The sequence below is a fragment of the Sinohyriopsis cumingii genome, chromosome 19 (genome assembly GCF_028554795.1).
Source record: "Sinohyriopsis cumingii isolate HCF-2022 chromosome 19, ASM2855479v2, whole genome shotgun sequence".
NCBI lineage: Eukaryota > Metazoa > Mollusca > Bivalvia > Unionida > Unionidae > Sinohyriopsis > Sinohyriopsis cumingii.
Window position 1 is genome coordinate 28457241 of NC_142979.1, and position 72089 is coordinate 28529329.

Consider the following 72089-nt stretch of genomic DNA (forward strand, 5'->3'; position numbering starts at 1 on the left):
AACTATTCCGGGACCGATGTAGCATGATATATGCCAGGTCGTAAAATGAATTCCGATGACCACTGCGAAATTCATGGTGGAATCAATGAGAAATGTCAGCCTGTACAATCAAAAGTCTGCATACGCTCATTTATTATTGTCAGCACAAAATTCATCACCCCAATGCAAAATTATGTTCTGTCTTTTCAAAATAACATTTAATAATAGAAGTAAATATAATGTAATTTGTTCATGCTAGCTAAAATAAACTACTCTCTGTAGATGATAAGTATTTTATGTTACATGTTTAGGCTCTGACAAATAGTAACAAAAGAAAGAGTGAAAACACCAAGCTTTGAAAACATTTGACAAATAATTTATTTCCCTGGAAAAACAATGTAAAACATGAAATCAGTAAGAACTTACGGTTTTAAAAATCAAATCCGAAAACAATCCAAGAATAATCCACGAATTAAATTGTAGAAGTCCTAGTAATGAGATGTTCTAATGAATTCAAGTTCGAGTCCCGACGAAAACTCCAAACTGGAAGGCGATGACGTATACAGTAGCTAGTATTGTGCTGTTGTGTCTACAGTTCTTTGTTGTTCCACATATAATAATGTTCCGGTGTTTGAATTACGAATACAATTTAAAGAAATGTCTTTGTCTAAGAATTCTGTATGAGCACTCAAATATTTCCAGGAAAAAGAATTAATCTTTTAGAATCCAAATAATTTGAATGCAAATTAAAATGTAACTCCAGACTGGTCACAACAAAACAAACATGTTGACATCAAAAGATTTTAAACCCAAACTAACTAAATTCACTTTAAACATCGGTATTAGACATGATTACTGCACAATGCCGGTAAAACGAAATAGAGGCTGTTTACATCTAAAATCACATATGACCTTGACAAAAACCAATCATTTTACTTTAAGAATAAGATTTAAAAAAGAAAGTTTTTTACTTGACTCACTGATTTTTTAATCGAGGTCGGGAACTATGTCAGCTTTAGGTGTTTACAACAAAACATTCAGGTCAAACTAATTTCTGGAATGTATCAAATTCCAGTAAACAAAATAACATTACTTAACATGTAATGAAATAAAAATAAAAAGGTTTGAAACTTGCAAACAATTAAATTAAATCAAATATAAATTAAGTCAAATATACGTTACAATTATTGCACTCTACAAACTAGAACGAGAAGAACAATATAGAGTTGATAGTCTCGGGTTGTTTTATCAGTCCCATACGAAGAAAACAAGATGGTACAAATTACATCCTACATACGTGTAACTTTATATACATTCCATAACAATAACATGTCATGGGTGATTAGGGAAAAGCAAATTTTTGCAGAATATGAATGAAGAATATGTGTTTGCTTGTGCGGTCTAGCATAATTTGCATTCATAATTTTTTATAAAATTTAAAATATTTAGCCTGGAATTTAAAAGGTACCTGCAAAGAAAAACAACAGAATTCATCACTAATTATTTCATTTCTACATAACACGTTTTTTCTTTCATTGCATGGAGCCTCCCCCCATTCCGTCTTTTTCATATCCCTTGTCAAGGCACTCTAAATTTTACTCGACAACCTCTGTATAATGCAACCCTCAAAGTGCTTAGCATACATAGACCAAACCAAACCCAAACAAACGAAGATACTGCAAATCCATGATTACAGTCTCGAAACTTTACGAGTACTTCATGTTTGGGACAAGTATGGCAGATATTTTCCAAATTTAAATGCTTTTTTTTAAGAAACTGAGACTTGTACCTTTTGTTGAGACAATAATGATCGTTTCTAATTTTGTTTCAATGACAAAATGTCTTCATTTGGAGTTTAGAATGATTTGCAACTCGAACACTAATGGCTCAGCCAAAATTAAAGAACTTCTCAATTATTCAAGAATATATTTTATACTACAACAATATTTGTTGTTTACATAAGTCCCTGATAAAATGTTATAGGCAGATCTCTGTAAAATCGGTGATATATCAGACATCTGTTTTCTTTCTCTTTAGAAAAAGAGAATAGTTCCTCGTTGGCGAATATATTTTGTGAATCATACATTGGGTATCCTCCCGACTCGCCCTAAATCATATATCATTCGGAGTACTTCTAACACCTAAGACATGTCTTAAAGAGCATATGTACAAATTTTAAAGATTCACATTTCATTAACGTAAGTTGGAGGTGATATAGTTTGATTGAATAGTTTAAGCGGACAATCAATTAGTACCTTCAGGTTACCAATATGATAAGGCAATAATGATTCCATTTCCAAGTTAACTTGGTTCTTTCGCGCAGGAATAAAATGTTCAATATTTGAACAGATAGAAGCACAAACATTTGTATAATATTGGATTAACATAATTTTCTCCCATCAAATATACCCTTTCCAAAAACTACAATATTTTTCTTCTCATGGTTTAAATGATTGTTGGGGTTTACAATAATAAGAAAATTTTAAAAAATCATATACATTATATTCTTTCATTGTTGGCAAGGAGCAACAATATTTTTCATCGATACAAACTATATCGACTCGATATAGTTCAAATCATTTACAACCATTAGTTATTCATGTCTAAAATCCACAAAGGCTAATAGCATTATGGTATCGTGGTAGGGTAACTGTTTCTATTAGTATTAGTATCTATTACCATTAGTATATATTAGTGTTAGTATACATTAGTATAAGTATATGTTAGTGTTAGTGTATATTAGTATAAGTTTATATATAGTATTGGTATACATTAGTATAAATATATATTAGTGTTAGTATATATTAGTATAACTATCTATTAGTATTAGTATATATTAGTATAAGTATATGTTAGTGTTAGTATATATTAGTATAAGTGTCTATTAGTATTAGTATATATTAGTCTTTGTTGTTGTTGTTGTTGTAGGGTTTAACGCCATTTTTCAGCACACGGCTATACATGGCGGCTAGTATTAATGGTGGAGGAAGAACCCAGGAAAACCCTGGAAAGAACCACCGACCCACGGGAAGCTACTGGTAAGCTTTCTCACATACCCACATTGGCCGAATCCGAGACTCGAATCCACGCAGACAGAGGTGAGATGACAGTATACATTAGTATAAGTATCTATTAGTGTTAGTATATATTAGTATAAGTATATATTAGTAGTAGTATATATTAGTATAAGTATATATTAGTGTTAGTATATATTATTATAAGTTTATATATAGTATTAGCATACATTAGTATAAATATATATTAATGTTAGTATCTATCAGTATTAGTATATATTAGTGTTAGTATATATTAGTATCAATATATATTAGTGTTAGTATATATTAATATAAGTATATTTTAGTGTTATTATATATTAGTATAATTATCTATTAGTGTTAGTATATATTAGTATAAGTATCTATTAGTGTTAGTATATGTTAGTATACGTTTATATATATTATTAGTATACATTAGTATAAGTATCTATTAGTGTTACTATATATTAGTATAAGTATCTATTAGTGTTAGTATATATTAATATAAGCATATATCAATGTTAGTATATATTAATATAATTATCTATTAGTGTTAGTATATATTAGTATAAGTTTATATATAGCATTACTATACATTAGTATAAGTATCTATTAGTGTTAGCATATATTAGTATAAGTATCTATTAGTGGTAGTATATATTAGTATAAGTTTATATATAGTAGTAGTATACATTAGTATAAGTATCTATTAGTGTTAGTATATATTAGTATAAGTATATATTAGTGTTAGTATATATTAGTATAAGTATCTATCAGTGTTAGTGTATATTAGTATAAGTATGTATTAGTGCTAGTATATATTAGTATAAGTTTATATATTAGTGTTAGTATACATTAGTATAAGTATCTATCAGTGTTAGTATATATTAGTATAAGTATCTATTAGTGGTAGTATATATTAGAATAAGTATCTATTAGTGTTAGTATATATTAGTATAAGTATCCATTAATGGTAGTATATATTAGTATAAATATATATTAGTGTTAGTATATATTAGTATTGGTATATATTAGTGTTAGCATATATTGGTATATGTCTCTATTAGTGTTGGTATATATTAGTATAAGTATGTATTAGTATATATTTTGTGAGGGGGCAAATTTCTGTCGATCTATGAGGAACACATTAGTTTGAGACCAGAGAACAATTAATTAGATTTATGGAGAGAGGAGCTTGTTATATAGATGTACTGCAAGTTTTTCTAAATGTCTGGTCGGGGACGGTAGTGATGCTAATTACACTTTTGTTTATACAGCAGCCAGACGGACTATTAGGGACACGGTTAAACTTCAATTTCATAGTGAAACTGTCAAAAATTGAAAATGTCCATAATTAATCTTGGTAAATTCAGTTGCTTTAGTAAGAACGTCAAGAATCTCATGTTGAATTTGCAGAAGGCACATAACAGTTATTTAGACCTGTTGCAAAAGTTACTGAAAGAGTTGCAGAGGCTACTAAATGTCTTCTTCCATCAGTTAGATAAACTGCTGAGCATACTGAACAAATAGCAAAAAGAACTAAAATAACAAAAGAGATTTTACGATATCTTCCAACTGAAATAGCTGCCGCACAACATGAAGAAATACCTGAAGAACTTGCATCTAAACCTTAAGTAAGAAAAGAAAATATTGAACTGATTAGTACATTTAGAGGAGGTGTTATTGAAGAACTTAAAGAAAAAGTTACAAGGAAGGATTTTTCTCGTCTTGCATATAATAGTTTTTCTCAGAAGTCTGAAATTTTAAAACCTGAGTATGTTAACATTATAACTGCTAGTTACTTTAAATGGCTAGATCGTGTGTATTGTAACAAACCCCAGGCTAGAAATGATGATGAAGCATACAATGAATATATTAACGACATAAATAGATTGTATTCAGAACAACTTCAAAAACAAAGACTACAACCTCCCCGGCAAGAGCCTTCATATCAACTTCCTCCACCGCAACAACAAATAGAACGACAAGAATCTTCTACACAGCAGCAAGAGATGATGTTGCAACTTGAGAAGTCTAGAGAAGAAAGGAAACGGAGAGAAAAAGAAATGAAGCAAAGAGAAGGAAAAAACAAGAAGATAGAAAACAAAAATGAGATGAATTGAAGCAGCACCTTAAAGAAGCAAAAGTAGAAAGATCACCCTTAAGACTGGAAGAAAAAAGCGGTTCAAACAACATGAGAGGAAGAAGGAGCAACCAGAAGTGGTTTTTCTACTCAATTAAGTGGTCTTATCGTTTGTCCCAACAATGATCTTTCTGACGTAGAACGACTAAAAATTCTGATTGGAGGGAAACATGCTGGAAATAATTCTCCAGAAATTATTAATGAAGCAGCTGATATTTGTCGAAGATTATTTACAGGCGGTGTCATTGACATCGATATTTATCTGTCTCTTATCGATGAAATCTTTGATGATTATCACAGTGATTAGATAAATAAATAATAAATAAGAGAATCGTACATAATGCTCAACATAGACATGTAATGGTTAGGGTGATGAATTCGCTGTTACCTATTTATAAAGCGATTTACGTTGATGGGCTCGGCGATGTTGTTTACAGTTTATTCAGAAGGATATCCCCAAAAGCAGTACTGATTGCAAAACAACTAGGAATAAAAATCTATCGATATTATTTGTGAAAAAATTCCTGGCGCGATTGGTAATGTTGCCGGTAAAGCGTTCTCGGCAATCAAAGAAAGACTAGCACGCTTAATACGACGAAAACCACAGCCACCAATGAAACTGGCCAGTACTGAAGTTATGCTTGCGATTGTCAGTAAAATAATAAATCAAACTAAAAATCAAAAACTAACAGAGATGACTGGTGAAGCAGGAATACCCATACCAAAGAAATAGAAGGAAAAAAATACGTTTTTGACGATAATGAATATAATAACGATGTTTAAGCGTATATCTGATCCAGAGTTCGATATGGAGGCACCAGTCCTTAAAGATGAATCGGTACCTGATTATAAATTGTATTCTTATGACGCACGACAACTAAATCAGCGTGGAAGAATTGAATTACAAGTTCATGAAACAAGCAGGTACCTTCTAGCCGCTGAGACTTGTATTGATGTAGAAGGTGAAAGTATAAAAACAGATGGTAATGTATACGATGTTAGTTATAGTGGTATTATGGCACTGTTTGACAGTGCTACGTATATGATTGATGGGGAAAATATTGAAACGATTCAGGAAGACGCTGATGTTGCTACAGCAATAATAGGTTTAGCAAGATACTCTGATGATTATACAAGATCAGCTGGTCCGACAATGATGTTTTCACAAGATGATTCTAACGACCCCGATCATGATCAATTTATAATAGCACGACCAAAAAAACTTTGCTGGTACTGCACATGTTGATGTAGAAACTATGATTATTTCCCCTAATCCAGATTACAGTCTAGAATATGCGAGGACTTTGACTTGAGTTGAAGGGTGATTGTAGAAGATTTTCATGCGCAATTCCACTAGCCCACATCTTTGGATTTTTCAGAAATGTTACAGAAGTTATATTCGGGGCTAAACACACGGCTGTGCTTGTCAGAAAGGGCTATGATGATGATGCTATCTGGCGAGATCCAGGAGCTGATGCTGGTAAAGTAATGCTGACAAAACTTTCGTTATGGATGCCTGTAATGACTCCATCAATTGCTGAAGAACAAAGAACACTTTCTTTAATGGATTCAGGTGGTAAATCATTGTTGCCATTATTAACAGTAACCATGGATACTGTTCATAGCAACATTAATGTTTTATTTTCATGGAATATATCATCTCAGCAAGGTGTTTCTGTACCAAGACATATCTTTATTGCTTTTGCAAAAGCGTCCGCGTTAGGTGCTGTTGGAACCGCTGATGGAATGGCATTAAAGAAAGCAACAAGAGAAGGAACAAAAAAGACGTGGTCGGGGTCTAAGATTGCTAGGAACTCCTTATTGATACGGAAAAGGTCTGAGAGTTCCAGGAACAGTTCGTTAGTCTTTCCAATGTCAAATTTTGATTTACTTGATGCTGCTAAGAAATTAAACATATAAAATTTTATAGGTGTTTTATGCGTGATCATTTACCTTTCAAACTAAACAATATTGAGACAGGTAATATTAATCTTGATAATAGTATCGGCGTTCGCACTCATTGGGTGGCATATGCAACTGATCCACGTGGAGTTTATTTATTTTGATTCGAATGGGTTGGATCCATCAAAAGAATATTTAAATTACGTGAAATCAATAAAAATTCCAGTCTGGTATTCAACATTCCCAACAGAAACAATAACCGATCCCCAAATATGCTGGCGTGAAGCAATTGCTGTACTCGACGCTATATCAAAATCAACATTATCACCTCATAAAGTCGTGCACCATTATATAAATAGATCTTAAAATAGTATGGTATATATTTAAGGGAGATCTTCTTCGTTCAAAGACATGAAAAAAATTCGACAACATTGATTTGTCAAACTACGCAACTAAAGATGAACTTGCCGATATTATGAACCTCTCTGGAGTTGACCGAGATGAAGTTGTTGTTTTTCAGGATAAATATGGTGTTTTAAATACGAGTAATATCAAATGGAATGACATAGTTCCTAGAGTTCTCGTTGCTACTACGGATACTATTCCAGTACTTACTGATGGCTGTAGAATCAAAGACTCAAATATATCAATCGCAACTATCAGAAACGAAATTACAAAAAGTGTTGCTAATCGTGTACGATCCACCGGTGATACAATGACAAGTGAACTCAGCATGAATGGAAACAAAATAGTTGTTTTAAGAGATTCCAAAATCTGACGAAGATGCCGCAACACAAAATATGTAGACAATAACTATAATACCGTAGATACTAAATTAACCACGCTACGGGCTGAATATGACGCTCACGAAAGTATGTTTACAAAACTCTGTTGAAACTTTCGAAAACTTAAGCAGATTGCCAACATAGTATACACAATGTCATCAGGATTCTCAACATGGTCACAGCAAAATAAAACTATCAAACATGTCGCAGATTTGAAAAGAGCAATAAGTTTTTTTTTTGTTGCGATAGTATAAAACAAATAGTCTGCTGCAATGTTGCAAATGTGTCGATCCCACCGACTTTTGTCGGTGCCAGTTATCAAAGGAACTTCCATAATGAAGTACACTAAAGCGGTTAATAATACTACAATTGTAGAAAGAAAAAGAAAAAACATGATTAATTTTGCTTGTCAAAGTTTGCTCGTTATGGATGAGTTATATCAATTCTCGCATGTATGAAGATGATAAAGATGGTTATTAAAATAATACGGTTTTATATCAGTACAGTCTGGACCTACGTAATTTTTATGAACTGCAATGATGATGTTACAATCCTGATTAATCAGGGTTGTTAACTCCCTTTCGTGAGTTATCGTTATTTGTTCAATCTACTACCGTTGAGCAAACAAATTCTGCATAGTCAATAATCACTCAGCATTTCTCTGATGAATTTAGCGGAAGAAACAAAGAACACGAAAATATTTTACTGCCGAGGAAGTAAAGAGACGAAAACGAATACCAAATTTACTTTGTATGTGACAATCGAAAGCTTTATATATTAGTCAAAATGAATCAGAGATTTGATTCATTCAACAGACTGTAGTTTACTAAATAAATATGCAACAGTATTTCTACCTCTAATATTTTACAGCGTACGACGGATTTTTGGATATGATGATAAAAAGACGGTGGAAGCATACAGTGTGTTTTGTTCTCATACTCTCGCTCTGGATGCTGGTACTCTATAACTTTATCAGATGGAGTGAACAGGAAGACTCCAGACTGCATCATCAAGGACTTCCAGACAAACACATAGATTTAAGAAATCCATTAGAAATGTCAGCTGCTGAACGTTCGGGACAGATTGAGAGAAGTGAAAAGATTGAAGATATTATAAATTGGTCTGACCAGTATTTGATGACCAAGGTTCTCTCTCTCTCTCTCTCTCTCTCTCTCTCTCACACACACACACACACACACACATCTACACACATTATAACCATACCGTATTCTACGTATAAATTAAAATCACATACCTTTACAACTTTGCAATCTGAAATGTCATAAATTATAACATAAGAAACCTGACAAAAAAGCAATATTTGTATTGGTCAAGGTCACAATACAGCACAAAAAAGAGAGTAAGATCTACTAATCACTTCATATATATATATATATATATATATATATATATATATATATATATATATATATATATATATATATATATATATATATATATATATATATATATATATATATTACAATTGTATGAATATGCATGAATATCTGTGTAATTGTTTTACATACATGTGTCATCATATGGCTGCAAAATAACAGAGCGGCTTATGAGAATGGACGGTAAAGGTCATTGTCAGTATTTTGGCTTTAGCAACTAAGTGCAACACATGAACGGCAATAGGGTCGTCATAAAATCCCATACGAGAACTGTAATAAAATTCAATATCCAAGCGGCAAAGCAAGAGCTTAAAAGTGTCAGGAAACTATTTATAGAAGAAGATAGTCCTGCATATGTTAGGATGTAGAATACTCAATACGTGGATCTAACATCGTATGTTACAATGGCCCATTTATCACGAAACAAAAATGAGAACTTCAGTATGGAGGTATGTTACTGGGTACACAATTACACTACAAATATTCTCCGACATCATGGATAACATCTGTACTGAAAATGTGACAGTTCTGTACAAGCAGTAAAGAATGCAGGCAAATCGGATGGTAGAAGTCATATAGAAACAACGACGAGATTACGTAAAATTCGTGAGAATTAGAAAGAGATCTGGAAACATCAAAATTAGTTCACATGGATAAGAAGATGGTGATCTTTATGCACTTGTCATTTAAAGCAGCCACCAAATATGGTTTATGTGATTTTCATCTTCTATGCATTAAAAATACCAGCCTTTTTTCTAATAATAAGTTATGCTGATAAAACATTGCTTTCTATATTGCAGTAATTAAACTTTCAACTTGTTTGATCCATATATTATCCATGATTTAGAGAAGGCAATGTTGTTATTAACCTGTTGTTGGGTAAGTAATGTATTATATGCAATAAGAGCATATCACAACATATAACTCACGAATAAAGACGTTTTTGGTGTCATAAATGGCATTGCGTGATATTTTAGACTATACATCCGGTTTTTCCAAATATCTTTTTGGTAGACCAATTTTCAAAGGATGTACACACGTTAGCTGGATTTGATACAAAAAGACATAATGAGATGTCATAAACTCTATTTAAAACCAATGCAAAGAAACTGAAATAACATATTATATCCATCCATTCAAACCAGATTGTGGTTTAAAACATATTTGCAAAATTGTTGAAACTTAAAGATCCTGTCATGGCCCTTAAGACCGGAGAAAATCATAATATTCCTCGCTTCTGAAGAAAATACATATACAGGCATGACCAAGATGCTCAAATGCCATTAAAATAACGTGACATTTCTTCTTTTCTTGAAGTAGAACAGTACTCTATTCCAGTGGTTTGTGAAATGCTATTCAGACAGAAGATTAGATTAATCGTAGCAGTCTTTAGCTAGTTCAAGCTTTGATATAACTTATATTCATGAATAGAATTATGACAAGGGAAAAGAAGAGGATTGCAAATGTAGTCGATTATTCTACCAAAACAGACATATGTTCGGAACAAAATTTCTTCTGCAAATAGTGAGATGATAATACACTGAATTCATACAGCTCTTGCAGTTATCAAACATTCTGCATGTTCAGGGAATGATGGATTCATACAAAGCAACTCAATATACCGCTACCCCTCTTATAACGCGGGTAACATAATACATCCTATTAAATTACGTGAATGCTGTTTCATAAGTACTAATAATTCCAATTGTTATGAATGGACTGAAGTTTCTGCAATCAGGTTGGATATAATCGGTGGCGTGATACAGCTCAAGAACTTAGTATACATCGGTAAGCCACTTTTGATACTCATTTACCAGGTAATTTTATGTGAAACTTTATCTAAACCAACGTCTTACACCATAATAATAACAAGCCCCACCTACCCACCTTTGTGATTTCCGACCACAGTGTGCAATGAAGAGGCTAATGAAAAAAAAATTTCGAGCTACCTAAAAGTCAATGTTTTGTTGATGAAATTTGTTGTTATGATGACAGAAATGACGTAAATTGGAATTATAAGGATTAAATGATCAAGGTTGGGTATTTATTGATGTGTTAAGTTTACCTAATCACTCAACCATTTAACATAAAGCCCTTCGGGATTAATTTTCTTTATGAGTGATTAGGTAAAATGCACGCATTAATAAACACCCGACCAAGATCATTTAATCCTATATTCAATATTTCTTTTAAATATATTTCTTCGCTATTGAAAATCGATTATAATGTGATTGCTCATCATTATAAACCCTATTTATGTGCTTTCTTTTACGATACAGCCTTTTGGGAACATCCTTCATTTTAAGGCTATCTCACTTATAAAGCGAGTCATTCGTGTGGTTTGCTAGAGAAGCATTTAAAGAGAGACCATAGTGATTACATATAGATTATAGGTTACGTCCATCAGTAATACTTAGTTAGTATTACAAATCATGTCTGTTTAGTTTAGTCGTTTACCAATATTTCTCAAATCGATGATGGTATTAAAAATGTTTCGGTGCAATAAAATGAAACATAGACGATAAGAAAAATATACCTCAGAAAAAGATTTAATTTGAAATTCGGATTTGCCTCGGACTGTAGCAGCGATGAGTTTTCCATATTCCAGAGTGAAATGCAGTGGCTCTATTGCACTTGCAGAGAATGCAAATATAAAGTATAAGCGCAAAGCACATCAAGAAACTCATTGGACTACTCTTAGTCAAAGCGGCCTTGCTCTGTCATGTTCTTATTTTCAAAATAATAAAGTCTTTTCTACAATCATAGATAACCCAGTCGTAAGTTTTTGGACGATATAGGAGTTAGGACTCACCAAATCAGATGGAAATGTTCACACTATTTAAATTCATAATGACTTTCACCCATTACCTTTTGACCTTTAAAGCCTATTGGTACCTTCATAAGTAGCATATACGTTAGGGCGGCCATGGTCATGGTTCATAAATTCATGGCGTCATGCTGACATCGTTTTCATTATTCTTCTTTTCACTCGAGTCGGGCGATATTAGCTTTGATATTTAAACATTTTTATAACTCAAAGTCAGCGGGATTATTTTAAGACACCACCACCCCCACCCCACACACATATTCAAACTTCGGTGAAGGCACTTAAAATATATTTCGAGTCATTGCGCGAAACTATATACCAAAGAGTGGACTAAGGAACAAAGCCTTGTCAAAATTCGCACAGGAAAAGAGAGACGAATAATATACAAGAAAGGCATTGTTCCTTGCTGGAGTGACTTTGCTTAAAAATAAAATGATTAGAGGATTTTAGGGGTTCACACCTTCATAAATGTTACCGCAGTAGATTTGATATCGTTCTGAGTTAAGATGGACCCTTTACCTTGATCCGCGATCTTGACTATGATGAGAAAATGTGACAACTTTTCTTTTAAAATCTTCATAATAATAGCTTCAGACAAATACAGTTGTCAACTATTCACGCTTAATTACCAGGGAAGAAAAAATTACCTGGCATCAGCTTCATAAGTCTTTTTGTTGTTGTTGTTGTCGCAAATGTGTATTATTCAGATTCTGGTTGTAAGCAAAATTTAAGGTCATAATGAAAATGTTATATACGTTTTTTGTATTTAAGGGACCATTCCAATTTCTGGAGAACTTTAAGAATCCCTGCTTCTTTTCTGATGATGGCAGACTCCGCTGTTTGCCGTATTTCTTCATAATTGGTGGTCCAAAATGTGGTACCACAGACTTGTACGTCAGCCTAAAACAGCATCCTGAAATATCATGGGAACATAAGAAAGAAGTTAATTACTTCAGCAATAGACGTTTTGGTAAGTATACACAAATGCACAGTATGCCTTGGGATTTTTGCCATATGGTTGTGCGAGTGACTGACACTAAGTCAATATTTGTAATGGAAGGATTGAAGTTTAAGTGGAGTACAATCCACATATAGCCCATCTGGTAATAAGATCATCATTAACAGCCCAATAGCTGATGTGTTTTTGTATGTGTGTGCATGTGTGTGCTTGTGTACGTGTGTGAAACAAAACAACTCCATAACCGTTTGATGACATACAGACAAAGTATTATTATTGCTAGTAATAGTAGTGGTTGTAATAATAATAATAATAATAATAATAATAAAGTCTTTTAGTCCCGAAATTAGCCCAATACATTTATCAAATAACTTCCTTTTATTTTATACAAATGTTTTGACAAATATGAACAAATACGAACAATTATTTACAGTTTCACAAAACAGAAAAATAAAAGCAGAGAAAAAATAGTGAAAAGAATAGAAAGGATTCAAAATAGTGGAGGAATAAAAGAATGTACTAATTAATCGTACAGATGCAGTATTTAATTTATTCTTTAAAAAAGAGCGGTTAACTAAGTTGTTTATTTCACTTGTTTAGGTAAACTATTCCAAATTTATGGGTCATACTATGCAAAACTTTCTTCAATTATTAATTGTGTTGTATTGGAAGTTTATAAGTATTACCTGAAGAAGACGGCGAAAAGGTTGAATTATGGATCAGTTTAGTGTTGTTTGATCATAGTTGCAATTAGGATGTACTGAGAGCCCTCTTGATTTTAAATTTTGCAGTAGATACGTTTAGACTTTCTCATACATATTCTTGGGGAGGTGTTTGTTTTTTATGGGTTTTTTGTGTTTTTATTTAATTGACAATATTTCTCAGTAATCCATTGTTTGCACGGAATATTTAGCTTTCACGTCGAAATAATTTTAAATGCCCATGTTTGGAGTCTGTCACATGAGTTTGGCATAGGTTTCCCCATACGACATTAACACAATCAAAGTAAAGATAAACATAGCTTTCATAAAACCTAACTCTGTGAAATATGTAGGAAGTGTTTCATCTTGGACAGCAGCGACAGTGTACTGGAAACTGTATTAATTAGATGTCTATTGTATGCATTCCGTATTAGGTTATTTATCAAGATGCACACCAAGAACCTTATAATGTGTGACACCTTGAGGCGAAGTATGGTGATATAGGGTGTTTTGGGAGCCCACGATTAATACATACGATCCACCTCTTTGTTTTCTTTTTTCCGATTTGTTTTCCAATAGACTCCCAAAAGCCGTGCGTGCCTTGAGAGTCCGTTGACGTTGAATCACAAGGCAATATCACCTGCCGCAATGCATTCTGGGAGTATGATATATCCAATGGAGACCTCCATGTTGAATTTGCCATCTGGAGACCTATTCAATATCATCGGATTTTATCCTTAAGTAAAATCTTGTTTTTATATCATTGTATTTGATTGTTGAAGGGGACAAAAAACCCGACCTGCACAATTTTATTGTAAACAGAAGGATATTTAGTAGTTTGTGTATATAATCTATCCCGACTATTTTTTTCTTTGCATCTATTGTATTTGCAAAAACATTTCATGCAAAATATTGTCCTGTATTCCGAGATCAAACGGAAAGAACCTGCCTCGAATTTGTTAGCTCCCTTACATACAAACAGGATGTGACGTCATTTGAGACGATTAACGTATAAGAGTTGTATTCAATTTGTGCAGCGAAGTGTCAATTAGAAACTAAATGGTTCAATGCGCAGCTCTAAATTTTGTGAATAATAGCAGTTCTGGAACAATCCTCAATTATTTTACTCTTTGTATTCCTCCATCTTTGAAGAGTAAAAAATTATCTACTAAATGAAATAACATTAAAGAAATGTTTACGCTTTTTCGTTCAATGTTTCCAAAATAAATTTATTATGCACGTTTGATTTTATATGTAACTGCATCGGATGAATATGCATTTTTCTTCCACACGTACGTTCAAGACTGTTTTCCACTCTTTGTATAATAAACACCTCCTTCCCATTCTGCATTCATCATGTCTGTGTAATGTCGATAATAGAAAAATAAATCACTTATTATTGAAAGTCTGTGTGTTCATATAAATTCGTTAGAGTTCTTATAACTACACATACCGAAACACCACGATACAACTTTTTAAACAAATGTTACTGTTAACTTTCTTGATTGATAAATCTATTATATGTAGTAACATTATTCATTAATGTGGTAATTACTCTCAAACTCGGACCCGGCTGATTCGGTACAAATCACTGACTGATTCGTCCCATATATCTGGCTAATTCTCCAAACTTCCAAGCTGATTCGGACCATGTGAAATGTTATTCAGTTTAGTCCAGGATTTAAATGTGACATTTAATTTGTTTTTAAAGATGATCTTCTCATGATGTCCCAAGTAAGTTGAGCAGTTCAAATATGCATTTAAAATAACAAAATCCCGTTAGTACGCGTGATCATGGTATTGTTATTTATAATAAAATAACGTATTCATGTTTATTGTGCATCGGCAATTTTTACTGAGAAATAATAAAATTATGAACACTGATGAAAAAGAAGAAATAAACTAAATGATGGGCGTAGTACGTGATAGCTTTCAGAAACCGTCCGAATTCTATGCATTAGCCATGATGTTGAACTCAGTAGCGACCGTATTTCCTGAGTAGGCGTCAATGTTGTTTTTTATCGAGTTCAAGTATTATTCGTCAATGGTTAGCAAATCTCAATGAAAAATCAGATTAAATTGTTCAGTTAGAGAGATGATACTATAACCCTTTGGATTATTGACGGTCAACAAGAATTCAGTCGATTTCGGGTTATAGAGGTCCATGCCATAAAGTCGTCTCAGGATGACTTTAGTTATTAGGTTGGAGCCCTTTCATGTATAAAACTGCAGATGTCACATCATGCTTACACCCGCTCTATTTTTCCAATTAAAATGCATGTGATGATTTGAAGAGCAGAGCAAAAGGGATAGATACCACTTCTTTTTCGTTAAGTACAGAAGCGGAGCTGATAAAATGGAAAAGCTGAAAAGTTGCAAATTTTATAGATTTAATAAGTTATTAAGTTGAAGAAAAACAACAATAAATAAAGTCTTAACAACTACGTGGCGACATCTCAGAATTAGCATATATGATCCTTGGAGCGACTTCTCCAGGCGCAGTGGGGCGACTTCTCCGACCACCATGGGGCGACTTCTCTTAACACCTGGGATGAGTTTTCCAAGGGCGCGTTCTCCATAATTCGTTATCAACAATGCCAGTGTGTACAATGTCTCAAATAACGTCACACCCGCTATTTTTACAGAGGGAGGGAAGCGCGTTGTTCTATTCAAGGCGGATCGGGAGAGATGATCGGTTTTTCATAAATTTCTTCGGAACGAGCAAGAATAAAAGGTACAAATGTTCAGAAAATGAACCTTATACATATTGCAAATTATATATGAAGTTTGCGCGAATTTCAGTTTTGCATGTTTGTTCCCTTTAAGTCAAAAAATAGTGTTGGATGTTTTCTGTTTCTCGTTTATATAATTAATTTTCAATATCCTCGAAAATAATTGTTAATTTATATAATAAATATCGGATGTACTCGAATTTTATCGATAAGTTAAATACTTTTAGGATATTCTAGGATTTATAGTTGTCATATTAGTTTTCGATATGTTCGGATACTATCATTCAAGCAATTATTTATTTCAGATATCCTCGGATTTTATCGCAAAATCAAATAATTTTTGGAAGTCTTAGGACTTTTATTTTTAAAAGTATATTGCCAACTTTGCATACCTGTGGATTTTTGTCGCTGAATTGAATTTCCAATTTCGGTTATCCTAGAACTTTATCGTCAACTCATAATGAATTTCGGATATCGTCAAATATCATCGTTCAAGGATATCATAAATTTTGGAAATTCTCTTATTTTGCACTTAAGTACGTAAATATATTTTGGATAACTTGAATATTACCATTAAGTCACTCATTTTGGATATTCTGTTATATTGCTAAATAATAATATAAAATTCGGACATCCTCAGATGTTATCGTTAAATCATACAAGAAAATTGGGACAAAACTCTGGTTTTATAGTTACATCATATTATAACTATCGGAGATACACAGATGCTATTGCAAAATCATGGTATACCTTTCGAATATCCGACGATTTTGTCGTCTTGCAAATTTCATAGGGACGTTCTGCAAATAGATTATTCTTCTGAGAGATTGACTCGTGTAAGGCGAAGTTCTTATCGTTTCCAACATGCTCAATGGACAAAATGTTGGTATGCATCTGTGCTACTTCCATGCACTGTAGCTTAAATTTCTTTACATATTGTTCTTATAGAAAATGCACAAAATATAATTACACAGCTAAGCATAAAGACTTTTTTCATGTCCTCCAAAAATCAGCTTGAATTAGTTCCAAGTACACTAAATTTAACATTTACTAAAATAGGGGAAAACAAATTTTGCCATAAGAGCGAATGTCGGCTTATGAAAGTGCAATACATGAGTTACAAAAATCGTCGTCATCATCATTGGCGGCTCAGTCTCGAGAGACCATGCGAGTAGCACTGTTGAAGTATCGTCTGTTTCTGGGGTTTTGGCATCGTCTGCTGTGGCTGTGCAGGCCTACGCGCGAGTGACAGTCCTTGTCGCAGTTGGTGTAGACGTACTGGGTAGTATGAGTTGCTGTGGTTGCTGCCGCACTCTTCTTTATCTCAAATCTGCGACTGCCATGCCCTTGCGGACAGTCAGTCTCCAGGTGCCTCAGTCATCGGCCTGCACTTCCCATCCATCGGGTGAAATGTCGCATGCCTTCATGTCCCCTTGCACACATCCTTGAAACGGAGTAAAGAGCGGCCGACTCTTCTGGTGCCAGTGGCCAGTTGTCCATATAGGATGTCCTTTAGCAGCCTCCCATCCTCCGTGCGTCGGACGTGTCCCAGCCATCGAAGGCGGTGTATGCTCAGCAGGGAGTACATTGCTGTGGATACTTGTACTCTGCAGGATCTCGCTGTGTGGGGTGCGGTCTTGCCAGCTGATTTTCAGGATGTGTTTTAGGCACCGTATATGGAAGGAGTTGAGCCGGCGCTCTTGCCTCATGTAGGTCCTCCAGGCCTCACTTCCATATAAGAGGGGCTGAGAACACAGGCATGGTAGACTTAGATCTTAGTGTACCCTGTCAGCACATTGCTTTTCCACACCCTCTTCGTTAGTCGGGCCACGATAATGTTTGCCTTTCCAAGCCTTCTGTCAAGCTCCACATAGAGCTAGAGAGTGTTGCTGATAGTTGATCCCAGGTAGGTAAAGTTGTTGACTGCTTCCAGGGTGACACCGTCGCTTTTGATGGAGGAAGCAGTGGTGACATCTTGCGCGCTGCTGTTTGTCTTTTTCAGGCTGATGGTGAACCCGAATTACTTCCAGGCATTAGCGAAACGGTCTCCCATTCTCTGGAGGGCATCCTCGGTCTGGCTCACCAGAGCCACGTCATCAGCAACGAGCATCTCCATGATGTGCACCGACCTCAGTTTGGTCTTCGAGCGCAGTCGTGCCAGGTTGAGCAGCCTCCCGTCGGACCTGGTGTGCAGATATACGCCATTAGTGGACGAGTCGAAGGCGTAGGACAGGAGCAGGGAGAAGAAGCTCAAGAAAAGGGTCGGCACCAGCACGCAGCCCTGCCTCACGACACTGTTGATTGGGATGAAGTTTCAGTAGGATCCCTCATACAGGACTGTCCCCATCATATTGGCATGGAAAGAGATTATAATGCTGCGGAGTTTTTGTCGGGGGGTCTTAGCCGATCTTCCTTAGAAGTTCAAATAGACCCTTCCTGCTAACCAGGTCGAAGGGCCTAGTGAGGTCGATGAACATCGTGTAGAATAGCTGCGTTTGGTCTATGCTCTTCTCTTGGAGTTGCCGGAGGGAGAAGATCATGTCTGTTAACTATCTGTCTGCTCTGTAGCCGCACTGGGATTCCGGGTACACACGGTCCGCTCGAAGCTTTTGCCTGTTGAGGAGGATCCGTGCGTACCATTTGCCAACGATCCTCAGGAACGAGATCCCTTTGTAAATGTTACAGTCACTGCGGTCGCCCTTGTTTTTGTAAAGAGTTACAATAATGGCGTCGCGCATGTCTTGGGGGACTGCTCCTTCCTCCCAGCAAAGGCAGAGTAGCTCATTCAGCGGCTGAAGCAATGTTGGTTTCCCATGTTTGATAGCTTCAGGCTGGATGCTGTCGCTACCTTGTGCTTCGTCCTTTGAGAGGGTATCGATGGCTTTGCTGAGCTGCTCTAAGGTGGGCACGTTGTCGAGCACCACAATGATGGGCAGTTTCTGTATGCTGCTAAGAGCCACGTCGGTTACTGATGTTTCTTGGCAGTGCAGCTCTGAGTAGTGCTCCATCCATCTGGCCATCTATTGCTCACGATATGTAATCCTCTCTCCAGTTAGAGATTTTAGGGGGCGACAGCTTTCACTGTAGGGCCTAGGGCCATCTTGATGCCACTGTATATGCCTTGGATGTTTCCAGATTCGGGACTACGCTGGATTCCTTCACACAGGTGCTAAAAACACTCGTTCGCGCACTGTCTATCGATGCTTTGAGAGGTGCTTCAGACACTTCTAGGGCAGCAAGCGTCCGTTCGTTTGGGTTTTTGTGTAAGCTATGAAGGCTTTTCGTTTGTCCTTGATTATTGGTTCCATCCTTGATAGATGTGCGTTGAACGACTTCTGGCTGGGCCGTTCCTTCTTGGCAAACGTGGACATGGTTGTGCTGTAGATGGCACCCTTCACTGCGTTCCACTTGGCTGTGGCATCGTGCTCTGGCAGGTCATGGAGAGCCTGGTCCAAGGTGGACACATACTCCTTCACCTTGGAAGGGACCGACAACTGCCCAGTGTTGATGCGAGGGTGACCTTTTGGTTCGGAGCGTTGTATTATGTGTGGCTGTAGACGCATCATGCTGCTCACAAAGGCGTGGTCGGAGTCGCAGTCTGCACAATGGTAGTAAGAAACTCTAGCGCTTTAAAAAATTAGGGACAAAAATAACAGTTCATAAAGACTGGTTAATTAAAATGGTTATGCATAAATTAAATGCATTATCTATCAAAATACAATTTTGTTACACATTAGCTGTATAGTATGTTCTCTTTTACATGCAGTATAAATCTTTAAACATGATGCAATTGTTGCCGATACATTAAAAGTATGATATATTTTCTTTTAAATGCTACATATATTCTTTTTTTATAGCAAAATATCAATGAAAATACCTAAAATGTGCATACAAATAAACAAAGTATAAATAAGTGTAAATAGATTAAATGTATTCTCTTTCAAATAAAATTAAATCTTTCTGCAATCGTTTAATGCCAGATTTTGTCAGATATTTTCCAAATAAATCCATGTTACATTCCCCTTTTATATGGTTATGGACGTTGATTTTCTTGTTTTTTTTCCAACATATCTTGAAGTTTAATGAAAATTTAGTAATAACAATAGAATTTAAATAAACAAATCAACATCGTAGTTATCATTTTAGACTTATGTGTCTTCTCTAAAGAGCTGTCTTTTGTTTAAAGAAATTAATATTCATTTTATACAAAATGGAAAAACTAAACTCCTTTGTTTCCAAAAAAGGAATTTTAAAATAAAGTACATGAATTACGTCTCATTGTTTTCAGAGAAAATTATTAAGTATTGTTCTCCGCAATGGGGTCTCTTTACCGAGCGAATCCAACACTCGCGAGACCGCTTTGGTGGCCTAGTGGTTACTGCGTCCGCCTTGGATGCGGATGGTCGCGGATTTGAACCTTGACCGAGTCATCCCTAAGATTTATAAAAACGGTACCAACAGCTGCCTCACTAGGCGCTTAGCATTAAGAGGTTAGTGTAAGGACTGGTCGGCACATTGTGCAGTGGCGTACAATGGGTCGAGGAGTTCGGTCCTGTGTGGAGGGGGCGGTACTTCCCGGACGACTGCCAAAAGGGGGGTGCCATAGGGAGAGTTGAATTACCAGAATAAGTTTTCAAACCAAATGAACAATTAGCAAAATAAAAGTTATTTCCAATTTGCTTATGACAGCACTGTACTGTTGAAAAATCTTGCAAACATAATATATTTTTCAGTGTGTTTACATTTTAAAATTATTGGTGGGGGTGACAAAGGAAGGGTCCGCCCCCGGGTGCCAAATAGTTTAGGCACGCCCATGGCTTGGTGTCAGGATAATGTGACTATGTGGGACTTCAAGCTACATGTCTGCACGATGCCCCAGTGCTAGACATCACTATAAACTGCCGCACTGCAGACATCTTAGCGATATGACTGAAAATTGTTAAAGCTACGTTAAAAATCCAAATCACACACACACACACACAATACTCGCGTGAACTTTGCTAGAAGTTACTTTTTTCCCCTTATTTCCTTGGACTTCTCGACAACAATCGCTGTCTACTGGAAGTTCTAAAAACGCGCCAAGACTATGAACAAATTTTTCTTTAATCAATGCATGACCACAAGTATCATAATTTCAAAACTGCGTCACAGCTTAACAACTGCATGGTAACCTCACAACTGCATTGCTACTCCTTGTTCGAATTCCGTCGAGTAACGTCAGTTCTTAACTACCATAAAATACAAATTCAACTCAAACACCAAATGCCGTTAACTACTTTCCAACTATATATGTGTCCATTTATACGGCTCTGACCTAAACTCAACTACGAAACTAAAACATGCATTCTAGGCCCGGCCCTAGGGCAAGGTGAACAAAAAAAACCGCCTTGGGTCCCGTGCTTTCAGGAAATCAACTATGCAGTGCAATTTGTTTGCTTGGGGCCCGCTCATCGCTTGCTGCCTTGGGGCCCCGCATGTTGCCTTGAGCCCCGCACATCCTATGGCCGGGCCTTATGCCTTCATGAAATCTCATCAATATGTGACGCTTGCGCCTTGAAATGAAGGTCCATATCCAGTTATCTTTCCAATAGGTGGAACCACAGAAAAACCAGGTCCCTATATTTGGTTTCCCACAGAGTTTATCGTTTTCCAGGACAATTTATTTGTTGATCAGTACAACGATAAAAATCTTTCAAAACTACAATAATACATCTATTGCTGAAAACAAATATTGTCTTACTTCACTTTTAAGTAAATCGAACATATACTACCCTTAGCACTACAAGACAAAAAAAAATTACAATTTGTCTTATTTTCCAGGTTAATTAAAAAGTATATCTTACTTCTTTTGGACACCTTCTGTTCAAACCTTTAGGGCTGTCCTACTATATGTCAAATCTTAATGCTATTAACTTTTTTTTCTTATCCGCTAATTAGTGTGGCTTGGTAATAATCTCCTAATTATTAAAATCTCTTGATTGGTGTGGCTGAGTGATAATCTCTTGATTGGTGTGGCTGATTGAAAATTTCTTGATTGGTGTGGCTGAGTGAAAATCTCTTGATTGGTGTGGCTGAGTGAAAATCTCTTGATTGGTGTGGCTGATTGAAAATCTCTTGATTGGTGTGGTTGATTGAAAATCTCTTGATTGGTGTGGCTGATTGAAAACCTCCTATTAATGTGAGAGCGAAAATCTTGCTAGTTTGGCTTAGTGAAAATTTTATTAGTGTAACTTAATGCAAATCTCCTAAGCAGAAGCTGCGAATGACATTCTGTAATTAACAATTCAGTATAGAAGAAGAACTTGATAAGTAAAAAACAAACAAACAAGGTATTGCCTTATTACTGTAATCACTCCTTATAAGACAAGTAAATATATGCACATCAACTGTGGGAACAGTTTCGTATTTAAACTTTAAACAACATTTTTGAAACGTTACACTTCTTTGTTGAACGCATTTAAGTTAAAAGGTCACGGGGAGAAGGACTTAAATTTATAATACTTGCCTAAAAGGATGGTCAGGTCTTTTATAAATAGAGGATTAATACATCAATGAACAAGGTGTGTGTGTGTGTGTGTGTGTGTGTGTGTGTGTGTCGTAATCAGAAACAATTCCCTTTTAAAATAATACATCATATTTTCTATTGCGACAAATTCCATGGCAATTTTCTAAATCAGTACATTTTTAAAAACCGTCATTGAAAAATTTGAAAACACACTAAGAACCACACAACTTTATTTAGACCATGATAAGTTTTCTTCTTTTGTCCCTCCAAATAATATATTGGTTATCGGTTGTCTGAATAAAATTAAAATAAAACAATGGGCTTTATATCAGATTAAACGCGTTTTAAATAGAAAACAAAGTCGTCATAATAATAATCTGCCTGTTTTAACCAAAAATTTGTTTGTGGAGGAAAACAGCAGTAACATAACAAACTTTGTCATTTTTATGATTTACATAAATACTTGTCAAGTACAACATCTTTGATAAAACCTATTGTCATATGCCTCCAACCTGAGAAAAAGAACCGTTGACAGTAATGCGTATATAATTTTACCTAAATAACGAGAATCTCGTATATTTCTTAAATCGTGTCTGAGGAAGTCTAGAATTTTCATTAAATTCTCCTGTCAACTAACTATCTAAAGAATGTTTCACAACAATCACTCAGTGGTCCTTGAATTAGTTAATATTAGAGATATGAATGTGTCAAAATGGTGCACATTCCATTTTTTGTGTGCGGACAGATTATGCATAATATTTGCTTTCCTATCGATTAACTGCTTCTTTCGCCGAGATAACATCTACGATCCGTACGAATGAATTATTTTATAAAGCAAGATGAAGATGGTAGAAATTTTTTGCTTTTTTGTTAAGCAGGAAATAAACCGGAAGTAATTTTAGACTGCTTTGTTCTATGCTGCCACCTATCTATTTAAAGGGAAGAGAACTGGCTGGGATCCTTCATTAGAAAAGTACTCAGGCTGGTGATTATTTCCCCAAGACCGGCTTCCCAAAATCCAATAACTAATCTCTAAAATCTAATATATCGATAAAATGGAGATGTAAATACAAATGGCAAATACCATATATTTACTATATTATCTTAATACAAATTTTGCAAAACAATTATATTTAGATAAAATGCATTTATTATTCCCAGAAACTTCATGTTCGTACAAATATATTTTAAAATAAGTCAAATTAACTGAAAATCAATGCCAAAAAAATGAATACAAATATTAAAAGTATGTCCGTTGCTTCTAAAATAGTTATATTTCCTTCATGATATCAAGACGTTTACCATACATTAGGCACAAAAGTTTTAATTTAAAAAACTTTACCAAAACAAAAATGAAAGAAATATCTCGCTTTATTTCCTTTCAAAATAAATATATAAAATAACTTTAGTAGCAAAGATCAGAATTAAAAGTGAAAGGGTTATCGCTTCCTTCAGAATGACGAAATGTGTCATATAGATTTAGTAAAAGTAACAATAAAAAAAGAACAATGAAACAAAAGTAATTGAAAGTTATCAAAAATAGTTCAATATAAGCATTTGTTCCATTGTTTCTAAAACGTGTTATCTTCTCTTTCAAAATACTTCCAATTTAATAAAGAGGCAATATAAATGATTAAAATGTAATAAACACATAAAATTATTACTGAGAGAGTTATCTTTCCCATGTGAGATTTTGTCAATGACCCTTTTGATGACGATCGCACTTAAGCATATCTCTTCTTTTTTGATAAGTAAATAATGAAGTAAGTAAACATTTTCAGTTTTGTACAATGTATTCTCCATTTCTCACGTATACAGTAAAAATATGTAATTCAGAACAGTCATCTTCAAAAATTGATTCATGAAACTACTGTTCCTTGCCAAATGATTCTGGATTGAACTAGTTTGTACCAGATAAAAAGATGCAGTGTAGTATTTTTCACTATTTTTAGTAACTTGCTACTAAATCTTGGCTCAGAACTATGTTTTAAGAGTCAGAAACATGCGTAAGTAGCTGTTATGTGTATGTTCAACGTATAAAAGATTTTATAGATTTAAGATATCTTAAATAAATTTTGACACAAACTAAATAGGTATATTAACCTAACATGCATCAAATGTTATATGGTTTCAACAACTGTATATCACTATATCATAATTACAATGCAAATGCAGTGTCAAAGGTCTCTCAAGTCACGGACTGAATTTGGGTGCCCAAAGGAAATGTATTCATAACGAACTCACAAGGTGCTCTATATTATCGGGGATGTGCCTAGTTGTCAGGGTAGCTGAGAGTAAATGAAAACGTACGTATAAATATGGGAGCTGCATCAAGGATTATAAGATAAATGCAAACTGTAGCACTGAAAACAACGATAAAATGCAACCATAAGAGCAGAAAAATATAGACCCAGGGAGGTTATTGTCCTTTAAGTAAGGGCATTACTCTGCGCAATAAGAACTCATCTCCAGCAACTATTTCAACACAGCATAGGACTGCCGCCAGAATGAGTGAAGCCTATTTTCCCGACTACTCAAATCAAGTGGTGATGGAGCCTCTGTATCAACACTAGACGATGAGAGTGCATCCAAAACGCTTAAACTGCTGCAGCCTGTTCCCCGGTACCAAGTCATACCTGAATAAGACAACATAATGTCATAACTTTGCAGATACGAGATATAGATAGTGAATCAATGCAAAGGAGACATAATGGGGAGCCTGCCAGAAAATAATACTTAACTGTGTAAAGTGTGACTTTACAACACCTGGATATGAGTTGATTAAGGAAGCGAAGGCATACAAGCAGACACCAAACCCAGTCGCAACTAAAATTGGACTTCATGTCGGTGTTCAGGACACACAATGCACGACGTACTATGGCTACGATAATATGCCACCTTCTACCAGAAGTATTATGCAAACGACATTTAATAATGTGGCAAAGAAGGTGTCAGGGTTAAATGAAAGGGATGTGGCTCATATAATTGAATCATCGAAAGGTATTAATGTTAAGCGTGGAAATGAACCCGGTACCATAAACATTGGAGTATATGGCAGCTACAATTCGCCGAACATAGTAAGTTGCACAAAGTCCGACCAGAATGCTTTTCAAGCTATTAGAATCGTATGTGAAAGTATGACTGTCAAAAAGTTTATCATGTGTGCTTATTTCCGGAATAATCTCTGATCGACTAGAGCAAGGCTGAAGGGAAAAGGAATGGATGTGCAATGCCCAGGTGGTTGTTCGGAATGCACAGCAAACTTATCTCGTTTAGATCAAAAGTAACAAATAGTCAGCTTCCTCTCCAAGGTGTACTTATAAAGTATACTGCCACAGATGGAGATTGAAAACAATGTCAAGAAATAGACGATGGCCTCTGAGCTCCATATCCCATGTGAAACGTGTACCGGCAAGATAAGATCTTTTTCGGAGAAGATCATTTTCGACACTGTAACAACACATTTTTAGCTCGGATATGATTCTTAAAAAAGTCGTACAGAACAATCGAAAAACACAGAAGGCCTTGAGCCAGGATGCAAAATGTAGATCAAATATCATTACATGACTGTAAAGGAGTATTTGAAACAGCATGCAGGAGATATGACTACTCTTAGTAAACACGTACCAAACGTTCTTGAATCTACTCTGCCATGCTATAGTGGAGACTGCTCACGGGATGCAAGATACTCTGTCGTGTGAGGTGGACGAGTGGCCATGAACTCGTGGTATCTTTTTATGTAACTCCGATTGCACAAAATCACTGACCTAGACATGCAAGAATGTGACAAAGTGTTACGTTTTGAAATTTTGAAGACGCAACAGTGTAGATCAGAATTTGAAGCAACTAAACTGTATACATATACTCTGAAATGTGACATAGTTAACAAATCACTGATTTGTTTCGCTGCCACATTGTGATCTGTTCTAGGAATATTATTGGTAGCGTTTCTTTAGTCATTTACAAATTGAATAACAACCCTGGGAGATCATATATTACACAATGTGAGAATTCTGGAGTGCAACATTCATCGCGTGCAAAACATGCACTTTATCAAATGGACATGGAATCTGAGTTTTAAAATACTTATCAATAAAGACCAGATGTTGTGAAAAGGACAGACAAAAGAGTTATGAACATTTGATATGTAAGCAGTTAAATATGTGTCTTTCAGATTACAATAACGGACAGTAGGATCCGAAACCCTCAACCAGGTTTCAAGGAATGTATAATTTAGTTGACATATATTCAATGTGAGGATGGACAATTCTCTGGACAGGATATTTAGTTATGGACTATTGTCAAGCAACGCTTTAAGAGAATAACATTATGAACATTTAAAATTAAAATTCGTCAGCTCAATGTGTCTCAATGTTATGATAATTCAAACATGTATGAATGTTATATTCCTGCATGAAATATAATATTGATAGATGTTATTAATTGAATATGATACCTTTGCTATTTATTCTACATCTTTAAATGCAGTTAGGCAAGGAGAAAATTCACCATGCTCCTTGCAAAAACATCTTTTCACTCCTTCAATTTTCTCTATATCCTCTAAAAGTGCAGAGAGATATAACAGAGAAGACACACTTCCAGGTTGTTTATCTATATCCGGTCATCATTAAAGACCACAGAACTGAGTCTGCGGTGTCATTTGCTAGATATTCGTGCCATCTATTGCTGACTCAGACTCTACAGCCCTGGTCTAGATCAAACATTGTAACTTAACTCCTTGTGCATTGTATCAACATTAGTTCCCTTCATTTCTTGGCACAGCCCTCCATTATTTTAACAGGATTAAAAGATGCAAATGATGCTAAAGACTCTAAGCATGAATAAGGGTTATTACCTCTGACCTCATCATGTAACAAGTTGACTGCTCCAACAAAATTACAAAATTAAAATAAATTTTTAAACTTATTGCAGAATGTTTTGAAACTTGACTACAAACCAAGTGCCTAATGTCCGGACCACAACTTAGTCAAGTCTCAGCTCTGTATCATAAGAACTTCTCTCAGAAAGAGAGATCAAAGACGCCCACCTAAAAAGAAAAATTGCTAACAGGCCTCGAACCACAATTATCATTATTGTGTTTTATGTATAAGTAATCAACAGCATGCCTTTCTTACCAAAACATGCACATAACATTTGACAAATACGTCTCCGCGAGTTCCTCTTTCATCTTAACGTTAGATTCACATGAGGTTTATTAGGATTTGACAAACCAATGCAGGGACTATAGTTTTGATCTTGAGTCTGTTTGATGTCCGCCAAGGTTTTGGGAGATGGATTTGTCTTTTGATTGAGAATAAATACACACCTTGTAGTTTTAGGGTATGTAGTACAATATATAACTACGGACAAGGGAGAGATCCATCATTTAGGAAAATATGCTTATACCACCAAAATGAATTTGCTGTAAAATGTTTCTATTCTAGCATAGCCTACTTACCCTTAAGAATGATAATCGCCGGACTTTTGGGAAGACTTAAAACCAGCAATAAATTTCTAATGTCAAATTATCCTTTGAAAGTTTATATGTAAAGTGTTACTTACAACTTTCATTTTGAACGATGATACATTTGTTTTTGAGTAAGTATAGGTTTAGCGAGTAATTTTCTGGAGTGGTCCGACTTGGTATCAGGCGATATCATATCTACATGAATATATTGCTGTTCTTTGGATTTATTTTCACGTTTTCAAGATCACGCGTTTATAGTGGAAAAATGTAGCTCATTTAAAATATCATTATAGTCAGTATTATACAAATTGAAATTTTACTGAATTCATTAGTACTACTCAACCCTTTCTTTCTAAATCGTTATCAGACGCAAATTTTACCGATACACATTGAAATATGACCCATTCTGCTTGGTGTGATACAGTATAAAATAAATTTCTTGTTAGCAACAGGAAGCGATTACTGGACGTTCGAAAGGTACTTGGATGAGTTATCACGGCCAACATCAGCTATTGGCACAACCATTTCTAGAATTCCTTGCAAGGAGAGTTGGAAGGATTGTGATTACCACCCTCTTATCACAGGTGAATACAAGAATATGTATAACAAAATGTGTTCTCAGCTCAATCAGATAAATTATTGAGCATATAATTCGGTTATAATTTTCTCGAATGCAATTAAGAAAACGTGAATATTTTAAGATCAGTAAATTTATTCTATTGAATAGCGTGGCTCTACACAATTTGGAAGTATCTGTATTTATTTGTTTTGTTTTACTTCTAAAGCATGAACCTAAGTTTTGTTTACCAGATAAAGAATAATTATTATTTATAATTGTTATTTTTTCATGGCTCAAATATTTAGCTTAGCCTTTGTCTTAACTGAAACATTTCACCATAATTTGAATTAGGGATTACGATATTCTTGTGAGACATAATTTCGCAGATGTTACTGTTTTTCATTCATAATATCTGATTACGTCAGCCACAGAGATAACAAATCTTTTGATGACAGATTAAAAAACAACATTTATCATATGGGCTTCTAGGATATCAGGATGATTCCACTAATGAGTGGATTGCTCCGAAACACTTGCTCGAACTACTTCGATTGTTCACCAACAAAAATCTCAACGTTTTTCCTATCATTATTTCTTTACGACCTACTTTGCTGCATTATTAAAAAGAGGATATTTCACCATCCACATGCTAACCCACTTACGGCTGACCATCCTTCAGTGCGTCTGCTATAACTTCTCATATATAAATGTGTGACAAAATTCGTATTAAAACATATCCTGCTACTTTATGGACAAATATATACCACCATAATCAATTAATTTAATTTTATCTGCGATAAAAGGTGTAATTTCTCAATGAGTGGACAAACCGACGGACAGACTGATAGAGTGCATCACAATTCACAAATGCCAAAATATGCAAGGGTACTTGGTCACTCACCAAACGTCACTGTTATCCATAAGGTTCATTTATTGTATCCACTTATTGCTGAATTAAATTATTTGCCCTTCTAGTACAGCGCATTCTTACACTGTTTACAAATAAATACTGTCTTTATTGTTTTCAACACAGTTTAATGTTTAATCCTGACGTAGACTGGACAGAAACTTTACATTAAACCAACACCTGAATCGTAGATAGCTCGTTGCTTAAGTTGTTAGAGCGTGTTGTGCAGTCAACGTTAAACGCATTCAACTTAATGTGAATGGTGCTTTCTTTAATACAGGTGACGGGTCAGTTCGAATGCTGGGTGACAAACAGTACTTGTTCTTTAGTACCAATATGACCCAGAAGGAACCTAACCTTACCAACGCTGATATACTGTTCCATCTGAACCCCAAAACAAAACTTATAATTATACTGAGAAACCCTATAGAGAGGTAAGTGGAGATAAAACTCTGATGGCGGTGTAACCTTTTATGCTAGTAAGCGGTAAATTGTTCCCCAGTGAGTGAAACCAAATTCATTTTCGAGTGGTGTGTAATATCCATCTGTCCATCCATATATTTATCGATATATCGTGGAATGGAGATAAAAGGGATGCATCAAACGCTAGTGTTTGCTACTGGCTATAGCAAAAGGTACTGAACACTAGCAGCTTTAAAGCGCAAGCATTTAATGACGAAATAGGTGCAATTATACATTACGTTTGCACTGAGCAAGAAAGATTGAAGACATATTTGCCTTTCCGAATTATTCACTCCTACAATGGAAAAAGAACTATTTGATAGGTAATGATATCCCAAGAAGGTTGACAAAGATTACGAAAATCTCCGAAAGCTCATACTGATTGAGGAGTTGAAGAACTCCATCCATAGTGATGTCAAGGTATATCTTTGATGAGTAAAGGTGGATAATGCTGCTCGAACAGCTGATAATTATTCCTTGACTCAAAAAGTTTCATATATTTATTTAGTCTACCACTCAGGTTTTTTTTAAATAAACGTTTATCTCAGTATAAAACGAGTGATTACAAATCTCAGTCTGGAAGAACCTTTATCAATCAAACATTTAACAAGATTGATACGAAATTAATATCTTTTCCTACGTGCACTTGACATAAGAAGAAAGTGCGCGTTATTTCTGATCGCAACAGGTTACAAGATAATCAGCAAAATAAAGACCTATCCAAAATGTTTTTAATGCAAAGGTCAAGGTCACGTTAATATATTTACAGAAATATGTGTGTTGGGTTAAACAAGCCCCTGTCTAATTCTGTTTTGGAGAATTATGAACCATGAATATAAGAAGGCACTACATTACTTCTTGATTATTCTGCCAGGCATATTCCTATTAAAATATTAAGGGACGCAGGAACTTCTCAGAGTCTTTTGTTATCAGGTAATTTACCATTGTCTGAGAAGTCTACTTCTAATGAAAGCAATGACAAGATGATACATGTATTAGTCACTGCTGCCCCTGGTATTGCTCAAACAATAGGTATTGATGACAATGATCCTCTTTTAACTATTCTAAGTATGGTGACAAAACAAAACCACTCTTTGTCGAACATGAACACAATCATGAGATCTCCTATTTCTATCAGAGAACTACTTGTGAAACTGAAGCCACACAAATACCAGTTTGTTAATTTGTGAAAATTGGGGTCCTTATGAGAACATGTGATCAGCTGAGGTACCGGCTGGTGACAGGTAGTGACCTATCAAGTTGTCGTTTTAAGATAGTATAGACATACAATTCTTTGTCTAGCCCATCAAACTCCATTGGCTGGTCATTTAGGAGTCAGTAAACCTTATCACAAGATCTTTAAACCTTCTTATGGCCGAAACGTTAAAGCAATGTTTCTAAATACTGTAGATCTTGTCATACTTGTCAAATGTTAGAATATCTAAAATTCATCTGCAACCTATTCCCGCATTTAGCGAACCATTTCGTAGAATTATGGTCGACTGGGTCGGTCTCTTATCTAAAACCGAGTCAAACAACCAAAGCTTATTGACCATAATGTGTGCATCCACAAGTATTCTAGAGGCAAATTCCTTTGATAAATATGAAAACTAAGACCATACTAAACGTTTTGGTCAAGTTTTTACACTTTTTGGCCTTCTCAAATCTGTCCAGTCTGAGGAAGGGTGAATTTTTATGCCTTGATTTTTCCAAAAAGTTAAGCACAAATTGGGCATCCAACAACTTAAATCTTTTGCCTTATCACCATGAAAGTTCAAGAAGCTTTGGAAAGATTTCATCAAAAGGTGAAGAACAAACTTCAAACTTCCTTTGATAAAGGAAAGGATTGAAATGAATATTTTCGCTTGTTGTTGTTTGATGTTATTGAATCATTCTAAGAATCATTGTGTTTTAATCATTTTGAACTAGTTTTTGAACATACAGTCCGTGGACTATTGAAGTTATTAAAAGAGAAACTTCTTTCAAACCAGATTCAATGCTTAATATCCTTGTATATGTCTGCGATTTCAGATATAAGTTGTCAAAAACTAAAATTAAGGTAGGACAGAACTAGAAATCAAATTGGTGTTGAGCCTTGTGATAAAGTTTTGACTCTCTTGCCTAACCTAATTTTTCGGGTTAACTGCTATCGTCATTACACAACCGAAAGGAAATTAGATGAATTAAATTATATCATTAGCCAACTTAGGAGGCGAAAATAGGAATAACCTTTCCATACAGATATGTTAAAGGAGCAGTTGTATAGAAATAGAAAGTTACGTATTCAATAAATTAGTTGTACCTATCCCACACTGAGGATAGAAACGACGAAATGCAAACGGACTGTAGTAACTCTGATTCAACCAATCTTCGGAATTCAGAATTATCAAACAATCTTGACCAGAAACGTTCATATCTACCACAACAGGAATGGATTAAACTGCTACCAAAATGAGCACTTATTTTATGATGTTCTATTTGAATAATTAAAATCTATAATGACGTTGATTTTGCAGATTCCACACATATATAACATCATCCTTATAGGATGAATCCTTTGAAGCAGGAATATTTGGAAAAAGAAATTCAGTGTTTACTGGAGAATGATTTTATAGAACGAAGTAAAAGTAACTGAAGTGTACCATGCATTCTTGTGCCTAAACCAAATAATAAGTTCCGCATCTGTACTGAGTATATAAACGTCACCAGTGTAACCAAAGTGGATTCATTTTCAATGCCAAGAATAGTTTATTGCATTGACAGAATTGAACATGCGAAATAGGTCACTAAGTTTCACCATCTAAAATTATTCTAGTAAATTCCACAACTTCAAATGGATCTTATTAGTATAAAGTGCATTTGGAATGAAACATCCTTCGGCAACATTCCAACGTCTAATGAATATATTGACATCAGTATATATCTCGCTATCAATATCCATTATTCATTATTATCCATGTAATAACACCGCAAGTATTTCTATATTCCCTGGTTCACTTTTTGACACAGTGTAAGGATTTATAGTAGCGACCGATGTCATATAAATCACATAAATAACTGGGATCCCTCCAACAAACAGCATACAAGTGACAGTACATAAACGTATATCTTTACCTGTTAACAACTATGGTAATTAATATACTTACCTTTTTGCATCTTGAATTTCATCAAAATGTACTTTATAAGTTATATGTCCTAATCAGAATTGACAGCACCGCAAATTTATACAGTAATCTCGACAATATTTTCGACAGAAATCACATTCTTCTTCCTGCACTCAAAATCAAACTAATGTGATATTCCCAAGCAGACAATATAAAATCCTGCGATTTGTTTTGACAATTTCCATTAAAGAATTAATTTGTCCCCATATTATCATTCCAAACATTAAAAGCTAGAATAGAAACACCTGTGCAGATACATTAAGGTTAATCCCTCTAGTCATATAAACGTCGCACGCAATTGACCCAACTAAGAAGTCCAGTTCATCATAAATAGAAATCAGAGTTTAGTTGGATCGACAGAAAAACATTCCAGACCAACTGCATAAGTTGTTTGAATGCGCGTTCATTCACAGTATGACTCTAAACTTCAATTTTAAGTAGACTGAAACGAGATTTGTTTAAACGAATCACTGAGCGCGCGACCCGGTTAAAATGTCACAGGGCGGTGCTGTGTGCGTGTTAATACTGATGCTGCGTATTGTTAAAATTACAGTTCTGTATTTACTTTGAAATCCATTATAAATTTATTTTCGTTGTTTCCTGTAGTTTGTTCTTTTTCTTTTTCAGCTATTGGTAGAAATGCAAAATGAGTATATATTAAACAGCTGCTTCATTTTTATGAGAGAATATGAAGTCTGTTTTTAATTAACATCGCACTCATAACGTTGTGCATTATTGCTCGGAAAAATGTGTTAATATTTTCCCAAACAAATGCAGCAACCTATAAATACTTGTACTGTCAAACTATTAACCTGCATGTTTCTTTTGTACTTCCAGGGCATATTCAGATTATCATTTTAATAGCTGGGTAAGAAGATTATTTAATGTGTCCCTGGATCATTTCCATACCACGATGGTGGAACAAATTTCCACTTTTACTAAGTGTTGCCAAACAGCATCAATTAGAACTTGTGCGTATCAACACGGGGAAGTTCCATTTAAGGTAAAATACCCAAACTTTACAATGGAAGTCAGAAGCAACAAAAACGAACATAATAGATATCTAAGAGCCAGAGACATCCAAAAAAACTATCATAAAAACGTTTCCAAGCAAAACTGCTCTTTGCATGAAATTATACAGACTAATTTTGCATAATTTCGTCGTTTCTTAAAAATCTTTGTGTACTCAACTGAAAAACAACAGTGTCAGTTTGAAACATTCAAAGGTTCCGTTTTATGTTTGCTTGTCGAAATTATTTTGATTTTGCCTTCGTTCTGTGTACTGACTATTCAATTGGTTAATGTATTTTTAAAACTAGTGAAGCTCATCGGTGGTAAATTACAACGACACGAGCGCAATCCGGGAAAACACGAGTATCAACATGAGACATTGTCCGCGGGCATGTGCGATCTCACCACTAGAGTCATTAGGAAATAAAACCATATTTGAATTTGAACAAACAGGTTTTCTTTTCAGATAAAGTATGATTGGGATAGCAAATGATCTTATACCTTATTTAGAAATGATGTGCGTGTTCTCCCCGATTACGCTCGTATTACATACTTTTGATTTATGCTCGATGTTTTTGGCTGGTTCCAAGAAAATCTTAACCAATGACAAAACCATACTAAGAACGGTAATTCTAAAACTAATCTTTACCAGAACATTCAAAATAAGAAATTTTACTTTTTAATAGATACCTTATAACTTTTGTCGAGTATATGCACATTTGTCATCACAATATCAGATTTTGTCTTTCGTAAACGTTTTGTCTTTATTTTTGCATTCGATATAACAAGGTCAGCTGATACGGACAAAACGTGTTCATTCATCAAGCATGCAGCTAGAATCTGTTTTCCCTGTTTTTCTTTTTCATGCAGTATGCCTCACATTTCTGAATGAATAGTGTTATCTTTAGCGTTTTTTAGAGTAACGTTTATTCTTGCTCTCCTTGTGTGGCACCCTGTCTTGTTAACATTTGAAAGTTTACAAATGGGAACAATAGTACCTTTAACTCGATCAATTCTTTCTTTAAATTTTGTACTTGCTTGAAATCCTAGGTCGTATGAGGAATAAAGAAGATATCCGATTAGGACCGTCACGTTTGTAATCGACACATGCGTGTGTTGAAATGCCGAAGACTGAAAGAAATCTCAAACAATGCGCGAACTCGGCGGCAATAAAAAAAAGTCTGACTGAATAGGTTTTGACGTTTAAAATTACCTCCGCGTAAGTGCACATAGTACATAGTTGTTAGAGCTATTATTTCATTAAAAGACGGTGGCCTATAGTGTATGCACTGAGAGTTCGTATTACTTCTATATCATATTTGCGCACTACGATTAAATGCAGTAGTTGCTATATATAAACTTTTTAAGTATTCTTGTAGACATTGACGAACATGTAGGAATTGTGTGTGTGTGTGTGTGTGTGTGTGTGTGTGTGTGTGTAGCTAAGTTTGAAAGAGGCTTTAAAATTAGGCGTACGGATTGTCTAATTTTTTTTTCAGGAGCGGAAATGAGAATACATTTGAAATTTGCATATGTGTTAGATTTTTTAAAGTATTTTCTGTTAGAAAATAAAACATTCTCTAAATTGCGCTGGTAGTTGGTGAGATCGTTTGAAAATGCAGAAAATATGGCAAAATATGCCGTTTTTGAACCAAATTGAATGTTTAGTAACTAGTTTCACTATACCATATGTATTGTAATACTGTTTCAGTGTAAATATAGTCATTTTGCTATCAAAATAATTGCATACGTTCATTGCAGCAGAAACGTCGGTTTAGATGTAATTAATACAATTGTAGAGATGTAAGGTACCAATGAACTCAGATGCACTCAAATTGGATCGTTACTCACATGGTCCGCAAGCACCAACCAAAACGATATTCTTGTAAAAGGTTGTTCACGCATAACTTTAAGTTTGGTAAAAATATAAATTTGGTTGCCGCAAGTGGACCACCTTAATTTGTTTAAAATAGCTCAAAGTTTAGTACAAAATGGCTATTTTATAGCAAAGTGTGACGTTATGAGCACATACCTATGACGTCATGCGAAATAAATTGTAATTGTAATTACTTGTAATTTTAATTGTTTCAATGTTGATACAACTTTTGGCCATGGTTTTATCAGATCAACAACGTTCTGGAAACTTTTTGAACATTTGGGCCAAACAAAGGCCAAATGGTGCATAGCCCTTTTAGTAAACATCTAGTTCACTAATTATAATCGCGTCAGATATGCAAAAACTCCATCTACAACCCTCAACTACAAAGAAAATTCAAGCACACGATATGAATTAAAGATACATGATAGTCGTAGTTGTAGTACTAGTAATTGTAGATCTATTAGTAGTAGTAGTATTAAAGTTAAGGTGTGGTTCTAGGAACAACACTTTAAATAATTCAAGATATCCACAAAGTGCTATTGTTAGTTTTAAAATTCCAACATATCTATTATAAAGGAAGACGGGAATTTATGTTACATTATATAAAACAGCTTTTCCAGGTAATGCAGAGTAGTAATGATAATGTGAATGCTTCTCTCTGCAATAATCCCTTTTCAAAAGCGCCTTTCGCCCTGACTTTAAGTCGCAAGGTTCAGTCCGGCGCAAATATTTAACTTATGCGTTCTAAACAGCATCGCTCAACGACGTTTGGATTGCACGAAATTATTCACTAGGCAGGATAATTTGATAGTAAACACACGTCCAGTTATTAACGTTAAATAATCGTCTTTTAACAGGAACGATTCCTCAGACTTGGCGTTTACTACATATTCATCAAAGACTGGCTACGTGTTTTTCCCAGACATCAGATTTTGATTCTTCGATTTGAAGACAGGGCCAATAACAAAAGACAAGCATATAATGAAATCCTGACATTTCTCGACTTAAGTGAGTATAAACTTTAATTATACACTTGATTTCTCTGCTTCGATAAGAAAACAGTCTCAGAAATATAAAAATTTACACTTTCGCACTGTACGTGTAGGATGCAGTCTTGAGTTGACCTAACTAAACGTCTACCTAGCCGAGATTTCCCGACCCACTTCGGTCTTATCGACATGAAATGAAAATCCAACCGTATGTAGAAATAACGAAGTAAAGTGAAATAGAGTGTATGCAACGTTTTGGATATGTAATTAATCTGAATTTATAAAAGAAAGAATATGGAAAGATTAACTTAGTTGTATATTTAGTTGACGGTTTGTCGTTTGTGAAATGCTAGAGCATTGAAAAGTTGTATTGGCTTATACTTTCATATAGCTAAAGTTTCTAGCTACTATAAAATTATATGACGCTTGTTGAATACCATCCAAACACACACCTCTCTTATCCAGAAACCGCTTTTCGATTACAATCCAACGCAGAGGTATGAGTGTTTATACACACATCATACTTACAAATACATAAACATACTGTTACGTGTTTAGGCTCTAATAAACAGTAACAAAGAAAATGTGAAAACAACAAGCTTTGTAAAATTTAACAAATCATTTATTCCCCTGGAAAAATAATGAAACAATGAGAAAAAGAACTTACAGTTTTAAGAAACAAATCCAAAATAAATCCGAGACTAATCCACGAATTAAAAATTAAAAGTTATAGTAATGAAATGTTCTAATGAATTTAAGTTCGAGTCCCGACGAAAACACCAAAATTTAAGGCGATGACGTATACTTTAGCCAGTATAGGATGTTGTATTTATAGTTCTTTGCTGTTCTACAGACAATAATATTCCGGTGTTTGAATTCAGAATAAAATTTAAATTAATGTCTTTGTCCAAGAATTCTGTATGAGCACTTAAATATTCCCAGAGAAACGAATTAATCTTTTAGAATCCAAATAGTTTGAAAACAAATTTAAAATATAACTCAACTGGTCACAACAGCAAAAATAAAACACCTTACTTTCCAGTGTTTAGAAGCCCGACTGACTAATTTCTCTAAACACAAAAGTTATACATTAACTTGAGACGACAGATTCCCGGATGAGATTTATAGCTACAGAATTTCGGGAACAGCGTAGAAGTATTTACGTAAATAGTACCGTAGTCACAGTCAGCCTCGATTTCACTATTATCATTCACACATTAAGAACAAATTTTTTATATAAAAAAACCAGCTATTAACTTAATTCTCAATCAAGGTCAGGAACTAGGTTAGCTTTCAGATAGAAAGTTCGGTTATTACGACAAAAACAGTCAGGTCAAACTAATTTTTGGAAAATATCAAATTCCAGTAAACAAAATTACATTACTTTAACATGTAATAAAATGAAATAAAAAATTTAAAAGTTTCAAACCGACAATTAAATTAAATTAAATATAAATTAAATCAAATATACATAACAATACTGTCATAAAAGATTGGGGCATGATTTAAAAGAAGAGGAATGAAATATACACACAGTCACATATAAACTAACGGGAAGATTATTCATAAACATAATACACCCTCATACACATAGAAATATGCTATCTCCGAAAGGTCATAGTGATTATGAACACACTATTCCCTTACACAGAAACATACTATACTATCACACGGTATTTAAGTTTTTATTGTAAACGTAGAAATAGACAAAAACACAAAAATTCACACAAATTGGCCATTGAAAAGTATCTCTCTTTTCTGGAGATCTGTGTGACCTCGAATAGTCTATAAGTTCTGAATCGGGCGCCACAAGACGCATATTAATGTACCCATTCTTGTTCTTTCTCGCGAAGATGTTTTGGTGAAGACCACGAGCCCTAAAAGTAGTCTCATTGGTCTCCATTTTCCAAGCATATGTTTAGGGAACCTGTGCAAAAGAGATAGCCATAGCGTTCACAAAACCATCGTTCTATTTTAGCATACTTTTCCTGCGAAATCACGATCAAAACAACTCTCCAAATGTTGTAAGTGAAAAACAAGCCTGCGTTAATGAAGAAAATACACAGAATTGGCTGTTGTGGTACATATCTGTCCTGTGGCTTCCAACAGTGTTAAGTTAGCACTCGAGGAATTTTTCTGGGCAAAGTTTGGTTCAAAACGTCTGGTATTCAACGTCTTCCCATTTCGGGTGACTTCTCTCTTGGACATGTTGAACTGTTGTAACTCAAAAGGATTTTGATCGATGGCTCCGTTAAGGGCCACATTTCTGACGATGCCAGCGAGCAAACGTCATGGCAGCATTCCTTTAAAACATGATCGATACTGAATCGGATTCAGAGGCAATGGTGAAGGTTTTCACTTCCACTTGTCATGGAAGATATTTGACAACCATTCTACTCAAAGTCTGACTAATGTCATTTCCCACTTCAGGTAAGACCAACACACTTCATGTCTGGCTTCTTTTATGTTAGTTTTTATACTCTTTAGCGTTAGCCATCCAATGCAACACGGTACTAATTCTAGTCAGTCTCAGACGAACATCCATTCAGTTCAACAAATATTTGTCTTGCAACCACATATCAAAATACACACAATCCCTCCTTTCTATCCTGCATCCTTTTTCGATTTTCTTTTGGGTGGTCAATGAATTCGACATGTTGTGGTTCGATATTCGCTAAACTCTGTATCTTTAACATTTTCCAAAATATCAGAATTTCCATACCATCGAAGCAGCCAGATGTGTACTCTTGACTACTTTTCAGTGCGTCAATATATTCTCCAAGTAAGCTTGCTCGGTATAAGCACCCATGCTTGTGCTCAAGAATTCGTTATTCAATTACAAATACACTTCGCTGAACAACGAATTTATCATAGTATTGGGGGCATGAATGCTGTTGTAAGTTTCAAGCAATTTTTCTTTCAGGTACAAGTGTCAATTATTCAGATCGATGCAATCTTTGGCTTCTCTTTTGATTTTAAATTCGATTGACGCGAAGGTGGGTAATGACAACACAGGTCGAAATTATACCATTTGGGATTCTTGCATAGCTATCATCGTCAGTGGCATTGCAAACAAATCGAGTTATGACGTGGAATATCCGCAAAATTTTGGTGCGTCATCTTTTCCTTTTCTTTGTTAGTAATAAATCATCCAATTCTCTGATCATTCCTGTTCTTCATTTTTTATTCTTCTGAATTGGCTTCAACGTCTCTTTCTGACCTTCCTTGATGTTGCGTAGAGGAAGAAATATTGCCTTGACCAAAAGCTTTAAGTGAATTGAAAGGGTTGTCTCTGTGACCCAACATATATTTCCAGCTTTATGCAACACATTTTTCCAGGTCTGATGAAGGCTTCTTCAGGACATTATTTGTCGATGAGGACGTTTGTAGAAATTCATTACCTGCGTCCGAGCTGCATCTTTCAATCCTCGCGTCACAATTTCTTTTAAGATTTGTACCACACTATTTTTAGCACATGCTCTAAACTATGTTATCATTTTCGTGCGATTCCTTGGTACACATGATACATATGTTCTTTGTACAATTCACAGGAAAATAATTCCGATATATTGGTTCAAGCCATCAATGATTGTTGTTGTAAGTGTTATTTTTCTGCGTGATTAGGATTAGAACGTAAATGAGGTATCGGCTGTTCGTATCAACAATAGAATTCCATCGATTGCTTGTATGGAACTAAAATTAATTTTCGTCTTTTCATAATGTCAAAGGCACAAGTGTGATGTCCTTCCAGAAACTTGTGTCCTTTGTATCCTTCTTTTCTTTTCCTCATCTCATAACTTCTCCTAAACGAAGTCCATCAATAGATCACAAGAAAGCATCAGCCACTTTTAGCGAGGGTCCGATCAACATGGGTAGAAATCCACCTTGTTGAACCAGATATGTTTTTTTCTTGCTTTTGACTGATAGATCTTTTCTTTTTTACCATTTGGCGAATGACGTGAAGATGTTTCCTAATCGATGTTTCTGAATCTTGAAAAAGGCACAGTTCCTTTTAAAACGTTCAAACAACATTCGAACACGGTATCGATGCTTACTTTGGGTGCTTTCATTGATTTGTTTTCGCATTGGAACAATCGATTTGGTGAGCACTGAAAAATATTCCAGTGTTTATTTGTACAAAATTTCAAATAATCGATATTGGTGCTTTTAAAACGATGAGGTAAAGAGCATATGGTGTTTGAATATCATTGTCATACACGTGATTCAACCATAGAGTTTTTATCTGTTTGCTAATACTTGCATTTGAGATTTATGTCTTGGAATTTCAAATAATACAACATATTGGGCATTGAAACTGGTGATGCCAAATCCGTTACTTTCTTGAAATAAGTTTTGAGTGATGTAGATAATACTGACGTTACGATGACGTCCTTTTCATGTAAACCACGTTTTGATTTCCTCTTTATCTTTTCCTAACACGTCATTGAAGATAACAAGATGTGTTTGACGCATATCAGATATTATCCCATCGTCTTAGTGAGGAATCCCTTCTGCATATAAAATGGAATCTCCTTTACTTTCTTGATGTAATGTGTAAGCTGATATCTACTCTTTGTAATACCACACAATACGTTAAAACAATATTGTACAATTGTGACTTTTTTCTATCAAATGTTTGACAAATTCTGTTTTTTCCTGAAACACTAGGTCCAGCAATCAACATGTTTAGGAAATGATGAATATACAATGCCTCCCAAATTTGGTGATCTCGCTTTTCGTCAATTACTTTGGGAATGGTGGATGCAACCATAACAATGGCTTTTATAATTTGGAGATTACCAACAGAAATCAAACAAACGTCTTAGTAAGCATGATAGTCGATATATCGCGTCGAATCCTTTCTGCACATATTGGCAGAGAAGTATTTATCCTAAATTGCAGCACTTTTGTCAGAATAAGGTTCACTTACGCATATAACGTTTTGGTAGCCTGTTCGTTGCATGTACTGGTCATAATTATTTTATTTCATCATTGACCTGCAATGTTCTTGACATAACTAGCCACCTAATTTAGACAAAATTTTAAGCAAAGAATTTTCAACTCACGTACATCTTTCCATTCGTAAAATCTGTTAGTGTAACCAATTAGCTGTACACACTTCACGGTAGGTATGAAGAATGGGTAAAGTATGACAAATGTCGTCATCACTCGGAGATAAGCAATTTTTCTTCCTCACTCTTCTCAACACTTTTAACTCATTGAATTTTTAGTGCACAGATAACCGGTGGCATTCATGTCTTTGTTGCATGCACTCTTCATTAATTGTCCACAACGAATATATTTGCAAACGAAAAGTACTCACTGATACACAAACACAAACACAGAGCGTACAAAACTTCAATGTAATCATGCCATCTACTGAAATCATTTCTGTTAACAGCAATTAATCCAGTAAGTATTGAACACTGTCATTGACTTCCTTCCACGGGATTTGCTGAAACACTGATGACAAATGTCATTATCGTTGAAAGCGATTTGTACTCAAAATTTAACTTGGAGTCAACACTGGGTCCCTCACTCTATTGATGTGTTCAATACATCTTTCTTGGTCGGAGTTTGTATTACAATGAACGTTATTTTGCTGGAACTTTTCATCCTGGTGATTGGCGTATCCGTAAGGTAAGGTGTTGTGATCTGAAAGTCGCACTCGCTTTTGGTACATAACCTGAAAACATTTTTCTAAAAATCGACTGACGATTTGGTGACTTTGCGAATGTACACTTTTGTGAAAGATTCAACGTTTTCACGTGAAAGACTCTATATTGCCCGGACTGTAAAGCTTCTTTTAACACGTGAAAGTTCACTACTTGCCTGGAATGATAGTTCATTGTCAGTACTTTGACTTTGCATTGGCTTTCTTCATGTCGGTCTCTGTTTTGTTAGGTCTACAAATTTCTTCATGTCGATCACTGTATTATTAGGTCGACCAATGGCAAAACTTAAAATAATGTGTTCTGGATGTTCATCGGTTAGATGCTCCTAATTGAACCAAATGGTTGTCTTTAATACTTGAGCGATAGCTACCAGGTCCATCGATGCCTTTCGGTGTGCAAGTAAAGAACTCAATCTCCTAAATGTTCCAAAAGAGTATACAATCTTAAACAGGCATTGACTATCACATATGCTGCAATGATGACATTTCCAAACTCGTCCGCGGGATTGTGTGCATAATTTTGCAACTTCTTCGTTAATTACCAGAATCTGATCCTCACGTAGGATTTCCGCGTGTTTCATGAGCATTCCTTTATCGTCTTCAGGTTGAAAGTAGCAACTTTGGTCTACAAAGTATTACGTCTTGGGCGATATCGGACTTTGCGGTAGTGTTCCCCCACAAACAATTTGGCATGACATGGCCAACAAGAATCCACAATTACAATACTTCGTAAACACTTTATGTTGTTCACAATTGTTTCATGCGATGCTCGTAACAGGATGGACTAACAAATATTCGCTAGCACGATAAGCAATGATTTTTTTTAAGAATGCAATGTCTGGAAGCTAAAGACCCATTATATTTCTCTTCACTATTAATGTGTTGGCCCCGAATTGAAAATCCTTGGTAACATTTATCGCAGTAGTAAAGTAGTAACTGTATCCAAGACATTCTGTGCATCAAAATGGTCTTAGCCATGATACAAGTGAACATATTTTCTGTCTGGGAAATCGGGTCCTCAGAATGCAAGAGGTATACTTACGGCGTATAAAGAATTGCCAACGTCCTGGCATTTCTGCATTTTATGAATTCCACACAAAGTTCTCTTCGGAAATACCAGCTTGCAGTAAAAGGAGTTCTGCTTCTCTCCGTTGTTTTATTCTGTCCGAGGCATCCCGAGTGGTCTAAGGCGCTCACCGTTGCGGATCACTGCCATTTCACCTCTATCTGCATGGGTTCGAGTCTCAGGTTCGGCCAATGTGGGTACGTGAGAAAGCTTTCCAGTAGATTATCGTAGGTCGGTGATTCTTTCCGGGGCTTTCATATGTTCTTACTCCACTGTCTGCCATGCATAGCCTATCTTGTGCTGAACAATGGTGTTAAATCCTATAACAACAACAACATGGTTCTGTTCCATTGTCTAATGCCCTCCATTAATCGCTTCCATTCTGCGGTATCGTTCTTCTCGGCATAAGTTCGACCCACTAAAATGGCACGGGCTAAACACATTTGATCTTGGTCATTGTTGATCTGAACGATACTGCATTAGGTACTGCGAATTTCATCCACCAATTAAACTCTTCTGCGAGGTCCGCTACCTCTAAGATGTGGAACGTGTGTCATGTGATGAGTTGTTTTTACATCGGTCCTGTTAAACTCGTCGCTGGATGGTTGGATATATCCAAATTTTATCTGTAATTTGGAAGGTGCTAATTTTGCCAGTGTGCTAAATTCAATCCAGGTGGGAGACTTCAAACTGTCTTGATCGGTGGATAACCTCAAGCTTCGTATTGTCACTTCAGTGTCTCTCATTATGCATAACTCTCTAATGAAACCCATTGTTTTTCTTTGGTGTCAGCTGAGTCTTGAACTCATTAAATTTCTCTGTGTAGTTTTAAGCATCGTTCGAAATTTTTGAGAAGGGTACTTTTGGGGTATTTCGTAACTAAAAATAATCTTTGGCAGATGTCGAACGACTTTATTGATTGATCGTGACTCACTTGGTCTTGTTGAAGAGGTAGATGATATTGGTTCAGGATCACTCATGTCGTTCTCAAAATCAATGGCATGCTCTTGTGCTAACACTTTATTTAGCATATGTCTTGAGACGACACCGAAAGTCGTCGTCGTATGTTGGTTGCTTCTGGTTTCTTCTCTGTAGGGTGAGATCGATTCGTCTTGAATAAAACATTTTATTGACAAGGTGTACACTCTCCTTATATAGAGAAAGCGCCTCACTCAAAGACAATATATTGATTTTTCTCGAATCTAGTAATTTGACAGACTTCTAAAATGGTACATCTCTGAAAGATATGTGATAGCAGTTGACCTAAGTATGCTTTTCAATGGTATATTTTTAGACCTTAGAGAGCACTCGTCATAGCCTTAACCATTCTATTTGCGAGAAGATATGAATATTCTCCAAAATAACTGTTTCAATGATCAGAACAGTATCTGCAATTACTGCGTCTCTCACGTTTGTTGTTGAAATTGCGAATGTTAATTCGTTTGCTTCTTTGAAAGTTTCGTTTCTGACAGTGAACTCGTCCATATATATAACTTTACCATCAATACTTTCAAATAGACGAAACAGCTGCTTTAGTTCATTCACAAACAAATTTAATCTGCCAAAACCTAAATCGTCTACTACACGAGTGTACATGGTTTGTTTACAAAGTAGTTCCTAATACACTATACTATCTTTAGGCACACGTGTCGTTCAGCAAGTATTAAAAGTCTTCGCATTTGTATACCTGTGATTTCTTCGTTCTTTGACAAAAGAACTCAAGCAGCTAGAGAGATGGGAACATAACTGAAGATTATAATATTCGTCAGCATTTTTTTTTACATATATGCATGTAGAATTAGATAGCTATGTCTGACGACTGAGTGTGGCTCTTCATGGCGGTAAATTGTGTCACCAAATATTGCTAAAGGTAAGGTAAATTTAAATTATTTCTTTCACAACAGAGTGGGGAATTCTGATGGTGGTGACGACACTACTACTACTACAGCTACTACCAGTACTACTACTGTTACTACTACACCATCATCATCTATAGATTCCGTATTCTTTTTGCATATTCTTTTCATCACACCTACCACCACCACCGTGATCATCAATACTGTTTTTATCGGTGGCATTTGTTTATCACGTATCAAAACCTCATTGTGCTAATTATCCCATTAAACGGACAAAAACAAAGTCAGGTGGTTTTGACGTGAGTAGGTAATGTGAAATATTAAATTGAGTAGTAAGGTCTGTCACGTGGGGTATATTGCAACATATAGATGTAATAGACTCTTGGAGATGTATATAAGGAGAGAACTGAACAATTAATTCATTCCTATTTCGGATTCTTATTAAGATGTTCTTGTGTTAAAATCATTCTGCAGATGTACTTCATGTTGTGCTTAGATATAATTTGAGTGGAGATATTTGTTTGGATTAATCATTGGAACTTCACAGTGCTCTTTTGACTAAAATATTATTCTGGGACTATAGTGAATTTATAAAAACGGAGTTCTGTACAATGATATTGTAATACATCAGGACTGTTGGGCCGACCAGTACATTCTAGGATCTGCAATTCATTCGGAACATTTGATTTGGCATTACTTGTGATAGAACTTTTGGAATCATTTTGGATTTAATTGATAATACTGTAATTTGATCTTAAATATATTAAAGGTTTTGGTAGGAAACCAAGAGCCTCGAGTCCAATAATCCAAGACGACAAAAAGTATTATTTCCGCTGGGTAAATGGAGTATCAAACAACAACTGCATTTCAATTTTCCCCGTGTAACTATTTTGAGACTATGTTAGGCTAGCGAAAGAAGACACGCTGTATGATACACTGTAACGCTGTAACTGGGGTCACTCCAACAGCGAGATGCAAGTGACCGGGCATAATCATATTTTCTTTACCTGGTAATAAGACTGGTAACAAGTACACTTATATTTATGCATCTTGAATTTCCTCAAAGTGTACTTTCTTAGTTCATCAAATACGACTGACATGTTCTACACTGTTTCCTTTTATGTCTTGTATTATTAAGCCTTAGGTAGTTAAACTTAAGGAGCATATAATAAAAAGGGTAACTGCATTTGACTGGAAAATATGAACTGGTTTTTTATCTGAACAATACTGTACTCCGCATGGTCGTGCAGTTTTTTCAGAAAAACTTGTTCAAATCTTCCCATACAAATGCAGTAACCTATAAGTACAGAGAGTTTCGAATGAATTCTAGATTTAAATGTGCTGGTGTACCACTAGCCTTGAATGTGCCGATGTGCCAATAGTCTTGCTGTATCACAATGATATAATCCAGAATGTCTTTGAATGAATTCACATTAATCCCAAAGTAATGATTTAGTCCAAAGTGTAAATGGACACTTAGTAATTCCAATGAATAATATAAATAAATAAATCAACACAATTGAAATATAATCACAACAGTAAATACCACAATTGAAATATAAGCACAACAGTAAATACTTCTGCAAACTCATATTCAAATATGATTAGGAATGAATAATTGTTTACTTCTTTCTTTTTATATACATCCTAACAGCTCTAGGTTGAAATACATCCAAATCTGACCTATATCATAATACAACCCCACCAGACCCAAATCGCAATAACTCAACCATCCCAACGGAAAATTACCCCAAAGTGTAAACAGATTCATTTTCTAGAACTTTCTATAGCCATAATGACGGCTTTCTCAAAACCTCAAACTCATGTAAACAACCTATTTCTGGTTTACTAACAAGACAAACGTCAGGTAAACACCAAGGTTCTATTCTAAATCATGAAAAAAGGTCAAGCACACAAAATAAATTAAATTTAATAACTTTCTGCATTAGGATTAGAAAATAAATACTGTAAACGCGGTGTATGATTGTGAAAGGGCGGTGCTTGCTTATTTTGCAGTCTATTACGATAGACACCCAACTTATGACCCTATTTAAATTATGCAGAATGAGTAATACCCAATTCTTGCCTTCGCTAAAGCAAGGGAGACAAGAACCGCGTAGCCACGTACAAACGCTTAACCTCGAAGCTAAAGTTATACAAATTTCTAAATATAATCACTGTATAATTTAGAGACTACATTTTGATTGGATAAGTTAAACACTTGTGTATATCAGAACTGCATAGCTACGTACAGGCTTATAGTGCAAACTGAACTTACATTATAATCTAATATATATGGTGTTAACGGGTTATTAGTTGCTAGCCTTAACCAGAAGTCATTGGATAACATTCTGTAATATATGCTACGATAGGAATTTCCTAGCAAATATGGTAAAACTTGTCAGTCAACGAACACTGATGACAGACGGTACTCTATTTTGTTACATATGAGAACCATTTTCGAGTATAATTATCATTACAAAATAGACAGACAGACAGACAGATAGAGAGATAGATAGATAGATAGATAGACAGATGGATGGATAGATAGATAGATAGATGGATGGATGGATGGATGGATGGATGGATGGATGGATGGGTGAATGGATGGATGGATGGATGGATGGATAGATAGACAAAAATAGATAATTAGGTAAATAGATAGACAGACTAGTAAGTAGTTATATATATATATATATATATATATATATATATATATATATATATATATATATATATATATATATATATATATATATATATATATATATATATATATATTCAAATAGTTATCTATGTATTTCCGTTATTTTGCAGGGCAGTTGACGGTTGCAGAAGAAAATCTATTAGTCTCCAGGCCGAAGTTAAACCAGAGACCAACTGACCTGCAGATGATAGGTGACATGTATCCCAAAACCAGGGAGTTATTGCGCGGATTTTATACTCCTCACAATGAAGAACTTGCCAGACTTCTGAATGATTCTAGGTTCCTTTGGCTCTAGCATTAGCTTTCAAGTACTTTCTTACCTGTGTACGTGTTTACCGTGACTTCTGTTTGTGCGTAACGCACACCTTTCAGCGACTAATTCTATCAGCGCATTATGTGACGACCGGTCTATAGTATTTGCACACACACACACACACACACACCATGTTTATTTGTACCCTCCTACCGATTTTTTTAAATATTGCACCAAGGATATAAAAATACAAAAATCAAGATATCTCTACAAAGTTTCAAACGTTTGTTTTATAGAAAAGTTGAAAATTCATTTCTATTTGCGGTGTAAAATTTTATTAACTTTCCCTCCTATTTTATTGATGAGCCTGTTGTATTTATTGCTTTACGCTATTGTTTGATTTTAAACTAGTGATTTCGCAGACGATATCAGTTGCAGTCATAACCGCCTTTTATGACATGGTCTTCTGATGCGTATTACTAACTATTCACTTTGTAGAGTACCTAGATGTGAGTAGTTGTTTGGAACAATGGGGGTGGGGGGTATATGGGTCGATATAAGCTCCCATAGGGTAACGGGAGGTGGGGGGGGGGCACTTGAGCATCATATCATAATTAGATAAACGCCCATAGTTCTAACATGGGAATGACATTATGCGGTCAAAGTGGTAACATTGTTACAAGTGGTTGACCTTAACTAGGGTCACATTGCTGCAGTGTTGGAAGTGGCTATCTCAGATGACACATATGCTGTCCAGCAAACAGTGTGTACTAGGTACATGTTGTTTAATGATTATATTCGTATATCCAACGTCAATAAATAAAGAATTTTTTATAGACTTAAGTGTGAAAAATAGAACACATTGGCGAAATAATTTTGAAATTTTTTTCATTCCTATTTTTTCACATGTGAAAATAAAAGATTTCCCATGATGCCACAGCATGCTTGATTGTATGTGCCTACAAACGGGTACTTTGTGAGCTAGAGCAAATAGAAACTGTCTCACCTGTAAGATATGGACATTAATCTTTAATGAAGAAATCTTACCTGACGCCATTCTCGTCTCTCTGAAGTTATTTCCCCTTACCTCCTTGACCGGGACGATAAACCCGCTGCGATATATATCTGCCTCGGACTTGCTTTGTTTTCAGAGAGGCACAAATAGTTTACGAACTATCTGAATCAGAATCTGAGTGTGTACAGTACAGGGCCAGTTACGGCGTAAATTTGCACCGGAAGAGAGAGCCATCTAGAAAGTTAGTAGTATTGTTCAAGAGATATCATGAAGCCCTCCACTGTTTCCGTACACACAACACTGTCACTCAGATGATTCCAGTCCAAAGTAAGAATTTCTAAATTGTTCTGTTCTACATTGCTCAACTACAGAACATCTATTATTATTCGATGCTAGTTTTTCTACAATATTTATACTTTCAAAATACTGTCGAAACTGTCATTCAAATCGACAAATTAGGTCAATACAATCCTATTTATATTATCAACCAATGAAAATGAGGTGAATTTACGAAAAGTCGTTGGAGGTGAGGGTGTTGTACGAAAGAGTTAGTTTCATCTTCTAAACTTCGATTCCGGGGCAAATTCAGTGAAAAATAAAAAGAAAATGTTATTTTCCTACCTAAATACCGGATATATTTCATGTTGTGGTATTAACGCTTTATATTTCAACTCGTGACGTGGTCACTCTTTAAAATATCACAAAGTCGTACCATACGATGAAACAAATCCGATATTAACGTAGGAAAAGAAAATATCCTCTAGATCTTTATCTCAAATTAGATCATTGTAATGATGCCATGATTAGCTAAAACCAAGCAAACCAACTCATAATAACAATAAAATGGAGGTGACTAAAGTACTGCTAAAATTAACGGAATTTAACGGAGAATGAAAAATATGCCGGAACATTGTATTAAATTGGCTTAAACTACAAATAGTACTAAAATTACGAAAATGTCCCGGATCTATCGGAGACTGAGAAAATTAGTTACGTTGAGACTAAAAGAAGCACTAATAGTCAGATGTTTTAAAATTGACCAGGACTAAAATAGCAATAAAACTCCGAAACTGTACCGGAATTTAACGGCGACAAAAAATATCCGTATTTTATTAATTAGCCAAAACTAATATCAGTAATTGCCAAAATTTCTGGACTCGCGCGGAGGCTGAGGAAACTCCAGAAGATTATATTCAGATCGCTCACTAAAATGTGCACAAAATTACGAAATTTTTCTTTATTGAACGCTGATAATTATCCGATATTTCTTGTCAAAATTGGCCAAGATTAAAAATTATTCTTTCCCTTATATTTGTATCTGTACGAAGTAGTTTTACATGCGTTGTCGCAGATGCATGTGCGTCTCTAAACTGTTCATGTTCAAGAATGTCTTCCTGCAATCTGAACGTTTTCAAACTAATCAGCTGTCTTCCTGCTATTTGAACTTTTTCGAACTAATCAGCTGTCTTCCTGCAATTTGACCGTTTTCAAACTAATCAGCTGTCTTCCTGCAATTAGAACGTTTTCGAACTAATCAGCTGTCTTCCTGAAATTTGAACGTTTTCAAAATGATCAGCTTTCTTTCTGAAATTTGAACGTTTTCAAAATAATACGCTTTTCTGATACAAATGTTTAAACATTTATTTATGAAGTATGCAGTTGTTCTTTTCGTAAACAGTACATTTCCAAAACTTAGATTGATACTAACATATTACCCACAAATCTGGTGTAGGTATATCCTTCTTCCAGATGATTTCTTCATAATAAAATAAATTAAAAAATATAAAATGTATGCGTCGCACTTGTGATAAAGTATGCATCATTGGTAAGGAAAATATTGTATAAATTCTAAACTATAAATTATATACATTGGCAACATTCCTGTTGTCCAAAGCTAAGATGAGTTTTATGTCCAAAAAATTATAAAAAGAATGGGCATGCGACAAATTTAGTCCACGGAAATTAATTTGCGAGTCCTAATTCCAGTAAGTAGGTAACACATAAGAATTATGTGTCACTAGTTAATTTAAAGATGTTAAATTATCATTGTGGATATAATTTTGGCTTTGGATCTCTATGACCGCTAACATAAAATAAATGTTAAAAAGGTCCGTATGTTTAACACTATGGTTCTCTATGCCCTCTAAATGAAAATTTAATTTTAAAATTACACTTACTAACCGGAACACCGCTTCGAGTGACAAACACTCAGTTGTTTGCTATCCATCACGTAGTTATCTATTATACAAAAGCCATACAATACCATCAACACTCAGTTTTCAGTACCCAACACCTCGTTATTTACCATTCACTATCCAGTTAGCTACTACTGTACACCCACACTATGTCATCAATACGCCTTGGAGCAACCAATACCTCATCCTTATTATCCAATACGCTGATAGTGTACCCAACACCCACTTATCTACTATGAAACATCACCATATTGACTAGCTAAAGGAAACGTGTTAGAATGTATAAAATCTATACTAACAGAAAAGCAAATATACTATCACTCGAGAAGCTAGGATGTAAAAAGGAGGAATGAAGTGGCACTCAAAGATAATATCACCTATACACATGGGTGGGAATGCTTACACACCTTATCCCTAAATGATAATATGTACACGCTCAGACAAGAAACGTAAGGGTTTTTTCAAAAATTCTGTGCTTTTGAATTTTTGTCATGTTTTCCAGTTTCGTTTTCAGTTTCAGTTTAAATAAATTTTCATTTTACAATCTATATCTTTAGTTTCTGGTTTGTCAAACTTTTTGTTAAAATATTTCATCTGTTATTTCTTGTTTTCAGTTTTTGTTTGCAAATTTGGATTTTTCAATTTACATAATTTTAATATTTATTTTCAATTTTATTTCAACCTTTCAATTTTTAAATTTTATTTTCAATGTTCATTTCGTTAACTTCATTTTCCGCTTTCATGTTAATTTTCTGTTTCAAAATTTGATGTTAAATTTTTAAATTATAAAATTTTCTTGATCAAACTTTCACTTTTAAAGTTTAGTTTTTAAACTTTGTTTCTCAAATCATTAATTTTTGAATTTTCATTTTTAAATTTCATTTTTCTGAATTTTCATTTTCGAATTTCAATCTTATATATTTTCAAATTTCATGATTCAAACTTTTTCACAGGCAATTATTCATTTTCAGCTTCATTTGTAAATTTAGTTTTACAATTATTTTATTTTCAGTTTTTAATTTTAATTTCATTTCAACTTTCCATTTTTTTTATCTTTGTTTAAATTCTCTTTTTCATTTTCAACTTGACTTTTCTCTTTCATGATCAGTTCTCATTTTTTAAATTCCAATTTTTCCATTTTTATTTTTTTATTTTTTTTCTTCAGATCTGTTTCATAAATTTCATTTTCAGTTTTAATTTCCAATTTACGTTTCTCAGATTTCACTGTCTCAGGTTTTACTTTTGTAAAGGTCTATTTTAAAATTTCATTTTTAGATACTTGTTTTTCAGTCATCTTGAATTATTTGTTTGTCAAATGTCATTTTCAGGTTTTCGCTTTGAATTTTCATTTTAAATTAAGTTTCCACATTTCATTTTCTCTCGGTTTATTTTTGCAAAATTATCGTTTTCAATTTTAATTTTGGGTAGTACAGTAAGTGTGTTAATAACAGTCTTAGGTGATTTCATCCCTTCATTTTGCATAATACTCATTTCATCTGAAAGTAGTTGTCGTTTTTTAAAAACTATGTGCTGCGTTTCGGATTGTGTGAAAGAGCTGTTTGATAGTATAGTTGGTGTGTTGTATAGTATGCTTGAGTGATTTCATCCCTTCTTTTACATCATATTCCTTTGGCCTGATAGCTAGTATGTGTAGATTTAAGATAGTGTTAATGGGGTGTTGGATAGTATAGTTCATGTTGCATAGCTTGATTGTGTGATTTCATCACTCGTTTCCAAGCGAAAACAAACGGCACTATTACTAATCTGTGAGAGAACTTTAACAACCCCATTTGGGAAAGGAGCCCCCAGAAAAGACTGGGATAGGCAGGAGAAACGCAAGGACAACAGAGGGAGCGGGATACACAGACACGGTAGTCACCTTGCGTCCCTGTCACTGAAGCCAGTCAACAATCCCTCCCCCTAGATAAAAGCAACACCACCCCAATTTCAACCACTGAATCTGGGATGCGACCACCAATGCCAAGCATAGCATAAAAGGGGGCCAGGAACAGAAGATACGATAAGAAGAAAAGGCAACCTAAAGAAAAAGAGGTAACGAGAAGGCGAGAATTAGAGAAACAAAGGACCAAATTACACAATCAACAACAACACCATACAGTCTGATAAGAAAAACATGGGACTACCTCAGGTACAGAAGGAAAAGGCAGCGTCGACAAAGTCCAATAGAATACCATTAGTGCAAAGTCATACCGCCGTAGACTACGGCCGCGACTGGGATGATAAATGAGGAATGAGAATGTCAATAATTGATAGAATGTTATCACATCAGCACTCAAAAAATAAATAATCTAAGAACAGTCATCCATGCCTACAAGAAAGTTAAAGTGAGGCACGGCTGAAAAGAAGAGCCAATACAAATTTTCTATAATAGCGGACAAATATAAGTTCACTGGTGAAAAATATTGTCCAGTACCCATAGCGTTGGTTAGATTTTTACGATATACCTGCCAATCCCATCAAGTTATGACCACCGCTGGACGAACTCATCATAGCTGACCTGATCAACCCAAACATCTCATATAGGCAGACCAAGCTTTCGTTTGTGCTGCCCAAACACCTGAGACCACTGCTATTCCCGCCCTAGAGGTTAACCATCAGTCTTTTAAAGGGCTACTTGTCAAAATTGTCCATTATAAATAAGGGTTTTCATTTTGAGTGGAAACAGATTTCGCAAAATGCAAATTAATATCCTAACACGATCCAATCATCCATCGTTAGGAAAAAGAACATTTTTTCTTCTAACTAAGACTACAGATATCATTTGGGTCATATACACCCGATTTTTCTTGTATCTTGAATTTTCGGAAAATGTATGTACACTTGTATGATTGTCTTGGCAAGTCCTGGTGATCGTGAGACATGCCCATTCCACTGCAGTTTCCGTTTTTTCACTATGATGAGGAAGTCATCGTGAGGTCCAATGGCTTGTCTTATCTTTTGCCGTATTTCTTCATTGGTGATATGGTCTTTGTATGTGACGCCGAGAATCTTTCGGAACCATCTCATCTCTGTAGCCTGTATCCTTTCCTTCAAGTTCACTGTTATGGTCCATGATTCTCAGGCATAGAGAAATGTGGAGATCACCAGTGAGTGCATCAGTCTGACTTTTGAGCTGAGTGCGATGTTGTTGTCCTTCAAGATGGGCTTCAGTTTTGTCAGCGCTGATGTTGTCTGTGCAATCCTGGAGAGTATTTCAGGTTTATATCCTTCATCTGTTACAGTTACTCCCATATACGTGAAGTTGTGGACTGTTTCTAGCTTTGAACCTTGGACCCTGATGTCAGTACTGATGCCCTTGATGTTGTTGGTCATCAGTTTTGGTCTTCTCTGCACTAATTTCCATGCCATAGGCTTCAGAGGTTTTGTCAATACTCTCTACTAAGCTAGCTAATTCTTGCTCATTTCCTGCTAGTCCATCAATGTCATCAGCAAAACGTAAGTTGATGGTTGTTCTGCATCAGATGCTAACTGTCCCGGTATGCTTATCAAGCGCGTCTGCCATGATTCTCTCCAGAAAGATGTTGAATAATGTGTGAGAGAGCAGACAGTCTTGTCTGACTCCGACTGTCGTTACAAACCAGTCCCCTATGCTACCGTTGAAGTATACTGCTCTGGTGGCCTTGTCATAGAGGTGCTCTATTACTGTGATGTTGTACAGTCTCATGGTCGCCCACAAGGCTGCATTCCCTACCCTGTCAAACGCCTTCTTGAAATCCACGAAGACCTGGTACAGATCTTGCTGGTGTTGGAGGTACTTCTCACACAATATCCTGACGTTGAAGATCTGCTCTGTTGTGCTGCGATCTGCTCTGAACCCCGCATGCTCATTGGCAATGACTTTTTCAGCCTGTGGTTTTAGTCTGTTCAGCAGTATCCTTAACATGACTTTGCTTGGATGGCTTATCAGACTCAGTGTACGGTGGTTTTGACAAGTAGCCTTTCTTGGGGAGGGTGATGATCAGTGACTGGGTCCATGGCGATGGCCATACTCCGGTTTGCCAGATCTTGTTGCAGATGTTTGTGAGAGCGCTAATCATTGCTTCTCCCCCAGCTTGGATTAGTTCTGCTGAGATGTTGTCCACTCCTGCTGTCTTACACCTTTTCAGTGATCTCACTGCGGCTTATACTTCTTCGCGTATGATAGGGTGGTTGTCGTTGTTAATTGCTGTAGAGACGTTCAGTACCTCTGGATCTATTGTGGCTCGGTGGTTGTAAAGTTCAGCGCAGTACTCTGTCCATCTTTTCAGAATATATGTTTCTTCTGTGAGGCAGTTTCTGGCTTTTGTCCTGTAAGGATGTAACCCGCTAGACTTGGACGGGAAGGTAGACGCTGCCGCCCTCCACGAGTTTTCACGTTATGGATAAATAGTGCAATGTTAACATGGGCGGAAGAACTTCCGAGACGAAGTCACTGGCCAAGCGGAAAGGTTGCCAAACAGCTCAACGGCTACGTGTTCGTGACCAAGGCGAGCCACCAAGTTGGAGGAAATTGACTGTGGTCAGGCCTGGAGAGGGTTGGGCTCCGCCAGGCGACAGCTGCCCTAGACACACCACATGAAAAATGATAACCATTACCCATCCCATACTGGCTCGATCGTGGCCCGGTTCAACAAGGTCCGCGCCTTCCGTCGTGCAACAGGGGGGAGGTAGAAATTATATGACTGGTGCTCAGATCAGCAAGATTCGTGTCAGGAACAACATCACCATTGGCACCTGGAATGTGAGATCACTGAGAGCAACAGTAATGCTTGAGGAGCTTACATATGAAATGAACGGATACCGCTGAAACATCTTAGGACTCTGTGAGACACGATGGAAGAACATTGGAGAAACAACTACCTTGGAAGGACACAAACTGTACTTCAGTGGCTCATCACCATCCGCCTCAGGGAAACTCCATTCAACATTACCATAATACTGGCATACGCCCCAACATCAGACTATGATGACGCGGATGTGGAAGACTTCTATGACCAGCTACAAGAAATTATGAATAAAACACCGAAAAAAGACATTCTGGTTGTGCAAGGTGATTGTAATGCCAAGATAGGCAAGGACGCTTGCATGAACTGGAAAGGAACATGTGGGCTATGCTGCAATGCTCAGACAAATGAGAGAGGACTGAAGCTCCTGAAATTCGCTAGTTCCAACGACCTTATGCTGGCAAACACCTTCGGCCAGCACACAGTATCCAGAAGATGGACATGGCACAGACCAAGCGGAGACCATCACAATCAGATCGACTACATCATGGTGAAGAGGAGCCTACAGTCAAGTATAAACATCGCCAAAACTAGAAGTTTCCCGGAGCGGACATAGGAAGTGGCCATGATCTGGTGATGATGACCTTCAGGCTACATCTAAAGAAGTTCAAGAAAGAGAACCACACAAGAATGAAATTTGATCTTGAGAAATTGAAGGATCCCGAAGTAGAAAAGCCTTCCAGGCAATGATTGGTGGGAACTTTGCACCGCTCGCTATCCTCGATGCTGAGAATACCGATATGGACACGATGATCACCACCTTCAATACAGCAACGATCGAAACAGACAGTGATATCCTCGGTAGACATCGCCCAGTCAAGAAACCCTGGGTCACAGCTGAGGTTCTGAACCTGTGTAACAAGAGAAGAGAACTAAAGATGAAAAAGAACGATACAAAAGGGGCAGAGCAGTACAAGGCAGTCAACCGGGAAGTCAAGAAAAGCTTGAAAAAAGCAAAAGAGAACTGGATAGAAGAAACGTCCAAAGATATTGAAGGAAACTTGAAAAAGAACAAGAGCAGGAAAGCATACCAACTGGTCCATGTTCTAACAAGCACAAAACAACTGCTGGTTACCTCCTTACATGACACTATGTAAACAACATTCTAAATTCATACGGAATAAGAACATTTACAGTTGTTAAGCGTGATACTAACTACATTACGTGGCTTACACACAACTGTTAGTAGGGAACTGCCCTATGTAGATAACTGGCCAGAATTTGACAGATAGTAAGTCTATGGCATTTCAGAAAGTTGCCTCTGACGCTCAGGAACTGCAGCAGGCCTTCTCATTTTCCGCGTCCAGACATGCCAATCGAGCTGCAGCAGTAAAACGTCCAGTGGTTGCTCCTGTTTCCAACTCAACATATCAAGTAATCCCCAAGGTGCATGCTTGCACGCAGCCGAAGTGTCGTCGCGTGGTTTGCTTTTGTTTCCCACCCTAAAGTACGATTGGGAAATATATTGTGCATATGTTAAACTGTCAAATGACAGCACTGACTTGCTTACCACTTGACGAAAAGTTACGAAGTCAGCCGTGCTAGCATAAAATGGTCGTACTGGACCGAATGGCCATACACGACCTTAATCTAAGAAAGAAAGAAGACATTCAAACCATTAATGATGGCCCAAATTTAGCATAGAAAAACGAAATCAATACAGAAATCTCTCAAAACCGCATTAACATGCCCAAATTTCCTTCAACCAGTAGATAAAATATTGATTGCACAACAATATCTGGGTTATGTTTCTGCCATTAGGAAAAGATGATATAAATAAACACACACAGATATATATATATATATATATATATATATATATATATATATATATATATATATATATATATATATATATATATATATATATATATATATATATATATATATATATATATATATATATATATATATATATATATATATATATATATATATATATATATATATATATATATATATATATATAGATATATATATATACATACATACATACATATATATATATATATATATATATATATATATATATATATATATATATATATATATATATATATATATATATATATATATATATATATATATATATATATATATATATATATATATATATATATATATATATATATATATATATATATATATATATATAAGTAGTGAATAGGGATAGTATAGCGTCAATGGGACTTAGCATTAAAAACACCCCTGGGAACATATAGCGTCAAGGGAAATTTAACATGGAGAAAAATCGTGGGAACATATAGCGTCAAGGGAAATTAACATGGAGAAAAATCGTGGGACTGTTGAGCGTCAAGGGGAATTTAAACAGGGTGGGACTGTATAGCGTCAAAGGAATTTAAACAGGGTGGGACTGTATAGCGTCAAGGGAAATTGAACATGGGATTTTTTTTTTAAATTTTTTTTAGAAAAAGGGGTAGGCAATTGAAAAGGCATTCTCTTTTCGAGAAATATGGCTGGCACTGAAAAGGGCCTTTGGGTTTTTCTTCTTCTTCTTCTTTTAACTTCTTAACTTTTTCCACCATCCTCTTATTTTGTCCATCATTCCTTTCTTCTTTTTCTTTTCTGTTTCCGGCATCCAGTCCGGGTGACCCATGGCTCGGAACTTGGCCTGTATTTTCATCCAGTTGTTATTCAGTTGGTCGAATTCTAATTTCTTCTTCTTATTCTGTTCTTCCTTTCTTTCTTTAGTCCACCTTTCCTTTATGTTCTCTACTTCTTGGGTCAGCACTCGTTTCATAAGTTCCTCAGCTTTTATAAGTTGGTCAACACCCCATTTCACAAAAGACCACTCACTCCAAACTAAGATATCTTGTAGGAAGCATCTTACTAATGTTGTATTATCTAGAGCTTCCTTCAAGCCACCTACTCTTACATAGGGAGGGTTAATTAATCCTCTTATTTTCTTCACTTCTTCTTGTAACATACCGTCAAGGAGATCCATAGCTAGTTTCAGACTCCTCACTTGTCTGGTCACAAAATCCCTTGTAACTGGATATTTCCATTCCTTTTCTACTCTTTCTACAACATATACTCCATCTACTATCCAGTAATAACAGTGTCTCAAGTTGTTGAACAGGTCAGATACAGCTACCATTTTCTTTCCGTTATTCCGTAGAATGGGCTCCAATGACCAACACTGTTAGTTTTATAGTGAAAGCGCGGACGTGATGGAAAACATCCCCCTAAAAACATAAAATTGATCTTACCTAGATCATGACCCAACAACGCGCGTACGTGAAGGAAAACATCCCCCTACTTTTTTCATTTCATATAATAAAACCCAAACTATACTCTTCACATACGCTAAGAAACAATAAATAAACCCATAATCTACTATTCACACAAACATACCTGAGCTCTTATAAACACTAACACACCAACACATACCCTCACACAATGAAAAAAGAGTTAGTGTTTATATTCACACTACTCTACCTACACACACTGGCAAATTAATAGTTATTTCTTTTCTAGAGTATTGGGTAGCCCTGAAAAGGGCTGTTTGGTTTTTTTTGAACTCTAGATGCACCTATCTAATGGTTGCACCTTCCTGGCCTGGCGCCACACACGCATCTTTGACTCCAGTCTCTTTTTACTTTTTGTCTTGAGAGTGCAGAGGCGGGATGATTCGCTTCAGCACCCCAATCCTCTGTCTCGGGAATATTGTATGACATCCTCTCTCCTATTTTCTTTTCCTCTTCTTCCCTCTCTCTTCTCTCCACCTCTTCCTTCTTTATTCTTGCTTCTTCTACGATAGCCTCCGCTGCTAGTTCGTTTAATATGCGCCTGGCATATTCCAGGTGCATCTGGAGTTCTAACAGTTTCACAATTCTGGTGTTCATTCTTCTGGCGGTGTTGATCAATCAACAAGGGTAGCTAGACTGCCGAGCGAGTTTCAATTTATACTGAAAGCGCGGACGTGATTGAAAACATCCCCCTAATAACATAAAATGGACCTTACCTAGATTATAACCCATAACAACAACGCGCGGACCTAAAAGAAACACTCACTCACTTTTTATGCTACCCATCACTATTTTAAAATTTTTTATAAATCACTTCAATAGACTATTTACATACGCAAAGCAATCCAATCTAACTCCAAATATACACCTCAAACAATACGCAAAGCAATCCAATCTAACTCCAAATATACACCTCAAACACCAAAAATGACATCATATTAATCTACTATCCACACCAACATACGTGAGCACTTACAAACACACAAACACATACACTCTCACTATCAATAAAGAGTTAGTGTTTATATTCACACTACTCTACCTACACACACTGGCAAATGGATAGTTATTTCTTTTCTGGAGTATTGGGTAGCCCTGAAAAGGGCTGTTTTTTTTGTTTGCTATGGCATTCTTTTTTAGTTTCTAAGAATGCGATGTCCTCTGAGGATAGACTTTCTGGCGATAGGTCTGCTTCTTCGGAAAGAAAAGAAGAACTCTTTGGTGTCGATACGGCAATCGACAAAGCCTCTGTCAGGTTCAGGTTGCTGCTGCTGCTGCTCTTGTTGTTGTTGTTGCTGCTGTCTCTGAAGTCTGTACTTCTCTGTCCATTCTTCTTTTTCCCTGTTCATTTCTTCTCTGAAGAGCTCTTCTATCAGGTCTTCAGTGATTTTTAACATTCTCACATTCTCTATTTCTTCTGGCTTCGGTAACAGACTGTGTCTGACCCTATGCAAATTCACGTAGGCTTCGTTGAGTTTAGCTAGTTTGGAGCACATCTTCTTAGGAGGATGAGTCGACAATGGATGGTTAGACTGGAAACAACCCGGTTCTTAAAGTTAAAGCGCGGACGTGAAGGAAAACATCCCCCACACGGTTTTTGAGTCGCAACGTTTAGTGAGTGTCATGAGAGGGATAGTAAGAAATGAAAGAGCATCAATCCAACATTCTTATAGCTAAACAAAAGACAAAGGCATTTTTTTTCAAAACACAACATTTTTTATTCAAAAATCACTTAACACTAAACAACAACTCTAACATTTTTAACAATAATCCAACAATATAACATCAAACAATTTTTTTCAAAACACAACATTTTTTTATTCAAAAATCACTTAACACTAAACAACAAGAACTCTAACATTTTTTAACAATAATCCAACACTAAAAGTTTCTCCACTAGGTAAAGAGGGATAACAGTCTTCCATGGTTTCTAGTAATCGAGGATGACTTCTCTCAAACTGTTGGTTTCTATGGTATTATCGAATTCTGCATACAGGATGACGTTCACCGTTTCATCAGGGTCTCGGTCTTTAAACTGAATTTCCACACGAATCTGGCCGGATTTTATAGGGTGGAAATGTCCCTCGTCGCTGCCTTGGTCTGGAGTGAAATCGAAAGCCCACAAAGCGTAGCCTCCTGCATAATCCTCGTACGTAATACCGTGACTGGTATTGGTTCCTAACTGTCCGGTGGCTTCGTACAGGGACAAGTACGATCTCAAGTAATTCTTCTTGGTAAAGTCAGGTTCGAAAGGTCGGGTACACAAGGTCTTGCCATCGCGACTGACTTCGATTTTGGACACGCCAAAGTGTTGAAAGGAGAAAGGATTTTTTTCGGCAGCTCCGTTGAAGGCTGTATTCTCGACGATACCAGCGATCAAACGTTTGGGTAACTGTCCTTGGAACAGATGATCTTCGATCATGGATCGCTGTCCCTTGGGAATGGTGAAGGTTTTCACTTCAACGCGTCGTATGGGATACTTGGCGGTCGTTCTACTCAACGTCTGACTGATGTCGTTTCCCACTTTAGGTAACACTTCCACACGGCGTACGTAGAGTCTGGCTTCTAGGATTTTGGTTTTGTAACCGTCACTATCAGCCATCAAATGGAAAGCGGCACTGCTACGATTCAGTCTCAGGCGGACCTCCACCCCGTTCAGCAAATACTTTTCTTGCAACCACATGTCCAAATGCAAACGATCCATCAGTTCTAAACTTGTGTCGGCTCCCGTGATTCTCTTTCTTCGTTCTAGAAATCCATCATTGTTGTCTTTCTTTTCATCAATTTCCAATATTTCAAACTTGGTAGGTTAGTCAGCTTCCCATACCACACAGGCATTGAGATGAGTGTTCTTGGCATCTATTCCGTACGTCAAGAGATTTTCCAGGTAGGCACGATAAGGGTAAGTATCCATGCTGCTACTGACCAGTTTGTTATTCAAGTACAAGTCCACTCCACTGAACAAGGCATGCATGAAATTGTTGACGGGAGCTACTGCTTCATCGTCTATAGCACCTCCAGTCTTATCTAGAATTTTGACTTTCAGGTACAAGTAACTGCTATTCAGATCGATGTAATCTTCGGGCTGTCCTTTGATTTCAAACTCGATGGGAGCGGAATCGGTCAGTGAGGAGACGGGGTGAAATTCCACCCACTGGGATTCTTGCATGGTCATCATGGTAGGGGGCATGGCAAACAGATCCAGTTCCGTCTTGGAACAAGCGCAAGATTCTCGGTGCATCATTTTTTGTCTCTTTTCTCAATAATCGAAAACGTCTAAGTCTCGAACGGTTGTTCTTTTCTTGGCCTTTCTCGCTTGAAGTCTGGTGAAAGGGTGTTTTCTTCGTCGTCTCTTTCTGCCTTGTCCTTGCTGAATGCCTGACTCGGTAGCGTGCAGGGCATTTATAGGTGTTTCTCGTTGGCCTAAAATGTCTTTGCCCGTTTGCAGCAAGACATTTTTGCCTGCCCTCATGAAGGCTTCTTTAGGGTTTTGTTTGTCGATGATGACATTTTGGAAAAATTCTTTGCCTTGCGTCAGTGCCGCATCTTTCAAGGCGTGCAATCCGCGTGTCACCATCGGTTTCAACACCGGGGCCACCGAACGAAAGGCCGATTTTAACATGTCTCCTAAGCCGTGTCCTCGCTGTCGAGCAACCCCTCGGTACACTGGATACATGACTTAATTACGAGTCGTGAGAGAACCGTTTTCGAAAATTTAGTTTCACCGTGACTTTTCCTTTGGTGAATGAAATATTTTGTCCCAGATCTCCTTTTATAGCAATGTTGACCGTGTCCAAATACGACTTACTGACAGGCAAATAGTGAGGATGGACAAATTCGCGGTGGACGTGGTAAGTGTTTCCACCTTCCTCGTCAGCGTTCGTGGCAGAATCCACTTTGAAAGGAATGACACGCAGTAACGGTACGGAGGTGTGTCCCACCACGTTGTACTCCACCACATCGGAATACACGAACATCAAATTCAGTCCTTGGTTCAGTTCTACCGGGGCACGAAATAACTTGCTAAAAGACTCGTTGTCGTAAACGATGGGTAATTCGTTTTTCTTGAGCATGGCCTTTCTCATGTCCATGTCTCCGCCCAACATGTCAAACAATTCAGGACAAAATAAAATGGACACGATTTTACTTCGTTCAAATTTCATCAAGAAGCGACGAGCTGCTTTGTGGTACTCCATGGTGACATTTTTGTTGACATGCTCCAAAGCTTTCAGAAACACGACATTAAACCTGGAGGTTATGGTGCTGACCAAATGTTGACCACTAAAATAATAGCCTGGGGGAATGAACAAGTGATAGGTGGTGTACTTTTGTGTACGGGTTTTCTTGTTATATTTGACATTGCTATCCATCCACTGTTGCATTTGCTCGTCATGAACTTCCACATCAAAAAAATTTTGATTGGGAAGGACATTGAGGACTTGGGTCGGGTGAATCATTTCTACTAAAGCCACTTCCCAATGGGCTTCGTGATCTAACTGGATGGCCTGAGGTAATTTGGCCGTGTAACAGCACAACGTGTTCTTGGGAAACACCTCCATGGAACTGTCACTGGGTAAAGTTAAGTAAAATTGGTTTTGGTGACTCATAATTCCAGAGTTCTGTGGCTGTCCGAGGGGTTACTGGACGTCAGAGGCGTGTCTCCGTCTAAAATGGGGTTCTGGTTGTGATTGAAGTGGTGACTGGCACTGGCACTGGACACAAGGTTCCCGGGGTTCCCGTTCGAGGTGAATTTCAGGGAGGGATTAGGAAGCAGGTAACCGATGCAACTGCTCAATAAAATGGTCCACAATTGTTTGTCTCCTTGTTGCAAACTCAAATTGGCGATGGCTGCCCCGATGACACAATACACCACGAAGATTTGGCAGAAAAAGACGATTTGCGTTTTAGGCACTCGTTCTCCGCACCACACCCACAAGGGTTGTTTTTGTAAATCTTGCACAGAAGAACTAGGGGAAGGAGGAGTGGTCGACGTAGCTGCGTCTGCTGTGTGAAAAGGCATGATGGTCACTTCTTTTTATAGTCGATGACTTGCGAAGCGTCGATCCAAGAATCAAAACTGGGCGGATATCCTTTCCAACGTACTTTGACTTCTTTGACACGTCGTTTGCCCACTTTACGGGTTCTGCGTTCGAGAATGCTTTCGATGTCGTACACGTCGTCTTCTTTTTTGGTGACACGTTGTAACTCGGGCAAATAAAACGTTCCTTTGAGCACTTCTCCGTTCATGTCTTCCAATTTATAGACGGCAGGATGACAGCCATGCACTCGTCCAGTGACGCGAAACAATTCGGTCGTCCAGTTAGGTAAGTAACCTTTGTCGAAAGTGCGTTTGGTTTTGCCAATGCGAACCCAATCTCCTACGGCCAACTCTCCACTTTTCTTGGGGACAGCCCTCGTCCGGGACGTACCAAACAGGTGCTCAAACACCAACACTTCGTTCTCGGGAGTCACGTCTTGCGGGGCACGTCCGATGCTTCGATGGTAAGATTGGTTGTACGCTTGCACCAGGTGCGGTAAGAAGTCGATGTACTTCAGAGTGTGGTGATGCGTAAAATATTTCCACATGCGTTCTTTCAAAGTGCGTTGAAAACGTTCCACGATGCTGGCTTTGGTTTCGGGATTCTCGGTGGTAAAAAATGAATGTCACGTTTCTTTAATTCTTTTTGGAAAGCTTGGTTCAGAAATTCTGTACCTTTGTCCGTTTGCCATCGAAGAGGGTGACGACCGCTTTGTTTCAACACTCGTTGCAGGGCTCGCACTAACTCGCTGCTCGATTTGGAAGTCAAGGGCACGACCCAGGCAAATTTGGAAAAGACGTCGATGACACAAAACAAATATTTGTAGCCACGATTGTAGCTGGCCAAATGAGAGACATCGGCTAAATCGGCTTGCCATTGATGATCGATGCCTTCCACTCGGGTGCGACTTCTGGCAAACTTGCGTCGAATGGGTTTGTGTAAAGTGTAGGTAGCTTGTTCTTGTAACCATCGTTGCACTTGAGGTAAACGGAGACTTTTCAGTCGAGTTTTGGCAGCACGATACAATTTTTGAACTCCTGCGTAACCTGCAGGATGCGAGGGATCGTAGTAAATGCTGGCTAAGACTTTTTCCATTTTTTTGTGTTGGTTGGTGTGTTAATAAGACACCCACTCTTGGAGGATGCTACTCTTTTTCTCTTGGGGTATTTTTTTGGATTGCAATGCTTTGCGTGTGCGGCCAGCAATAGGCGTCGAAGAGGAGAAGGATGTCTGAGCGGGGGATATCGGTTCTTGTTTCACTTCTGTCTTCACTTCTGTCTTCACTTTCTTTTTCTCTTGTGAGGAAGAAGGGGTGGCCATCATCTTTTTAATCCATCCAATTCTGGAGGTAGGTGGTGTTGTTAACTTGCGTACTTTTTCTGGTGGAGTTTGAAACCCTTCTTCTTCTTCTCCTTTTTCTGTCTTGGTCACGGGTACTGGTGGTACTGGTACTGGTACTGGTGATGGTGCTGGACTTTTCATCAAGGTCTTAAAATCTTTCAGAGTGGGTAGAGCTGTTTCGTCTAAAGCTTTCTGGTGAAAGAGTTGCAGTCGTTGCAAGAGTTGACCGTACTTTTGCGATTTTTCTGTTTCGGACAAATCTTGGCGATCCATCAAGGACTGCAATTCGTGTTGTAACTGGGACATCTCGCTCAAATTGGGATTGGGAGGTAAATGCGGGGTGCGTTGTTCTTGCCACCGATGGTATTCCATCCATCGTTTGTAAGGCACTAAAGCTAGTTTTCGTCCTTCCATGGGGTTGTCAGGGGTCGATTCTGAGATCTTGGGACTTCCGAAGGCCTTTTTATCTTGCTCCCACCAGTCCTCCCAACATGGTTCCCAAGACTCCTTTCAGTATGGGGCCTAACAAGAGAGGTAAAATACCTCCACGTTGCACTAACATCTTCTTTTTTTGACGAATGGGAATTTTCTTTCGAACCATTTGGCGAAGAACGTGACGATGTTTGCTTAAGGATTGTTTCTGGTGTTTGGACAAAGGGATCGTGCCTTTCAAAACGTTCAAACAACATTCGCACACGGTTTCGATGACCTCTTTGGAGGCCGTTTGAATGAGTTTTTTTCGTAGGGGTGGAGAAGCTTTGGACAGGACAGATAACATGTCCCCATGTTTGGCTAAACGTGGTGGCAGTCCTTTCCTTTTCTTTCCTTGGGGTTTTCTGGAGGGTGACATCTTTGAGTCTTCAGGAGCACCGAAAAAACACTCATACCCGACTTGGTCACAGGCCTTTTTTATACTGGAACGCGTCGCCACTGATTGTCTTTACGTCGTATCAGTTTGAGGACAGGCATGACACGTCGTGCAGGGGTACGCAACGGACTAAATCGAGCCAGTTCTTGCTTGGACAAATCCAGTAAACTTTGTAACATGCCCGATCTTTCTTGAACTTTGATTTTGGGAGAAGGTACTTTGTGAGCAGCAGCCACTGCCACTAAATTGGAAGGTCCTGCCACTGGGGAAGTTCTTTTGGGGGTCATCAACGGAGAAGTTCTTGGTGTGATCAACGTCTCCAAGTACTCTTCAGTTCTGGGTGTCATTAACGGAGAAGTGGACAAACGTGAAGCTGCCGGAGACGCAGTCACCGCCGTGGCAGGTCGTGGTTTGCGAGTGTAAGGTTGCGTCCTGGCCGAAGTGCCTCTCTTGCGACTAGTTTTCTGTGGACTTTTCTTTTTCTGGGGGCTTCTTTTCTTTTTCCGGGGTGGTGTCTGGTCAGAAGAGGGTCCTGCCACTGGAGAAGTTCTCCTTGGGGACCTGGTCTTTTTCTTATTGGGGCTTCGTTGGACTTTTGTCTTGGGTATAACTTTGGGGGCATTAGGATCCCATCTTAAGAGTGAGCGAATGATGACCCCTCCTAGAGTACCGCTCCCTCCAGGTTTCAAAATGATTTGTTTTTTGGTTTGAGTGTCGATGCGGGGATCGGCCAGTTGGACCAAAGCGACTTTGTTTCGATCGAAAAAGCGTTTGGTTTGATGAGGAATCTGAATGATTCCTTGGAGTAATTGACGTGCCGTCACCGTGAACCATCGTAAGACTTCTTTGAGACTAGCTTCTAAGACACGAGCTCGTGTTTGTGGATTTTTTTCTCGACTGATGCCATACAAGGCACGAATCAATTTGACGGGAAGATGCGACTGAAGGGACGTCATGTTCACACTGCGTGAGAGAGACGAAAAAGGGTCTGAGGTTTTTATAGATTTTTTTATGGGGAGTGAAATGAAGTCGAGGACGGAGACGTGTACAGGACAGGCCCTCCGTCTTGGCACCAGTGGTGAAACAAGTGGGTACGAAATCGCAAATCCTCGGGAGTCGTAGGTTTCAAATCGACGAGTAAATAGGCGTGTGAAGTTTGAGTGGCATCGTCGTACGCCTGAGTCAGCCAAGGCGTTCCTAACTGTTTGGCTAAGACTTGCACTTGCGATTTATCTCGAGGGCTTTTAAACAAGACCACGTAATGCGCATTGAGACTGATGGTGCGATGGGCTTTACTTTGTTGAAACCAATTTTGGGTGATGTAAACGACACTGGCATTACGGTGATGCCCTTTGCGCGTGAACCACAGTTTAATTTCTTCTTCGTCTTCTCCTAACATGTCGTCGAAAATGACCAAATGGGTTAGACGGGAGTCAGAGACGATGCCGTCGTCTTCTTTAGGAATGCCTTCCACAAACACGATGGAATCGCCTTGACTTTCTCGCAAGAGGCTGTACGCCGATTGCCACTCTTTGTAACACCACACGATTTGTTGAGGGGGTGGATCGATCAAATGATGTTTATGTTCGATCAAACGTTTGACGAATTCGGTTTTGCCTGAACCGCTAGGTCCAGCAATGAGCATGTTAAAGGGATGGCGAAGATACAAAGCCTCCCAACTGGCACGATCTAAGTGTTCGTCGATGACTTTGACAGTAGAGGAAGAGGGAGCAGAGACAGCAGAGGTAGCCATGGTGTGAGAAATGTCACTTGTGACACGAAAAACAAACAAGACAAGAGTTTATATACTTTTTCAGAACACGTTTATTGAATGTTTCAAACATGAATACGAAAGACAAAAATGCATAAAAGCCAAAGGCTTAAGTACAAGAATAAAAGGCACATGATAACCATGAACGTGAAATAAACACAAGTGTCTGTACGACATGTTTTGGGTAAAGTTCTAACCAGTTCTATAGTAGGGGTAAGGTCACACAAGTGTCCTCCCGAAAGGGTCTTTCAGGCCTGTCCACGACAGTCCTGTCCTGGGTGACGGGTTCTTCTGGCACCGTCACTAACACAGGTTGAAAAGTAACTTTTTTCCTTGAATAACTCTCGTGCATACTGGGCCACCTCTTGTGTCCAAGCCTCAAAACCCTGGTCTCGGTGATGTCCAACATTTGACTCCTAACCAATCTGGTTTCTTCTTCGTCAACGACATGGTAAGTTACTTCAATGAACAATGAACTATCGATCTTGCCTAGGGTTCCTTTTCATATACAGACCAATACCAACGTGACCGTACGGTAAGGTGAAGTGATTGGGAAGTCGCACTCGCTTCTGGTATACAATTTGATAGACTTTTTCCAAGGGTCGACTGACGATGTGGTGAGTGGGTAAACGTACAATCTTGTTCGGTTGATAGGTGGTCACTTTAAAGTTTCCATCCTCTCCCGATTGCAAGGCTTCTTTCAATACCCCAAAGTTGACCACTCGACTGGTACGATGATTCAGAGTCAGTCCTTTCACTTTGCACGTCGTGTGCACTTCTCCTTGTTTGTCCCGGTATTCGTAGCCGTAATTTTTGGGACCACCACTGACGAAACTTAGAATCTTGTCGTCGGGATGCTCGTCTGTCCAGGCTCCTAAACGGTCTCCTTCGATGTCAGGGTGCTGTTGACTCGGGTGATGGATGTAAATGCAACTGTCCGTGTCAAAGTACAGGACGCGTTCTTCTAACAGTTCTAAAGCTTCGTACAATTTTAAGCGAGCATGAGCTGTCACGTAAGCCGCAATGATGACGTTTCCAAAAGGGTCGTCTTGTACAAAGTCCAGATCTTCTTCGTAATTGACCAAGATCAAATCCTCTCGAACGACGTCCACGTGTTTCATGTACTTGGTTTTGTCGTGAATCATCTGGAAGTAGCGGGAAGGTTCTGTCAAATATTCCGTCTTGGGTAAACACGGTCGTTGTGCCATTTTACCCCACAAGCAATTTAACATCACTTTGGCAAACGATCGCCTGCCTTCGTTTTTTTCGATGTGGTCTAAGGAGATGCCTTCTTGTGCGTAGTATTTCTCTTTGAATTGTATTTGGTCTTCGGGAGTGTGACACCAGGAAGGATAGCCGCTGGCTTCTTGTTTCAGTTTCAAAAAGGCATCCACGTAGTCGGCGAAAATGCCTTTCTGAGTAGGTCACCCTTGTGGTACTGTTGTGTCTTGGGAAAGTGGCAAATTTCGTACACTTCTAACAGTTGGTATCCCATGTCCAGAGCTTTGAACAATTCCACGCTGACCCAGGTTCCCGTCAAGGCACGTTCTTCCTGGCTGTGATGGCAAGGTTGGTCCTGGTTGCACGTTTCGGCACAAGTACGGCACAAGGGAAACATCAGTTTGCCTTGACAATGGTGAGGTAAGACGGGATGGTATAGGTTCGTGGGAGGCAAAACTTTACACTTGATCAAGCCTTCGTATTGTCGAATGTTTTTCAGGTCGATGTGTTCCGTGAACAATTGCGGGTGCCCTACAGGAAAGCGACAATATTTGCACACGTAGGGATACAGCGAACACACGTCCAAGTATTTGATTTCTTCTCCTTTCTCTTCGTCGGCTTGGTACAGCAAACAGGTGGCATTGGTCCTTCCTCCGTACAAACTATCCCTCGGGTTCAGCGGGTCCATGAACTGGTAACTTTCCACGAGGCGTTTAAACTCGGGATCGGTTTTCAAACGGTGATTGTACTCGTGTTCCCACATTTCCACCACTTGGTATCCTTCCTGTTCTAACTTTAGGCGTCGCTGACAAGTGTCCTGGTACAAGTCTTCCATGGTTCGTTGCAAAAACTGATTTTTAGTGTCACGGTCAGGGTAACAGACGGGACATCCGTGAAATAAGCAACCGTTAAACTCGTACACGATCTTGGGGTTTTCTAAGTCCCAGCCATCTACCGAATACGTTCCGATGGTCTTTTCGCCTCCTCCGTTGCGGGCATGCTGAATCCATTTGTCTTCCTTGTCGCACAAGTAATGTAACCAACGTAGGGCTTTGACCGAGTATTGACGCTTGACATAGTGGGTCGTTTGAGGACTGATGACAGCCACGGTGTTTTCAGGCATGAATCGTTGGCGGTACACTAAGGAACACGCTTTGGCAATGGTGCAAGCTTCTTTCAAAGGATCGACCCCTCCGTGTTCCATGAACAGTTCTCGAAATTTTCCACAGCAACGTCGTAAAATGTCCACGTCGGAACGACAATACTTTAACATTTCTTCCTGAAAGTCGAAAGGGTCCGAGGCGTGAGCCTGGTACCAAGCGTAGAAAGCTTCTCGTTGTTCGGTACGCATGTTGTCGGGGTCGTAATAGTGAGCCTCAGGCAAATGGGGTAGAACAGCATGTTGATTGGCTTCCGTATTGAAAAAGTGTGGAAAGTACCCTTTAGCCATTTCTGTCATTCCAAACGTTTTAGGCATTCGGCTCAAAGGCATGGCCAAGTAACTCATCGAATCTTTAAACTGTACTTGTCCCACTTGCATGAAAATGATTTTGGCTCCGTTCAAAATCACTTTATTACGTTCGGTGCCATGTTCCGTATAGTACCTCAAAAGAAACTGTCCATCGTAT

General features: G+C 37.1%; 2 protein-coding genes across 2 annotated transcripts; both read left to right on the forward strand.

The window, feature by feature from the left end:
* Window positions 1-9645: 9645 nt before the first annotated feature.
* On the forward strand, window positions 9646-49000 carry LOC149775335 (carbohydrate sulfotransferase 15-like). Its single transcript, XM_089943462.1, has 6 exons — window positions 9646-9690; window positions 12840-13038; window positions 30178-30331; window positions 34361-34391; window positions 37271-37421; window positions 48816-49000. The coding sequence occupies exons 1-6, from the start codon at window positions 9646-9648 to the stop codon at window positions 48998-49000; spliced, it is 765 nt and encodes a 254-aa protein (XP_089799588.1).
* An 8001-nt stretch (window positions 49001-57001) lies between these two features.
* LOC149775336 (protein CFDP2-like) lies at window positions 57002-57508 on the forward strand. Its single transcript, XM_089943463.1, has one exon. It carries the CDS (start codon window positions 57002-57004, stop codon window positions 57506-57508), a length of 507 nt encoding a protein of 168 aa, XP_089799589.1.
* Window positions 57509-72089: the final 14581 nt, after the last annotated feature.

Excerpts from the sequence above, each read along its gene's own strand:
- LOC149775335 (XM_089943462.1), top strand. The coding sequence starts at position 9,646 with ATGGCCCATTTATCACGAAACAAAAATGAGAACTTCAGTATGGAG. Across the intron at positions 13,039-30,177 it reads CTTCAGCAATAGACGTTTTG|GTGACGGGTCAGTTCGAATG; the intron begins GTAAGTATACAC and ends TCTTTAATACAG. Across the intron at positions 34,392-37,270 it reads ATTATCATTTTAATAGCTGG|GAACGATTCCTCAGACTTGG; the intron begins GTAAGAAGATTA and ends GTCTTTTAACAG.
- LOC149775336 (XM_089943463.1), top strand. The coding sequence starts at position 57,002 with ATGGAAGAACATTGGAGAAACAACTACCTTGGAAGGACACAAACTGTA.